General features: G+C 45.5%; 2 protein-coding genes across 2 annotated transcripts in view; one reads left to right on the top strand and one right to left on the bottom strand.

Annotated features, from left to right (window-relative positions):
* The window catches only part of PGRMC1 (progesterone receptor membrane component 1), an 8,458-nt gene extending 1,667 nt beyond the window's left edge, over window positions 1-6,791 (top strand). Inside the window, exons 2-3 of the mRNA XM_081793820.1 lie at window positions 2,164-2,319; window positions 5,426-6,791. Coding sequence (XP_081649946.1) covers window positions 2,164-2,319; window positions 5,426-5,529 — 260 coding nt within the window. The 3' untranslated portion in view covers window positions 5,530-6,791. The remainder of the gene's footprint in view (window positions 1-2,163; window positions 2,320-5,425) is intronic.
* Window positions 6,792-14,554: 7,763 nt separating this feature from the next.
* Window positions 14,555-40,133, bottom strand: LOC145714507 (A-kinase anchor protein 17B-like). Its single transcript, XM_081794040.1, has 6 exons — window positions 39,816-40,133; window positions 35,974-36,039; window positions 20,743-21,511; window positions 19,125-19,255; window positions 16,641-16,771; window positions 14,555-14,684 (listed from the first exon to the last, which is right to left on the bottom strand). Exons 3-6 carry the CDS (start codon window positions 21,493-21,495, stop codon window positions 14,668-14,670), a joined length of 1,032 nt encoding a protein of 343 aa, XP_081650166.1. The 5' UTR covers window positions 21,496-21,511; window positions 35,974-36,039; window positions 39,816-40,133; the 3' UTR covers window positions 14,555-14,667.
* Window positions 40,134-71,436: the final 31,303 nt, after the last annotated feature.

Below are 71,436 nucleotides of genomic sequence, written 5' to 3'. Positions count from 1 at the left end.
CGTTTAATACGGACTCCTAAAAACCGAGAGCTCAGGGAGTGTGTCCACATCGAGAGTACTCTCTTGCTCGCGGGTCTGGAGAGAGGGAAGCGGGTCTGGAGACGCGCACACGTACCCGTGATCCCCGTCATCTCCACTCCTGCTTTGTTTTACTCGCCCAGTCCAACTAATCAAGATCAGATGTGGGAAAGTTCTTACGGAACTCGTCCCCTTAGCAGTGTTTCCCCGTGGCTGATTTAGAAGACCTACTTTCTGTAGGCCGTGTAACTGTCAAGATCATTTGAAAACCACACCTCTATTATCGGCACTTACCCTGGCACACCTAGAGGCATTTTCAGTGGACATAATCATGTAAATACCCGTTAGTACTGAGCTGCACCATCAAGAAGTCCAAAGACGTGCACGGACCATCATCGTATGATTGTAATTTGCAAAGTCATTGGGGGGAATGTAGGCCTGTGCACAGAAACACAGCACTGGGAATCAGGCGACCTGAGTTCTAATCCGGGTTGGATTACTGACCAGCTGTGTGACCTGGCACGAAGCATTGTTCTCTCTGGGCCTTAGCTGTCCCTCTGAAAAATGCTGAGGACGGCCCATTGGGAGATCTTCCTAAGTCTCTACCCTGCGCTGTCGTCCTGTGAGCCCATGAATGCGTGATACCATGTGCAAATGATAATCCACGTTACAAAGGATTCCTAAAAATGATTCATTCCGGTGCCCATTATTCTATGCATGGCACCTTTGTGGGCACTGGGAATACAGCAGGGAGCAAAACAGAAAAAGGGGCTGCTCATGGAGCTTATATTCTAGGGAAGGTACATTCTGGTGAATATATTCCTAATGCTCCCCTTGGGCCATTTTTCAGTATTCAGTGACTATAATCTCTGAAGTAGCAAGGTCCACGCCAGAACAATTGGCCTATTTTCAAGTACTAGATGCTACCATGGCCGCTAGAAGTGTGTGTGTGTGTGTGTGTGTGTGTATACAGTGTGAAAACTGTGAAATGTGTCATGTGAAAACTGTGTAATGGGTTTGTTGGGTTTTACCTTCTTTAGTGGGATAGCAAACAACCGGTTTTCTTTAGAACCTTATTTGCGTTCAACAGTTGGTCATAAATTTTGTCTAATTTGTACACAAATGAATTCCTTGTGGATTGAGCTTTCCAGTGACCAGGGGGCATATTGAAACTTGATCCGTCCTCATACCTGGCCTCGTGGTTACCTACAAACTTTTTAATGTCAGAGTTGCTACCCGATCCACCTTGGGGACACAGCACGTGGTTTAAAGTACAGTGGATTCTTTTCATTTACTTGTGCAATATTTAAATAAGTCTAAACATCCACGTCAAGCACCCACAAAATGATTCACCGCTCTCTTAGGCAAAAGTCTGTATAATAGCATTCTCATGTTTCATATATTTGTTTGGGATATTGATTCAGCCTTTGTTTTCCATGGAAGTGTGAGGATTTTGAGTCTTGTCTTCCAGCTCCCCGGAGTGACAGAGGTGATCTCTGTGCTATTTCTTCTTTATTGACAGGGTAGATTATGTAACATGAGGAGAGATTTCTGAACCACTGATACTCTCATAAAATGATTTCTCCTGCAGATACCACATGTTAATGTTTAATACAGTCTCACAACCAAAGATCGCCACGAGATACTTTGGAGTCACTAAAACAGATCGGGATACATTTTATAAGGAAATGTTTTCATTTAAGCCTTAGTATTTATTGCCTTAAGAAACTGTAACTTTCGCTGCTGTAGCCCTAGTGCCTCGAAGAGAGGCAGGCTCTGGGTTCAGTCCTAAAGCCGGATTCTGACCCGTGGGCTCAGTATTAACCTTAAACGATCTCCTGCCACCGCATCCCGCCCTAGGAGATAATCATTCATGGCTTTCTTATTAGCTGTTTGAAAATCACAGGAAATGGATGATGATGCATAACATACTGATTTGTGACAGTCTGAGGACAACAGATCCTTCAGTATCCACCATGTAATGGCAAAAGCATCAACGTCACTTAGGGTTTCCAAATGGAATTGGATACTGCAGAAGGGGGCTTTCTTCGTTGATGGGTAAGGAAGCTATTTCCTATGTATGAAGCACAGAGAAACTGTCCGTCTAATAAAGAACTGATCTTTGGTTTGGTTTTGTTTTTTAAGAGGGGCCGTATGGGGTCTTTGCCGGAAGAGACGCCTCCCGGGGCCTTGCCACCTTCTGCCTGGATAAGGAAGCCCTGAAGGACGAATATGACGACCTTTCTGACCTCACTCCCGCCCAGCAGGAGACCCTGAGTGACTGGGACTCTCAGTTCACTTGTAAGCATTTTTTTTAAAATTGTGCCTGGATCAAATTTCTACCAGTAACGGGATTCACAGCAGCACAATAGTTACTACTAAGCAGCCTGAAACTGGGGAGCATTTTGATAGGCTCCTGAACGGACGGATCAAGTTCATGGCTTGAAGTGATTGCAGCAGTGCTGAGTCACCTGCCATGATTGCGTCCAGTTTTTAGCCAGTTCCCCATGGAAACTTGGGTTTCTGTTATTTAAGTTTTTGACGAGTTTGCCTAGATTCCACACTAGGATTTGGTGCTTGGCCTGTCGGGGAAAGGATCATGGCCATGTAGGCTGCAGAGAGGGATTTCAGAAGTCCTTACTAGCAAGGCTTGCTATTTAAAAGCAGCCCACATGTCTGTTGAAGAATGGGAGACTTGTGTTCAACAAAACAGCTTCTTTTTGAATCTAACTGAGCCTGACTATAGGCCTCATCTACAAATGATGCTTATAATCTGCCCAGCAACAATGGTGTCTGCATTTTTAAAAAGAAAGGGAAAAGGAGACACTTGTTTCCTGGCTTATGCTATGGGCTGAGGTCTTTGGGGCTGGAGGGTGGGGGGAGGAAGGACGGGGATTAGTTCAAATTTCGGGAATTGAGGAATCAGCTCTTGTCAAACCGAAGTGTTTATCACTTTAGCAACATCTCACTGCCAAGAATTTGACTAACCTTTCCCAGCTTTGAAACAGGATATAAAGACCATGACCATCACTTTCAGATTTTTTATTTATTTTTGGAGCACCTGGGTGGCTCAGTCGGTTAAGCACCTGACTTCAGCTCAGGTCATGATCTCACGGTTCGTGAGTTCGAGCCCCGCGTCGGGCTCTGTGCCGACAGCTCAGAGCCTGGAGCCTGATTCCGATTCTGTGTCTCCCTTTCTCTGCTCCTCACTCACTCACTCTCTCTCAAAAATAAAAACACCTAAAAAAATTTTTTAAGGATTTTTTAATTTATTTTTTATTTCTTTTAATGTTTTGTTTATTTTTGAGAGAGAGCGAGACAGAGGAGGAGCAGAGAGAGGGGGAGACACAGAATCCAAAGCAGGCTCCAGGCTCTGAGCTGTCGGCACAGAGCCCGACGCGGGGCTCGAACTGATGAACCGTGAGATGATGACCCAAGCGAGCTGAAGTCAGATGCTCAACCGACAGCCACTCAGGCACCCCCTAAGATTTTTTATTCTCAAATGTAGTTTTCTATTTGCTGTTCTCTATAGCCAGTTAAATATTACTGACTCTTTTGGCTAAATCCAACCTTCTTTTTTTTTTTTGAAAATAATGCTGACTTCAGTGTTAATTATTAGCCAGCTATGGCTTTACCCCTAGATTTTGAATCCCAAGCAGACAAAGTATAGCTTTCAAGTCTAGAGGCAAGTCTTTTTACTTTGAAAACATGATTCAGCTATTTAACACTACCTAACATAGTCCCTGGTTTTCTGGTATCCTAAGGATGCTTTTGTACACATAGAGAACATTCTTCTGTATGAAACCAGCGAGTTGTAATTTATTACTGACAAAGCTCTATCTTCTAGGGCCTGCCTTCACCAAGGAGGTAAAAACTGTAAAAACTTTCTCCCCCTTCCACTAAGACCCGCCCCAAGTTCTGTTGTGACACCGGAGCTCCACTCAAAACTAATGTGGGTTCCCCTTAAAGCGGGTTTCTTGGGCGCCACCCGCCTTTTATTTGTTTTATGCAATCCCAGGCACCCTAGGGACCTTTACAACATGTTCGGATAGAGGAGTTCCAGTCCAGTGATTATTTCACACAAAAGCCAGTCTGGCTACCTGGTTAGACAGGTTGGTTACTCCCTGTTCAGAAAGAGGAGACCCGGCCCTCTTGGCCTCTGGCATCCGTAGGCTTAATCCCTCATTAGCTTGGCCTCAAGAATGCAGCCAGTGGGGCCGAGATCCCTTCTCCTGCCTTTTGCATTCTGGTTTGCACCCTTAAATCTGTTTTCTCCAACATCTCCAGTGCTCTCCTGCCTCCTTAATCACTTGCTTTTAACGATGCATAGCTTTTTCCTTGTGTTGGGAAAAACCACCGTCTCCCGCTTTTCCTCCATCCGCTAGAGGCCTCGTTCCTCCCCTTCACTGTCCCCCGTCTAAGAAGTGCTGGTCCCTCACCACTGCTTTCTTACTCCCAGCGATTCAGTTTCCGTCCCCACAGTCCCACAGAACTTCCCTTCCTGAAGGTTTCCAGGGACCTGCTTCTTGCCAGTATTAACTTCACTCCTCCCGCCCTTGTAGAGCTCCTGTCACGTGCCCCCGCCCCCCGGGGGTGCCCCCCTCTCCAGAGTCCCCAGCTCCCGTTGGAACTTCATTAACTCGTATTTCCAGTTTTGCTTTAAAGTAGCTCGCATCCTTCCCTTTCCATTCCCATGGACATCCTGCTTACTCCTGGCCCTTGTTCCTTCACATACTGATCTGCCCGCCGGCCGCCTGGGCTCCCTGCGCTGGGCCTCCTTGCTGTCATCTGCCTGGTCTGCCAAAGCGCTGGTTTCCCGTGCCGTTCTTTTGTCATAAACCTTCACTGCCCTTCGCCACCTGTAGCCGAAGTCCAGACGCTTCGGGCCGGCTGTCCGCCACCTCCATCATATTCGCCCACGCTGCTTAGCCAGCCTTCCTCCCGCGCCGTTGAGCTCTCAACTCGGTCTCTCCGGTGTTCCCTAGATATGTTCAGCCTCGCCTGCGTGCCTCCATACGCGGCATTTTCATTTTCTGAAATCCCTCTTGCCTCACGTCCTCCTACGCGTCCTCCCAAGCATGTCGTCCTTCGTGAGGTGTTCCGAAACCCTTCCAACTAACTCCTAGCGAGCCCTGCTCTCCCGCTTGTGCACACAAACACGACTCTGCGTCAGCCTTCCCTTGCACACTCCTCGCCCAACACCGCCACCCCTTCTGTGTTTCTTCTGAACAAAACTCTTAATTCCCGGTCACCGAGGACTGTGGCATAAGACCTTCCTAACAGAGACCTTCAAGAAGCCCGGCACATCGCCGCATAGACCGTAGGCCTCTAGTGAATGTTTGCAGGTGGGAGGTAGTGGTTCTGGGTAAGGCACGAGAGCGATCATTTGTGTTTTCTTTGCCTCCAGTCAAGTATCATCACGTGGGCAAGCTGCTGAAGGAGGGGGAGGAGCCCACCGTGTACTCCGATGAGGAAGAAGCAAAAGATGAGAGCGCTCGGAAAAATGATTAGAGCGTCCGGTGGAAGCATATCTATTTTTGTATTTTGCAGAATCATTTGTAACATTCCAGTCTGTCTTTAAAACATGGTGATTTCCAATATTTAGAAACGTTTCGAACTCGGCTGTAAGTTTTTGTAATTAACATCACTAGTGACACTGATACGCAATTAACTCCCGTCTCCCAAATGCATGATGCGTTTGTGTGTCGCAAATCCAGACCGTGAACTGCAGGGCCGTAATACAGACGTTATTACCGTTCCCTTCTCTCTGTAGTCAGTACGGGCCGACTTTCAGTTTGTTTTTCCTGAAAGAGACGGGCGAGACTTGGGTATTCCCTCCCTGCCCAAGCAGGTAAAGATGTTAAATGCAGAGCCCTTCCAGCAACCGAGAACAAAGGATGAACTTGCAGTCCCGACGTTCTCAAGACAGCAAATCCCTCATTTCTCAATTGACTTAGCTGCACGATTTCTGTTTTATCTACCTCTAAAGCAAATCTGCAGTATTCCAAAGCCTCCGGTATTGATTAAAGAAAGCTGTCCATTAAAAAAAAAAAAAAAAATTTTTTTTTTTTGAAATCTCAAAGCTGGGCTCAGTTGGGAAAAATACATTCGCTGTGTTTCTAGACCGCCTTACGATTTTTTTTTTTTTTTTTTTTTTGTCCTCTGGACACTCAGATGCCCCCGCTAACACAGCGGTATACAGTGAGGCTTGAAATAGGATCTGAACATTCGAAGGGCAGCCTTGGAAGAAATCAGCCGGCTTGCCTGAAAAGCTAACTCTACGAAGAAAATGTAGGGACCCTCTTCCCCATCCCCACGTTCACGGTGGGACGATGGTTGTCCGACCCGGTTTGCCGCGAGGGCGGGGGGGCGTGCCGCACAGAACACGCGTTTGCTCTCCCAGCAGCCCTCGCGCCCACCTCTGGGGAACGAAGAGAGTACAGGTCGCCGTAGCCACGCGGCTCTCAAAATCCATTCGTTAAGGTAACCGTCATTCTTCTGTCCCGACAAAAGTAGCCGCCGCAAGAGGAGTCGGGCCGGGTGTCTAGGTCTCTGATAACTGGGTCTTTTCGGTTAACAATAAACTTAGCTTACGTAGACTGTACAATTGTATGAATTTGTAAAAGTATATGAACTAGTGAGGTCTCCGACCCTTGTAACTGTAGTTGAATAGTCCTTGTATTTTCTTGTGAACCGTGTTTAATGGTTTTACCTCAAATCAGAAAACAAAATGAAGTGCTTTGGTCAGTTAATAAAAACGGTCTTACCCAGTATAGTGTGGTGGGTTGTCTTTTTTTTTAAACCTCGGAAATCAGATTCGGTCATTTTACTTTAGCTTAATATTCAGTTTCGCTCCTGAGGGGTGTGTGTGTGTGTGTGTGTGTGTATTCAAAGAGAAACCCGTTAAGGGGCAAGACCTCAGATCCTCATACCACAAACCAAATACCAGCTTATCTTGTGAAGAAGTAGTGAATTGAGGGGCGCCTGGGTGGCTCAGTCGGTTAAGTGCCTGATGGGTTCAGGTCATGGTCTTGGGGTTCATGAGTTCAAGGCTCATGTTGGACTCTGCACGGACAGTGCGGAGCCTGCTTGGGATTCTGTCTCCCTCTCTCTCGGCCCCTCCCCGCCTTGCTCTCTTTCTCTCTTTCTCAAATAAAAATAAACTCGGGCTCAGTAGGTTAAGCGTCCGACTACGGCTCAGGTCATGATCTCGCAGTCTGTGAGTTCGAGCCCCGCGTCGGGCTCTGTGCTGACAGCTCGGAGCCTGGAGCCGGCTTCGGATTCTGTGTCTCTCTCTCTCTGTCCCTCCCCTGCTTGTGCACTCTCTCTCTCCCTCAAAAATAAACATTAAAAATAAACCTAAGAAGACAGTGAATCGAGATTAGCTAAGCTGCCTTAATTCCAACGTACAAATGGACATTTTTTTAAAAAACTAGTGAATTTATGTTTTGTGACTTGTCAAATTCTGCCTCAGAACTTTTCTAAACTCCAAGGCAGACCTGCCTTCGGGTCCATAGCAAGGTTATTAAGGGGTAACTGCTGATGGCATTAGCAAGTGCCAAGGCACGGTTGGTTGTTTCCGTTTCCAGATACCATCTGACCAGGAGAATATTCAGGAATTCTTTCACGGTAGCTAATTCCCCTCCTAGCAAAAGATCAGATTTGCGTATGCAGTTGGTTGTATAAATACAGCCTATTAATATTAGTGTTTTGCCATTTTGACGTTAAAATTGGCAGAGTTTTCTTACGAGGGATGTACTCCCTGGACGAAAGAGGGCTTGCAGCTTTCCGGTTTTTCTGTTACCAAACATTGCCTATTTCTTTAAGTTTTTATTTATTTATTTCGGGAGTGGGGGCAGAGAGGGGGAGGGAATCCCAAGCAGGCTCCGCGCCATCAGCATGGAGTCCGATGCGGGTCTTGAACTCACAAACCAGGAGATCATGGCCTGAGCCAAGATCAAGAGTCAGCTGTTTAATCAACCGAGCCACCCAAGTGCCCCTGTTTCTTTTGTTTTTAAATGAGCTCTTCCCCCACCTCCCCCGCCCTGCCCCCACTAGGTTTCATGCAACTAATATTCCAGTTACCTGTTTTGTGCCAAGCACCCTATTACGCTGTGTGCTTCTGGGAAGGGGTGGGAGAGAGAAGTTGGGCCACCTTGCAGCCTGAAATCTTTCAGATGCGAAGATTAGGCTGCTCCTTTTTCTAAGCTAAACGGTGTGCCCGATGCCAAGAGGAAAACATCCAGGGCCCTGTTAAAGTTTCAATCTCAGCCCGATTCCCCACCGTTGAGAATGAAATCAACATTGTATTGATTACATGTAAAAGGATATTACTAGAAGGCAGGACTTCAGTCTAGAAACTTCTCAAATCCAGCTAGCATATTCAGAAGCCACATTATGTAAAAGGTGCCATTTAAGATGGGGGCGTGGAGGTTACAGGCACCCGGCCAGTGGGGGAGGTGTGAGGTGAACATCTGCTTGTTCCCTGCCTTTATCCAGCCCCTGCAGAGGCCCTGCGTTCTCAGGACTAGCGTCCTAAGATTTCTCTCTGTGTTTGCCGCGCCTCCCCATATCTGTGGCTTCTCTACATAACAACACATTCACGACACGTCGTCGGAGGGCCAAACAGGCTAATCCTAGACCCAGAACGAGCATCCGGACAGCCCTTGCTGTTTCAGAGACAGAGCTTTTTGACCCCCCCAAAAGGGACCTTTCAGCTGTAAAGTACCCAGATTGTACTAAGGTACAGGCAGCCTTTGTTATAGAACACTTCGAGGCAGCGTGCCGGACGCTTCACGTGAAAATACAGGTGACTCCCGAATGGTCAAAGATTGACCAGTGAAGCCCCCGAGACGCCCCCACACCCCCACTTAGTCCCGGCTATTGTAGAACTTGAACACTGCCACCAGGTGCTGAAGGGGTGAGATGAGATGCCATGGAGTCCATTTTGCTACCTTCGAAGATTATTGATAACACCTTTGCCGGGGCGCCTGGGGGGCTCAGTCGGCTGAGCATCCGACTTCAGCTCAGGTCATGATCTCACGGTCCGTGAGTTCGAGCCCCGCGTCGGGCTCTGTGCTGGCAGCCCGGAGCCTGGAGCCTGCTTCGGATTCTGTGTCTCCCTCTCTCTCTGCCCCAACCCACTCGCATTCTGTCTCTGTCTCTCTCAAATATAAATAAGCATTAAAAAAAAAAAAAAAAAAAAAACCTTTGCCGAAGGGAGGATAGTCTTAAGTCCAGATACTATCATTTCACCTTATCCAAACTGAAGATCAAACTGTGATCTTCAGTTGTGTGAGCTCTGACACAGTTCCCAAACATCAGCGTCATAAAGGGAAAAATTGCATAGAAGCAAAAAGGCTCTTTTTAAAAATTTATTTATCTTTTCATGTTTATTTTTGAAAGAGACCTAGAGACAGAGCAGGAGTAGGGGAGGAGGAAGGGAAGAGAGAGAGAGGGAGACAGTCCGAAGCAGGCTCCAGGCTCTGAGCTGTCAGCACAGCCCGACTCGGGCCTCGAACCCACAAAATGTGAGATCAAGACCTGAGCCGAAGTCGGTCACCTAACTGACCGAGCCACCCAGGTGCCCCTATAATTTTTTTCTTAATATTTATTTTTGAGAGAGAGTGGGAGCAGGGGAGGGGCAGAGAGAGAGGGAGGCACAGAATTCAAAGAAGGTTCCAGGCTCCGAGCTGTCAGAGCTGTCAGCACAGAGCCCGACGCAGGGCTCGAACCCAAGAACTGCTGATCCCAACCTGAGCTGAAGTCGAGTGCTCAACAGACCCCCACATAGGAGCAAGACTAAAACTGGACATGGATGGGGCGCCCGGCTGGCTCGGTCGAAGGAGTGCGCAACTCTTGATCTCGGGGTCATGAGTTGGAGCCCCATGCTGGGTGTAGAGAGAACTTAAATAAGTGAATGAAACTTAAAAAAAAAAAACAACCCCAAAACTGGGCACGTAGATTTTCACAGAAAATGTAGATGATGCACTTGGTAAATGAACAGGCAGTAGGTAGTCACTATGACCATTTTATTTTTAATATATCTGAAAATTAAATATGTATTATTTCTCTAACAATGCAAATGAGGATCGACAACATTAGTGCAAAGCGGCATCCTACAAGTAGAAACTCACCCCGCCCCGGTGAAATTATTAGCGTTGAAGAGTTCACATTCTAAACAGTCTTTGCCACACACAAAAATGCGTTTATTTGGTTCTTACTTTCAAAATTACCAGGTTACATGGCTTTCTACCTGAGAAATTCAAACAAATTGAACAAAAATACATTGACAGGTTTTTAGTTTTCTTAAAGCACTATCAGCACATACGAGGAAAAACATGGAGATGTCTATCTAAAAAGACAAAATTTAAACTTCAGGCCCTTACTTACTTAATAAGACATAGAAAAAAAGATGTGAGGAAAAAACTCTTGCACCACTTAAATAACAGCACAACAAAGAATAACTAAATAACTAGAACTAATAGAAAGTGATCACAATATTTTCGGTTCTATCTCATTCCTTACTAAGCCATTCACTCCATTGAAAAGTATAGGATAAATTGTTCTCTTCTTCATTTAAGGCCTATGCGCGCGCGCGCACACATACACACACACACACACACACACACACACAAGTTTATTTAAATCTAAAACTCATGACTATCAGACATATAAAAATCGAAGGTGGTACAGAAAGTAAACATGAAATCAGTATTTTTACTAACTTCTAGGTCCCAGGATGGTATTTAGCAAACAAACGAAACCAGACAAAAATATTAGATAGAAGTGACTTAGCACCAGTTCTCTTATACCAAAAAAAAAAAAAAAAAAAAAAAATTGCACATGCTGTATTCTGCAATTTCTTTTTTATGCCTGGTCACTGAGCAGCAAATTGTTTTCATGCCCAAAAATCTCTGCAAAGAAAAATTATCTAATGACAGCAGAAATGAAGATTTGTTTTCCGAACAACCATAACTGCTTTCCATTACGAGCCCATAGTGTTCTTGGTTTCAATGGCATGGAGCATGAAAAAAGAAGGAGGCAGAGGAGGAGAAAAATACGTAGTTACCAAAAGCTGTCTGGCAAAATACAAGCTCTTAGCACTTTAAAAGGCTACTCTGGACAACAGTACTTTGAACATTAATAGTCACTGCTAGTCTTCAGAGGAGAAAAGGCACTCACCCCACGAAACGATTTTTCAGATTTGACAAGCCAAACCTAGTTTTAACGGCAGAGTCACTAGGTTGAAAGTGGAACCAAATACAAGAGAACCAACGAATCGTCCGTTGGTTATCATCTCCTTAATGATAAACACAATCCGCTACATTACTTGTAAACTTTTGCACGTACTAGCGTAGCTCTCTTAAATGGGAGGAGAAGAGATCAATGAAACAACGTGTGGTTCTTACTTCCGGTAACTTAGAAGATCTTGTGGCCCCTTTAGAGATCAGGTTGCTCGAGTGGCTGGCTGGTTATGAGCACGTAACGTGCCTCGTCACTCAGGGCAACCACACTGACTGGCATTCCACCTTGGCTCTACCGGCTGGTACTTTTCCACAGAATATCCAGTTAAGACTGAAATGAATCATGTCACAGGGAAATGTTTGCCTTCCACTACTTCTGTGAATGAAAATCACCCTTTCGTCCTGCAGCCGGTCTGATCTCATTGATGTCTTCAACTGCCGAGTCAAGGATAGCTTGGCTGGGGGTGGGAAAAAAAAGGTCACCTACTGCCCCTGAGGGTCCTAAATCCTATATAAGGCGGAATGAATCAGCCGAGCTTTTAATAGAACATGCACTGCGTTAAGATGTAAGTCTTTATGAATCTATAAAATATCTCAATTTAAAAACATAGTCAAGAAGTCCAAAACCAGTAGGTAAAAAGAGAAACCGCTTATGTTACGAGTTTACAAAGCCTTCACACGTACCATTTTTCCCCCAGCTGGAAAACTAGGGCTTTGCCCTCGACTCCTAACTCCATGGCGTTATTGAGGATTGGGGAGGCACTTGTTAAACGTGTTATCAAAAGTCAGTTTGGGGATAGTCAGCGGCTTTTTACAACCTGATGTCACCCAACCCTGAGTGAAAGGATTACATAACCTGAAATGAAATACTGCCACGTCCTGTCCTCCCAAAGTGCTGGTATCGGTGCCCCAGGATCTTTCGGCATTTCCTTTTGCAAATCCCACTGGTTCTTTTACTTCCATTCTCTTGCTCTTCTAGGATGGAATGACGTGGGGTTCTTCAAAAAAAAAACACACACACAAAAACAAAAACAAAAAAAAACAAAACAAAACTCTGCAAATGGTCCACCATCCGTTTAAACGTCAAGGGACAATCTGAGCCCCTTTTAGTTTTGTCTTCCAAATTTTGTTTCTAAAAGGACAACTCTTTGAGTACTATGAACACATTTAAAAGATTAATTTCCCTCTGGTGGGTGGTCCCGTAACCTTCCGATGTCGTGAAGGAGTCTCTGGTATGTCCTCGCTGTCATCCCTTCTGTCACCTACAGCCATTTCTGGATAAAAGTCAGGAAAGTTTCGTTGCTGCACGTGGTGTTTCTGACCAAGGCTAAGAAGGTATAAAAAGACCTTCTTTCATTCGCTGTTGTCCCTTTCGAAGATAAATGACACTAAATGATGCTGTTAGAACAGCTAAAGAGCCACAGGGGGCCATCTCAACTCCTCTCAACGTTCATCTGCTCCCTCGCTGGCACCCAGTTAAAGTCGCGGCTGAACTGTAGAAATGTCTGTCCTCGGATCAAGAAGTTTTGCGGGCACACCGTTTTACCAACCTTCAGAATCTGGATGTTTTCTGTTTCTAAAGTTTGCCAGCACACTGGCAGTCATTGATGCTTTATACTTTGGCAAGAGAAACAAGGTTTTTGCATTTGACCTTGCTCAAGCTTTTAAGTGTCGCTCTCTGGCTCTGTAGTTGCCAACTACATCGCGATATTTGGTTTTAAATTTTCTTCTTGCACTTTGTTTACTGCGAATGAGAGCGTTTTCTGAACTGAGAGAACTTCAAAACATTTGAAAATACAGAGGACTAGTGTAGCCGTTTTGTAAATAGCTTCCATAGTCTGCGTGCTCCTGACTGTTATGTCTAACATAATAATTATCAGAATTCAGCATGAAATCTTTAGAATTCTCATATCTTTTGAACCTTCTCACCTCCTGGTTGTAGTCTGGCCTCCAGGGGGTCTCTCTTCTTTGGGGGAAACCCCCCAAGTAGAAAACATCAGAGCTGTTTGATGATGTTATTGGCACATGAGGGGGCCTATAGTTCACGTTCTGGCCGAATGTGCTATTGTCGAACCTCCTCCTCTTTCTTACCATGTCGTCTAATAGATCACCGGGGCTGGATCCACGGTAGTAGCCTTCATCAAACAAATATTTGGGGGCCAGTGTTTCCCTGTTTTGGCTGTTGTTCTTCTCACCTCTCATGGAACCGTTTTCACCTTCAAGCCATGAGCATGTCAGCTCATACCTGGACCTCTTGACTGGTTTCCAAAGCTCATATTTAGAGTAGCGTTCCTCCCCCTCGTGGTTCCGCTCTGAACACCAGGTCTGCGGACTTGACCTAATTTCTTGATCGCTAGTGATAATTTCAGCAGCATCAAGAGATCTTTTTTCTGGGGAGCTATCATATGTAGTCACAGATTTCTCATGGTCTTCTTTCTTTATGCTAAGGATTTCACTGAAGCATTCAGAATCACTACTAATTTCCTCTAAGAAATCGGTCAACTCCATTTCTAAGTCTGCTGACCTGTTGGGTGAGGAATCCCGGCTTTGACTGGTGGATCTGGAATCTCTGACCTCGTAAGCATAAATCTCTTCCGACAGATGGCTCTTTCCATCAGTTGGGGACAAATGACCACCAGCCTCACTGGCTGTGTCCTTGCAATGATTTAACTCCTTGCGACTCTCTTTGGCATAATCCACTCTTCCTCTCTTTTGTGGTTTATGCTCAGGACCCTGAGTACAAATCTCTGGGCAGCCATCATCTTTTCGAGCCTGTCGTCTTGTTGCCAGGTTTTGCACTGGGCTCAGGCTGGTGGAGTGATGGTTACATTTTCTCAAAGTGACTTGAAATCCATTTCTCTTAGCATGGACAGCCCTCTGCCACTGACGCGTGCTTTCTGGGCCACTTGGTTCTAGGCAGATACGGGCATGGTTTGGAGGTTGATAGTAGTTTAACATGTAATCAATAAATTCATCTGTTTCATAGATCTTCTGTTTCCTGCCACGCCCTCGCTCAGATAATCTGGAGGAATCGAATTTATGAGAATTGCCGCGGTCTTCTTTCTCAAGAGGCTGACCTCGGACTGTCGCATTCTGCAGAGAACTCTGGTCAGAGACCGAACTATCATTGTATCCATCAGCTAATGATTTTCCAGCTCCTGCTCCTCTAGCTGAAGAGCTTATTTTTTTTCTCCTAAGGTGGTGGGGAGATACATGTAAGTGAGCCCTATTTCTTTTCTTCATTTTTTGTTTTCGTTTATGGTGTGGCTTGGCAACCTGATATTTTGGCATTCCTTCTTGATTCTGAAGGTACTGACTGTGTAGCTCTTCTTTCTTCAGAGTTTCCAGCATGTTCCCTGGAGTATGGTTCGCTCTGGGGCTTGGATCGTCTACCCCCTGTGGGTTAAACTGGGTGGATTCCTTTAAAGAAAAAGGTTAAACATCTCACATGAAAACTGTAACGGTTTAAACATTTCAAAGAAAACTGGGCTTTCTGGCATGGTTCTGAAGTGGTTTCTAAGCTGTAAGGTGGATCCAGACTAGGAACAACATCGCACTGAGGAACGAAGAGGTACGAATGAAGTGTCTCGGGCTAACGCACACACTGGGTCTGTGCTCGACCGTTTACACACCTTCAGAGCACACGACCCTTTTCTTTATATGTGCACAGACTGGTGAGTATTTACTGTTCCGGGTCTTACGCTAGGGGCTGGGGATAGTAAAAGAAGAAATGCTCTACAGCCTTCCCAGAAAATCCTAGAACAAGAAGAGACTGATGGGTGAAATGTGTGTCTAAAAGGGAATCGCCTGGCCTAAAAGATGAACCGCCTTTCTGTTTTCCATTCCAGCCTCTTCCCGTGGATTGTAGGGGAGGGTATCCCTGAGCTGTCCCCTCTCACCTGCTTCATTCAGAAGCAAGATGACAGGTAGAAAACACGGCCATGCCAGTGGTTCTGTCTGTGTTGTCTGCTCTGCACAACCAAAGGGCAGGTTAAAGGTGCCGCCCACAGGCCCCACCCCGCGGGGAGAGCGTGCCCCGTGCCCTCACTGACAGCTCGCGTCAATCGGGACAGTGCCCACCCGTTACCCGGGATTCAAACCTGAGGACTGCACGCAATCAGTATGTGGCATCAGTGGGGCCAAGAATTAGGCACCACACACGTTTAAAAAGGTAAATTCTTAAAAAGGGGTCGCCCCCAGAGATCAGTAAGGTAAATTAAAAGATTCAGCTAGCCTTATTAGAAAGTCTATGTGAGAGTTTTGTGATCTCAATTTCACTCGGGTCGGTTGTCCACACTAATGAGAGAAAGGCTGGGTATCCAGATACGCATCAAGGTAACGCTCTGATACTGATGCCATTTACTCTTGGTCTTTAAAAACACTGAAGGGGCGCCTGGGGGGCTCGGTCGGTAAAGCGTCCAAATCCAGCTCAGGTCTGATCTCACTGTCCATGAGTTCGAGCCCCGCAAGGGGCTCTCTGTTGTCACCGAGGAGCTTGCTTTGGATCCTCTGTCTCCCTCTCTCTCGGCTTCTCCCCTGCTCTCCCTCTCTCTCTCTCTTGCTCTTTCTCTCTCTCAAAAAAATAAAATAAAATAAAATAAAAACACTGAATATGCATTTTTAAATTAATAATTTGGGAACCTTTCTGACCTTCACTCCAGGATATCTGTGGAGCCTGGTTATCTTTAGGAGGTCAGTAAAGTGGGGCAAAAACCAAAAGCAACAACAACAACAACAACCACAAAACCCAAAACTCCAAAACGGAAACTCTCCAAACAAAACAATTGCTCTGTGATGTGGGAAATTCCTTAGCAAATAGTTTAAGACTAGACTAACATGAGCCTGCTACCCTAAGGTCTCTGTTCAAGGTTCTTCCTTCCCATCCAAACCTGTTGCAGATGAACGGACAAGTTGATGGAAGGCCACCAACCTAACACCCCTTCCCTCGCCCTGGCGCCTTCCGTTATATCCATGAGAAACTCAGAGAAGATATACTAGCTATAGGGCTCTGGGTCAGACCATCCTGGAGTTCGGGAACACACAGTGTGCCAGACGGTAAGGGTGAGACACAAGTGCTTTGGACAATTTGGGTACCTCTTTCGCAAATCCACAACTGGGCTACTGGAGATCAGCCTATTGAAAACGAATCCCAAGGAAGGCAAAGAGTCTTCCATGGAGTCGATTTGAAACAGGCCACTGCTTCAGCGTAGAAGTGTGCCTCAGAAAGATCAGTACCTACCAAAAGTGATGGCTGATCGAGAAAGAGCCTTACTGCAATTTTCCTCAAGAGGACGCGTAGCAACCGAAGGGCCTCCCCCCTCCTCTGAGCCAGCAGGCACTTCCTCTCCTCCCACTCTTCCCAAGAGTCGGGCTCACGCGCAGCTTCAGCTTTGGCTGGCTCCTTCTGTTTCCTTTGCCGGTGTCTGTCTCTTTCCTTTAGGGCTCGCCGCCTGACCCTGGCCCTCCTCCTCTTTTCCTGGGCTCTCCTCTCCTCCTCTTTTCTTTTCCTGGACAATGATGAAGATTCAGTCATTCAGAAGGTATCTATTAGGCATTTGCTCTCCTTCCAGCTCCCTCCCCACTGCCCGGGGAGGACGGATCATTTAGGTTTCCAGGAATCACTCAGCGCTAACCCCAGGGCCTGACACAGACAACTTAGGGAATAAGACACCATGCATGGGGCACCGGGGTGGCTCAGTCAGTTAAGCCTCTGACTCTTGATTCCGGCTCAGGTCATGATCCCATGGTTCGTGAGTTCGAACCCTGCATCGGGCTCTGTGCTGACAACGCAGAGCCTGCTTGGAATTCCCTCTCCCTCTCTGCCCCTCCCCTGATCTCGCCCTCTCAAAATAATAAACTTAAAAAAAAAAAAAAGGCTCCATGTGCATCAGTCAAAACAGAAGGACACAAAATTGAGCTGGTTGGTTAGAAGCATGTACAGGAGAGAGTGTACAAAAGGAAGGCTACAGAATTCAAAGGAGGGGCTTCTAGAAGTCCCCACTTTCTCAAACCACAAGCAGTCCAGCTTGTGGACTCAGCTGTCACAGTGCTGATTTCATTTCTCTTGAGATCAAAACCTTCCGTGGAGTTGACTTCACCTTGGCTTATAAAACAGGGAAGTCAAGGCACTCAGAAAATCTTACGGATGAGAACTGGTACTTAACACAGTACACGATCATAAAAACATACTGGCTTAGAAAAATACAGGCTTTGGGGCACCTGGGTGGCTCAGTCAGTTAAGCGTTGGGCTCTTGATCTCAGCTCAGGTCGGGACCTCACGGTTCGCGAGGCTCTTGATCTCAGCTCAGGTCGGGACCTCACGGTTCGCGAGGCTCTTGACCTCAGCTCAGGTCGGGACCTCACGGTTCGCGAGGCTCTTGACCTCAGCTCAGGTCGGGACCTCACGGTTCGCGAGGCTCTTGACCTCAGCTCAGGTCAGGGCCTCACGGTTCGCGAGGCTCTTGATCTCAGCTCAGGTCAGGGCCTCACGGTTCGTGAGTTCAAGCCCCGAGTTGGGCTCTGCGCTGATGGCGTGGAGCCTGCTTGGGATTCTCTCCTCTGCCCCTTCCCTGCTTGTGTTCGTTCTCGTTCTCTCTCTCTCTCAAAATAAATAAATAAACTTAAAAAAAGAAGAAGAATATGGGCTTTGTTTATAGCTGTTCTCTGAAAAATGAAACTGTTTTGGTTAGGCCCTTATGGAAACGTGGGGAAGGAGAAAGAAGGGACAGTTACCTGAGTGAGGACTTAGCCAAAAGCTGAAGGATTATCTAAACTGCATGTTTTGTCCAGAAACTTGGGGCGATAGTTACCTTGGCTCAATTTCTGGCCAAGTTTCACAGACATGATCTCAATCAACTCATATTACCCCACCAGCCAAAAAAGTGAAAGGTCCATGAAGGGGTACTCTTTCTCTCCTTTTTTGAACAGCTATAATTCACATGAAAGACTGCAAGAATAAACGTGGAAGTGGAGGGGCCAAGAGGTAAGACTTGTTGTTTTTTTTTAATTTTTTAATGTTTATGTTATTTTTGAGACAGACAAAGCGTGAACGGAGGAGGGGTGGAGAGAGAGGGAGACACAGACTCTGAAGCAGGGTCCAGGCTCCAAGCTGTCAACACAGACCCCAGTGCGGGGCTCAAACTCCTGGAACTGTGAGATGATGACCTGAGCCGAAGTCGGACGCTTAACCGACTGAGCCACCCGGGCGCCCCACGTAAGACTTGTTTTGAGAGCCCTGTAGTTCCAGCCCATTTGTACCTTCTTGGCAAACCTTTGGCAATCCAATAGCCCTTTCTAGGCCCAAGTCCCTAATTTCAAGACAAGGAGAAGCTCAAAGAAATAAACGTGGGGGCTCCTTAAATTCACCGAAAGACCTTAGGCCAACAGGAAATAGAATGCCAAGAAATACATGCCTTCCTGCCCATCAGTTGGTTTGACTGCTGAGCATTTTGTGGAAGAAAATCTTTTCCAGTCCTAAAAAGAATTTGTTTTTATTTAAATTGGTAGGCAAGGTAAAATTTGGTAAAGCGGGGGTAAATTGGTATAGTTGTTAATTTGGTGGGCTAGGATTTTCATTATAAAAGCCCCTGATCCTTTTGTTTTTAATCCTTTCTTCCCAGATATCTTAATCTAGCTCATTACTTGTTCTCCCTGAGAACCTTCTTTTTAAGTTTCCTGTTTTCAGTTGTTTGGCCATTTTGGTTTTGTAGCAGCACCGTCAGAAGACTATAGGCTTCCACAGAGTTTTCCCATCTGCAGCAATACCTACTGCCCCCCCCCCCATTGTCACCTATTCACCCAGAGGGAAAAATCCACTCATCGGAAGTGAAAAACCCTCTTTGTTAAAGTCGGCCTCCTCACCTCGCAGCCTCTTCCTCGTCTCTCCTCTTTTCTTTTTTCCTTTCTTCCTCTAGTTCTTGTAATTTTAGCCTTTCTTGATTTCTCCTCCTTATGGCTCCTTCGCTGAAATGTTTGGTCCTATCAAACATAACCTGCCCACAAACAATGCAGAGCTTCGTTAGAAAAGTTTGCCAGCTGGCTGGGTATGTCCCAGGCCAGTGAGATGGAACTGGTATGTACATTACCATCCAAAACCCAAGGAGTTCAAAATGCCCTCTCTGCATCCCAGTGTCCAGATGGTTCCACTGCTTCGTGGTCCCCTGCCAAACGGCCCTGTAGAATTTCCTTTGGCAGAACCCTTGAGGAGCTCTAATATAGCTATAGATGGCATCACGGTGTCATTTTGGGCACAGGGTCTGAGGGATGTGAGTATATTACCTCTGGTTTTTTATAGCAATCGACTGAGTTCGTGTATTTTTGTTTAATCATCAGAGACAAAAACAGTCAAAATATGGGGGGGGGGGGAGTAGAGGGGGCGGGGAGCGAAGAGGCAAGAAAACTGACCTAATGGGATACAGACATCGGACTACAGTGATTATTAAGCTACTTTGCAAATCTCAAAATAAAGTGAAAGTCAGATCGAGGCACTACAAACAAATTTGCTCGAAAAATAAAAGGAGACAGAACTAGCCCTTTAAATATACACAAGAATGATAAACGCCAAACTCACAATCATGGCTATCTTTGAGGGGAGCAAGGGGAATGGGGTCTCATCTCACTGGTGATGTTTTCTTTTGTAAGCCGGGCAATGGGTACATGGGTGGTCACCATGGTACGTGTTATATCTTTTGTCTGGCTGAATAGCTCCTAATTTAAAAAGATAGATTTTAGGGGTGCCCGGGTGGCTCAGTTGGTTGAACGTCTGGCTCTTGATTTTGGTCATGATCAAAGGGTTGTGGGATCAAGCCTCAGGTTGGACTCTGCGCTGAGTGTAGAGCCTGCTTAAGATATTCTCATTCTCTCTCTCTCTCTCTCTCTCTCTCTCTCCCTCCCTCCCCCCTTCCCCCTCTCCCCCCCCCGCCCCTCTCCCCCACTTGGACGCACTCTCTCTAAGAAGATGGCCAAGCATTCAGACATCGATGAGGTGGCATGACTGGACAGACAGGATGATGTTGAAAGGAAAGCATCCGAGCTTGTTGAGGTTACGTTCCAACAATTTACCTGACAGACATCCTGAAAATGTAAGCTGTTGCCCCAAGAGGACAGAGGGAGTAAACCGCTCTCCTGTGGTTTCAAACTGCATGTATCCCTCTCTCTCAGCAACTTGTCAAATAGAACAGGCATACGAGACAGTTCCATAAGGGCCAGAGGAATTCTTCAGTGCCCTGGAGAAGTTAGGGCAGAACCCCGGATAATAATAAAACCCCGGCCAGCAGCATGCCTGCTAGCAGAGAATGTTCCAATCCGGATTATTTTTATTCCTAAACATCCATTTATTAGTGACAACACAAATCTCCACATTAGCTGTCAATCAGAGCCTGGTGGGGTCTAAGGAAATTTATTTTAGATGCTTCCTTCCAGCTTTTGCTCAGGACCACCTGGACAGTGGGAAATGAAAGAAATTCTGGCTCCTTCTTACCTTGATGTTACAGGCCAGAGCTTTCCCATCATCTCCTTTGAGCATTAGCTTCATACCTCGAAGGGACTCCATGGCTTTTACAAAGTCCGTCGACTCCTGGTACTGAATAAAGGCCTCAAACGTCTGCAAGCCGAAGCCGAAACCCCCGAAGTTCCCACCAGTCGTCACTTCTCGGTAGGGGTCTAGCATAGGGATATCCACATTCTTGATCTTCCCAAAGCTTTCAAAGACCACCCGGAGGACCTCTTCACAGGGCTTCTCCCCACTGGAACCTTTAGGTGCAAACCATTTGCAGGGCAAGCCTTCAAAATATATAGAGTCGGGGCTCTTATCCTGGTCCTGCTCTTCGGTCCCATCACTCGATGAGGCCTCCTTCTCCCTGGGGAAGCGCTCCCACTCTCCCTGGGCGTCTGTAGCCACTACTTTTAAGTCTGTTTTCAAACCGTGTAGCTTGATGATCTTTCCATGTAACTTTGCCTTCAAGATCTGAACCAGGCTTCGCGTTTCGGCCTCCCCCTCGAACCGGATGAAGTCCTTGGTACTCTTAGAGAGCCGAACTGTGGTGAACTGATCAGGGCAAATTAGGCTCTTAAGCTGGTCGAGAACTTCCCAGTTGGAGAAGGGTCTCATGGGTTCTGAGCTCTCTGGGAGCAATACATTGATCATCAGTTTTGCTATGGGCTTGAGGTAGAGGTGCTGAGCTGCACAGAGCTCTGTGGCCTCAGAGTTATCATACACCACGGTGACCGTCATGGTAGCCCCCGGAGACCTTAGAGGGTGAGAGAGAACATTTTCATACAGATGGAGCAAACACGGATTTGGACTTCGAAGGCTGCTAGCATTCCTGGACTTCAGTTCAACCGATAGGGGAAAGCGCACTTTGGGAAGAATGAAGACAATAGCTCGCATTCGTTTAATGTGTTTTAGGGGGTTCAAAGTTTCCGTATACAGTTGGCCCTTGAACAGGACGGGGGTGAGGGGCACCAACCCCCTTCACCCTCATGCGGTTGAAAATCCACGCATCATTTTGGCTGCCCCCAAACCCAACTACCAATCGCCTACTGTCAACCAGAGCCTTACCAACAACGGAAACAATCGAGGGACACATATTTTGCATGTTATATGGATGATACACTGTATTCTTACAATGAAGCTAGAGGAAAGAAAATGTTCTTAAGAAAATCAGAAGGAAGGAAAAAAATGGGGGCGCCTGGCTGGCTCAGACAGTGGAGCATGCAACTCTCGATCTCGGGGTTCTGAGTTTGAGCACCACATTGGGTGTAGAGGTTACTTTAAAAAAAAAGAAGAAGAAGGGGCGCCTGGGTGGCTCGGTCGGTTAAGTGTCTGACTTCGGCTCGGGTCATGATCTCACGGTTCATGAGTTCGAGCCCCACGCTGGGCTTTGTGCTGACAGTGAGGAGCCTGCTTGGGATTCTCAATCTCTCTCTCTCTCTCTCTCTCTCTGCCCCTCCCCCACTTGCGCACTCTCTCTCTTTCTCTCTGAGTGAATAAATAAACTTAGAAAAGAAAAGGGGCGCCTGGGTGGCTCCATCGGTTAAGCATCCGACTTCGGCTCAGGTCATGATCTCACAGTCTGTGAGTTCGAGCCCCGCATCCGGCTCTGAGCTGAGCGCTCGGAGCCTGGAGCCTGCTTCCGATTCTGTGTCTCCCTCTTTCTCTGTCCCTCCCCCACTCACGCTCTGTCTCTCTCCCTCTCTCAAAAATAAATAAACATTAAAAAAAAAAGAAAAGAAAAGAAAATCATAAGGGAAAATACATTTATGGTACTGTACTGTATTGATCGCAAAGAAATCCGTGTATAAATGGACCCGCACAGTTCAAACCTGTGTTGTTCAAGGGCCAACTGTACTGTGTTTCAGTTTCCTTCACTGAAAAATTGAGATTCTAGGATTTCTGAGAGGATTCAATGAGCAAGTACATGTGAAAGCTTAAGAATAGGGCCCGGCACAAAGGAAGTTCTCAATAAACACAAGCTATGATGATTCTTTATTTGTGGCAAAAGTGTTATTTGATCTCATTTGATTCACGAAGCAACCTATAAGAATTTTCATGCCTGTTTTACAGATAGGGAAATTCAGACGGATTCAGAAAAATTCAGTGACTTGCCCATACATTGAGACCCCAAGATTCCAAATCTCCAATCTATTGCATGATTGATCTCAAAGGTCAAATCCCAGAAAAACTGGCTGGGGGTACTACAGAAACGAGGCAAGGGTAAAACACCCATAGCACATTCGGGAACACGCACCTGTTAGCATCCTTGGTCCAGGTTGGTTTCTAGGTCTTACGTGGACATACCCACTCGTATGCTCCCAGTCTATTGACATGAACTAAACTGAACTCTAAGTTCAAATGCAGAAGAACCATCCTCTTCTAATGAATGACCAAGTGAATTTGCCCTTGACCTAAAAATCCCCCAAACATGAGTGCCTGCTGGCATTTCCTGTCAACAAACTCTTTTAAGCTGCCCCAAGGTGAGTAAGATTACAAATACTGGGAATCAAGGATTTCTGCTCCTCTTTGCTGACTTCAAATAGCACTTTCCAATAAAGGAGTTTTTTCTAAAGTGGACATTTCTAGAGTCTATAAAGCCTGAGTTTCTCATGTTTTATGTCAACTTCCAATGTCAACTTCTGAGAGGTTTAGACTCAAGCATACATGGCCAGACGATAGAAATTCTAACACAAAATCCACTACTAAATCTTGGTTAACTTTGTAGGTACATAATTCTTTAATAACTGTCCATAAAGGACAGTCCAAGTCAATTTCCTTGAGGAGACAAAGTTTGCGTAGACTGTTTTTTTAAAGGCCCCCAAAGGTTATATCTAAGATATTAAGGTTCTTAGAAATTCTTATAATAGCAACACTGAACTGGGGTGTTATGAAAACAAACACGCTCTCTTTCTCCAAAAACATTATCTAAATAGCAAAATGAGGAAAAAAATCCAGTTACTTTGCTGCAACGTGCAACCTAAGTGAGAGTCAACACTAAGCTCCTTTAGGGGAAAAAAATTAATGTGATATTCAACTAAGATACACAGAACTCCCAAATTCATCTACAGTCAATAGGTATTTGTTTACACAACCTAATTCAAAGCAACAGCTTTTAAAAAACCTTCCAGAAAAAATGCACACAGAGTAACCACTTCAAAGTGATCGGGTTTGTCACGCTCTCCCCATTTATTCCAGCGACAAGCCTTTGTTTTAAACATTTCAGAATGCTTCCTTTTGGATCGATTTCAAAGTCTGGGTTACATTCTTTTAAATAGCCTTGACGGGGGTCAATTTTGAAACTCTTTTCTCATGGATTTGATATTTAGAAATTATCAAAAATTACCTAGAATCAAGAACATTGAATAAAATGGTTGACTACAAAGAACAAACTGATTTTCTTAATTGGCTTATAACCGCCCCCCCCCCCAAAAAAAGGAGATTCTAATGAAGGCTCTGATTCTTGCTTTTTTAATTCGTGGGTACATCGTTGGAATGAGTGTAGAGATTTGAAGGATGACAACTTTGAAGGACAACATTCATTTGAATGTGGTGGTATAAGAGTTGTAAAAGTAATCGCAAGTTCCCACCCAGCCCCGTATCTACACTCTGCGATGTGACTTTGAGTTACTGCTATCAAGAGATAGAGTCAGGGCGCTTGGGTGTCTCAGTTGGTTAAGCGTCTGACTCTTGGTTTTGGAAGATGTCCTAGACCAGCCAGCCCCCAGCCAACCCACCAACTGACCACTGACACATGAGCAAGTACAACAGTCCTGCCAACCTATAGACTTGTGAGAAATAATAAATCCCTATTGTTTAAGCCACTAAGTTTGGGGATGGTTTGTTATACAGCAATAGCTAACTGATACACATATCAAACTCTTAATTCGTTTCAAGATATACAATTACAAGGGCACCTGGGTGGCTCGGTCGGTTAAGCGTACGTCTTCAGCTCAGGTCATGATCTTCTGATTTGTATAAGTTCAAGCCCCGCGTCGGGCTCTGTGCTGACAGCTCGGAGCCTAGAGGCTGCTTCGGATTCTGTGTCTCCCTCTCTCTCTCTCTCTCTGCCCCTCCCCTGCTCGCGCTCTGTCTCTCTCTCTCTCTCTCTCTCTCAACACTAAATAGATACACAATTCCATTTAATAGTCTTTACACAAATGAATAAAAAGTTATAAAAGCCAATTCCTGGGAGAGTTTTGGGAAGAAAAAAACAGGCATCTTCATATCTCGCTAGAGACCATGTAAATCATCTTTTTCTAGAATAATTTAGCCAAACAAACCAAGAATCATAAAAATTCTCATCTCCTTTATCAAGTAACCTGCTCTAGAAACTTATCTTAGAGAAATAATTTAAAATAAGAAAAAAGCATGGGCGTCTGGCTGGCTCAGTTGGTAGAGCATGCAACTCTTGATCTCAGGGTCATGAGTTCAAGCCCCACATTGGCCAGGGAGCCTACTTTAAAAAACAAAATCAAACCTGCTCAAAGCCACTTATTACAGTGTCATTTGGATATAATTTTGTGCAAATTATGTATGCACAGGAATAAAGTCCAGAAATTGAGTTATGATTTTTTTGGAAAGTAGTTTTTAATGAAACATTTACTGATTTAATCAAACTTTTAATAGATGCATTTTTAGTCACTTGTTTAAAATTATGACCAGTATAGGGGCGCCTGGGTGGCTCAGTCAGTTAAGCATCTGACTTCAGCTCAGGTCACGATCTCGCGGTCTGTGAGTTTGAGCCCCGCGTCGGGCTCTGGGCTGATGGCTCAGAGCCTGGAGCCTGCTTCCTATTCTGTGTCTCCCTCTCTCTCTGATCCTCCCCCATTCATGCTCTGTCTCTCTCTGTCTCAAAAATAAATAAAAACGTTAAAAAAAATTTTTTTTTAAATTATGACCAGTATAAATAGATCTTATTTAAAAATTTCTTCTACTTAAAATTAAATTCACAAAGACGACTAAAAATCATCACCGTTTTGAGATTTAACATATGCCTCACACCCCTCACAAGGATGATTTCTACATAACAAAACAAATTTCTATACTTTACCCACATCTCTCCACTTTCCTGAAGTGTAAAAAAAAAAAAAAAAAAAAAAAAAAAGGCTCTTATCAAGTTTGGAGAGAAATGAGCCAAATACCATTTTAAAGTGTTTGATGAACCGTGTTTTTGACAGTTTTCAAAAAACTGGCTATCGCTTCCGTCTCACACTGAAGCGAAAATAAGCAGTAAATTCTACAGCAGAAGCCATAACTCGGATAACTACAGCCAACAGCAAGACGGTCTCAGTGAACAAAGTAAACTGAGCAGAGACTGAGGAACGGGCCAATCTCAAAGGGCAAGTCCTCCTCAACTCCAGCTGCAATGAGGGAAGAAGGGCCGGGATCGGCCAGAACGCCCGTGTTTTCCAGAAGCACCAGAAACCCAGGTCCTTCCGTGAAATCTGATTTTCAGATGTTGGCAATCAATTTAAACGATTTAAAAGCAGTGCAGAGTACAAATAAACACATCTGCAGGACTCTCTGGCGTGCTAGTCCTTGACCTCTCTGCTCTAGAGTATTGTTCTCAGCTCTTTCTCCAGGGACAAGACCCTACACCTGGATTAGGAAGCACCTAAGCTATTTTCTGACCTTCCCAAGATTGGTCTTAAAAACACAAACAAACAAATAATAATGACCCCCTTTAAAGTTCCCAACGCAGGGCCCCCCACCCCCCAACCAGAGTCGGAGGAGCACGTGACTCTTGATCTCGGGGTGGTGGGTTCAAGCCCCAGGCCGGGTGTACAGATGACTTAAACAAATAAATAAACTTTTAAAAAATAAAATAAAATCCCCACGGCCAACTCCTGGCTCCCCCAAATAGTAACAATAATGAATTAGACAGTTGTCCTCATATCTTTCCCTGTTGTTCATGGGCTTTAAAATTAAATGTTCATGAATATTTCATCTTAAAATACTCGCCCAGAATAGGGAGCTAATTTTCCAATCTTAATTTTTAAAAATACTGAGGCATATGTCAGTTCACAATGAACCTATGGTCCACTGAGGCACTAGATTTTTTTTTTTTTTTTTTGGTATTGTTGCCAGGCTCCATTTTCTTCTTGAAGCTGCTAAGGGATTGAAGCTGCTACTTTCGGGGCGCCTGGGTGGCGCAGTCGGTTAAGCGTCCGACTTCAGCCAGGTCACGATCTCGCGGTCCGTGAGTTCGAGCCCCGTGTCAGGCTCTGGGCTGATGGCTCGGAGCCTGGAGCCTGTTTCCGATTCTGTGTCTCCCTCTCTCTCTCTGCCCCTCCCCCATTCATGCTCTGTCTCTCTCTGTCCCAAAAATAAATAAAAAACGTTGAAAAAAAAAAATTTTAATAAAAAAAAAAAAAAAAAAAAAAAAAAAAAAAAAGAAGCTGCTACTTTCTCATCTGTCTTGGGGACCATGTGATTTCTTGTCTGTTTCCCTTTGGCTTATTGTTCCACTCTACCGCATAGCCCTTTGGCTAACCAAGGACTTCCTTCTTTATAAAATTTCAGTGGCTCTTGACAGTCTCCCGACTGTACATCAGTGAACGCAGTGAGGAGCTGGCACTTGTTCCTTTTTGAAGCTTGCTTTCCCTTTGGCTTCTGGGCCACCACACTCTCCTGGCTTTCCTTACACTTTCCCAGTTGGTCCTCCTCAGCCTTCTTTCTGGGTCCCTGTTCACCTACCTTTCCCTCAACTATTCGCTGTGCCTTGGGTTTTCCCTGAACTTTTGGTTGTGCCTTTGGTTTTTTTTTTTTTTCTATATGCAATATTCTTCAGCAAATAAATCATGTTTAAAATGGCAGGTGTAGGGGCGCCTGGGTGGCTCTGTCCGTTAAGCATCTGACTCCCGATTTCGGCTCAGGTCATGATCTCACAGTTGATGAGATCGAGACTGCGTCAGGCTCTGGGCTGACAGGGCTAACCTGCTTGGGATTCTCTCTCTCCCTCTCTCTCTGCCCCTCCCTGACTCCATGCGCACACACCCTCTCTCTCGTTCTCTCTCTCTCTCAAAATAAATAAACAGTTAACTCTCTCTCACAATAAATGAATACACTTTAAAAGAAAAGGAGGGGGGTGCCTCGGTGGCTTAGCAGTTAGGCATCCAACTCTTGGTTTCAGCTCAGGTCATGATCTCACGATTCCATGAGTTCGAGCCCCGCATCGGGGTCCCACTGATGGTGTAGAGCCTGCTGGGGATTCTTTCTCTCCCTCTCTCTCTGACTCTCTCTCTTTCTCTCAAAATAAATCAATAAACATTTAAAAAAACATTTTTAAAAAATAAATAAAATGACAGGTATAGATGAGCTCCTCTGGGAATGAGAAAACATAGAACCAATCCCCATGGAAAATTAACATTTAGAAGTCAGCATGAGGAGGAGGGCTCAGCAAGAAGACAGAAGAAGCTGGGGCGCCCGGGTGGCTTGGTCGGTTAAGCGTCCGACTTCGGCTCAGGTCATGATCTCACGGTCGTGAGTTCGAGCCCCGCGTCGGGCTCTGTGCTGACAGCTCAGAGCCTGGAGCCTGTTTCAGATTCTGTGTCTCCCTCTCTCTCTGTCCCTCCCCTGTTCATGCTCTGTCTCTCTTTGTCTCAAAAATAAATAAACGTTAAAAAAAATTAAAAAAAAAAAAAAAGACAGAAGAAGGAGCCAGACATGTAGAAGTGTTTCAAGAAGGAGGATTAGTCAGTGGTGTTGACAACTCTTAAGAGGTCAAGTAAGGTACTGGGGCACCTGAGTGGCTCAGTCGGTTAAGCATCCGGCTTTGGCTCAGGTCATGATCTCACGGTTTGTGAGTTCAAGCCCCGCATCAGGCTCTGTGCTGACAGCTCAGAGCCTGGAGGCTGCTTTGGATTCTGTGTCTCCCTCTCTCTCTGCTCCTCCCCTGCTCATGCTTTGTCTCTTTCTCAAAATAAATAAACATTAAAAAAATTTTAAAGAGGTCAAGTAAGGGGAGAATAGAGAAGTGTCCACTAAAAAATTTTTTAAGATTTTATTCTTAAGTAATCTCTACACCCAACGTGGGACTTGAACTCACAACCCCAAGATCAAGAGTCACATTCTCTACCAACAAAGCCAGCCAGGCACCCCAAAAAAGTGTCCACTGAATTTGGCAGCATTAGAGGCTGCTGGTGATCTTAGCAAGCATGGTCTTGTGGACTGTTGAGGGCAAAATCCAGATTGTATTAAGTTGAAGAGTTTAAAAGAAGTAGAGAAGCAGAGATGGTGTGTAGATTAGGATTTTAAGAAATGGAGCAGGGGCGCCTGGCTGGCTCAGTCAGTAGAGCATGTGACTCTTGATCTTGGGTCATGACTTCAAGCCCCACACTGGGCGTACAGCTGAAGAAGGAGGAGGAGAAGAGGAAGAGCAGGAGGAGGAGGAGGAGGAGGAGGAGAAATGGAGCAGTATCTGGAGAATATTATAGGGTCAGCTGAGGCTTTAAGGATCAAGGGATATAATGTACGAGAAAGTGATTTGGAAATTGTAACTTGCCACATATGGGTAAAGAGAAATCCAGAAAGAAGATGGCTAAGGACACAACCCAGGGGGACACCCTCATTTAGAGAATAGAGTGAAAAAGACCTACTGAATCAGAATTTCAGGGCATGATGCCAAGAATGTGAATAGTCTTAAGCTCATGCTGTATTGTTTGGAAATGTTTCGTTGACGAAGAACCTCACCAGAACTGATAGAACCATAACAGATAGAACCATTCCTCTTGTGGAGGGCCTGGGTTATTTTCACCTTGTTTCTATTGTGGGTAATGCCTTTATAGTATACAGTATAGGGATAAGATTGCGGGTTCTAGAACCACACTGCCCGGGTTTACATCCCAACTCTCACCACTTACTAGCTGTAATTTTGGGCAAACTGTGTAAGCCATCCATATGTCAGTCTGCTCAATTTAGCGTAAGTATCACCACAGTGTATCATTTAATTGATGTAAGGACTAAATGAGCCATTGTAAAGTGCTTAAAAATGGGGCCTGGCACACAGTAAACACTTAATAAACACCGGCCATTATTGTTAATATGTATCTTTGTGAATCTAGAGTCAAACTTCTGTTGAACGATTTCCCCAGGATAAAATTTCGGGTTGGGATTACCGCATATGTGGAACTTGAGAAACAAAGCAAAGAAAGGAAAAAGGAGACAAACAGAAAACCAGACTCTTAAACACAGAGAACAAACTGAGGGTTGCCAGAGGGGCGGCAGGTGGGGGGATAGGCGAAATAGATAATGGGGACTGACAGTGTACTTATGGCGATGAGCACTGAGCGGTGTATGGAATTGTTGGATCATTTTATTGCGCACCTGAAACGAATATAACACTGTATGTTAACTACGCATCAATAAAAAGGGATGACAAAACAATAATAAAAAGGCTGAGGCATGGAGAATATGGTCAATAAGATGGTAATAGCACTCTTTGGTGACCGATGGTGACCACACTTATCGTGCCGCGCACTGAGTAACGTATAAAGTCATTGAGTCATTATGTTGTACACCTGAGATTAATACAACGCTCCATGTCAATTATACTTCCATTAAAAACGTGTCTAAAAAATATATATCGGGGCGCCTGCGTGGCTCAGTTGATTGACTAACTGCAGCTCAGGTCATGATCTAGCGGTTCAAGAGTTCGAGCCCCACATCAGACTCACTGCAGTCAGCGCAGAGCCTGCTTCGGAGCCTCTGTCCCCCTGTTTCTCTGCTTCTCCCTCCCTGCTCTCTCTCTCTCTCTCTCTCTCAAAAATAAATAAACATTGGGGCACCTGGGTGGCTCAGTCAGTTAAGTGTCAGACTCTTGATTTCGGCTCGGGTCATGAGCTCACAGTTCGTGAGATCAAGCTCCTATCTGCTGACAGCACAGAGCCTGCTTGGGATTCTCTCTCTCCCTCTCCCTCTCCCTCGCCCTCTCTCTCTCCCTCTCTCTCTCTGACCCTCTCCCCTCTCAAAAATAAATAAATAAAAGCAACACTTTTTGTTTTGCTTCGTTGAAGGATTTCATTTTTAAGTAATCTCCACACCTAACATGGGACTTGAACCCACAACCCCCCAAGATCAAGAGTCACATGCTCGGCCAACCAAGCCAGCCAGGCCCCCCCTAAAAGCAACACTTCTGAGACCACCTCTTCTTTAACAGCTTTGCAGAGGCAAACGAGAGCTCCTCCAACCTTAAAACATTGTAGTCATTCGACAATGTTTACACAGCGTGCATTCCAGCAGTATCTTGTGTATACAGCTTTACCAAGGCATTTCACTCAACATGCTCCCAATGCCAGGACATTTCTAGCAGATTCTCAGAGAAAAGGACTGCTCTCTCTAGTCATCTGTCCGCCTCTTTTTCCTTGCCTGTATACCCAGCGGCAAAGCTGACCAAATCGCAGTAGCGTAAGAGAACAGACAAAAGAAGCCAGTCTTGAGATGCTGTCACAAGTGTAAAATGGTTGTTTTCACCAGCAGTGAAAATTCCAGAAATTCTGCATCCAAGGTCCCTCTAATACCTTCCTTCATCTCAGAAGATACTTAGAGAGATTCCTCTGCTACGTCTCAGGGCTCTCCGATCAAAAGTATAACTTTACAACTTTAAAAGCATTTGAATCATAAGCATAAGTGTCCATCATTCATTCTCTCTCACTTTTATTCACACTCATAAATATTTGCTATCAGAGTGCCAGCAAAGCCATTTCAACGAGGCATGTTTTTAAAAACAGTGGGGAAAAAAATAGGACCATCTGCACAACTCCATATCCTCTTTCAAAGTAGTTCTTTGCTGCCTTTCTTTTTTCTCCAGGCCTTTGAACCTTAAAGTTGGTCATTTTGAAAGCATTGAAGATGTATAAAATTGTATCAACATATTTATAGGCAGTGGGGCAGCCGAGATGTATATGGATCAAAGCAACCTAGCCGATTTCCAGGCTCCTGGCTAGTCCACAGTCCCAGTGAGCCTTGACCAAATAGAAATATTCCCTGGCTCTCCAGCCAAGAGGTCATGGATAAATATTCACGTGTTTTGACACGTCATTAGCCCAAACAGCAATTTTAAAACTGAGGCTGACCATATGCTCTGATCTTGAAAAAACTAAAAGTCACATAATTAAAATGAGTGGCAGTCAGTGTTGCAATAACAGGAATAGGGCCAATATAGGACGCACAGAATGACTAAATTTCCAAATCAAGATGGTCCTAGAGGGCTTATTGGGGCACTGGGGGCTTTTGGAACAGACAAAAAGGGACTTTGGGAGAGCCATAGCCATCCAGCAATGATACATTAGTGGCCATACTGGAGTCCTGCTGAGGGAGAATCTCTTCTGCCAGCACTCAAAGAAAATCTGTTCTAAGGTATAGGAGGAAAATTGTTTTATTCTGTAAGCTTTAGGTGTACAACATTGTAATTTGACATGTGTATGCACTACAAAGCGATCACTCCCAAAAGTCTAATTACCATCCAACACCCTACAATTGACCCCCTTTACCCCTTTTGCTCAACCCCCATCTCCTTTCCCCTCTGGTAACCACTGATCTGTTCTCCGTGTCTATGGCTTTGTTTTTGCTTTGTTTTGTTTGCCTGTTTTCATACGGTTTGGTTTTTAGATTCTACGTATGAGTGAAATCCTATGCTATTTGTCTTTCTCCTTCTGACTTATTTCACTGAGCATAATACCCTCAAGGTCCATCCACGTTGTCGTAAATGGCAAGATCTCATTTTTTATGGCTGAGTACTATCCCACTGTGTGTGTGTGTGTGTGTGTGTGTATGTGCATATACATATCTCCCACATCATCTTTATCCATTCATCTTTAACGGACAGTTAGGTTGTTTCCTATCTTGGCTATTGTAAACGATGCTGCAATAAATCCAGGAGGGCCTGTCTTTTCAAATTAGTGTTTTCATATTCTTCAGATAAATATCCCTGGCAGACTAGCTGGATCACATGGCAGTTCTAGTCTTAATTTTTTTTGTCCCTATTTCAAGAGGTCATACTAATGCTGCCTTTGTCTGATAATGTTTGTAAAAGCAAAGTGTTTCTAAAGCCACTAAAAAAAAATTAACCCAAAGAAAGACTTGTAGCAGGCCTTTCCATGCAAATGGATTTACATAACTCTATATATTGGTGAGGACAGGAGCAAGGGAGATTTTTTGGGGTGTGGGGAGGGGGGAGCTATTTTTTTTTTAAATAAGCACACAGCAGTGAGCAGAGCCAGCTGACCACACCTTTGGTCTTTTGCCCCCTTCTCAGCACCAGAAACATTCTTGAACACCCCTCTCCGGACGCTTCCAGCCAGGAACACAACTTTGTATCTTGGATTAATTTACCATAATGCTACTACAGTAGACTTCTTGCTTTCTCTTCTTGTGACACAATAAAAGCTACCAGGGACTTAAAGCAATGCGGCTGAGTAGCTTTCTTTTTGTCTCACTCACTGAACAGTCAGGACATTATCCGTGGGCAATGCGTTTCACGAAGGCACCCGTGTTTTACTTCTCAGTTTTACCTTCACTGTCTGAAAATTACCAGCAAAATCCCTGCCCGCAAGTCGCCACCTACCGGGGAAAAGCAACCTCTACACGAGCCGGTGCTTGGTACAACTAAGCAGTTTCTCAAAGCAGCAGTATTTCCCAACCTTTTGAAAATCCCAAGGCAAACTAATTTGAATACGAGTCCTCTGAAGAGGATATTGCCCAATACCTTATGGCGAAAATGTGATCAAGGAAGGAAAGATTGGAGAAGCCACAATGCATGTGAACTCTTCATGGCAGCCTGCTGTGTTGTGGCATCTTGACCACAGAACACTGCCAGGGAGAAAGAAGTGCAAAGTCAAAAGAGGATGGAATGGTTTCAAAAAAATAAGACAGCGGTATATTTACGACTTTCAGCATAAACAGCAAAAACAGATGTCGAGGGGGTCAACACGTTGCTCATTTTTCGTGCCTACAGCAAATTTCTGTAGAAATTCCATATAGAGAGAAACTCTACAGAAGTGCTAGAAAGACTGAGTATATATTTGGTAAGCTAGTCCCCTTCTCTAGGGATTTGCACTTTCCAATTAATCTTTTTTATTATTATTATTGAAAGAGCACTACACAGGGGCGTCTGGGTGGCTCAGTCGGTTGAGAGTCTGACTCTGGATTTCGGCTCCGGTCATGATCCCAGGGTCGTGGGATCGAGCCCCGCGTCAGTCTCTGTGCTGTGTGGAGCCTGGTAAAAATTCTCTCTCTTTCTCTCTCTTTCTCTCTCTCTCTCTCTCTCTCTCTCTCCCCCTCCCTCCCTCCGCCCCTCTCCCTGGCTCATCCTCTCTCTCTCTCTCTCTCTCTCTCTCTCCCCCTCCCTCCCTCCGCCCCTCTCCCTGGCTCATCCTCTCTCTCTCTCTCTCTCTCTTCTCTCTTCTCTCTCTCTCTCTCTCTCCCCCTCCCTCCCTCCGCCCCTCTCCCTGGCTCATCCTCTCTCTCTCTCTCTCTCTCTCTCTCTCTCTCTCTCTTCTCTCTTCTCTCTCTCTCTCTCCCCCTCCCTCCCTCCACCCCTCTCCCTGGCTCATCCTCTCTCTCTCTCTCTCTCTCTCTCTCTCTCTCTCCCCCTCCCTCCCTGCGCCCCTCTCCCTGGCTCATCCTCTCTCTCTCTCTCTTCTCTCTCTCTCCCCCTCCCTCCCTGCGCCCCTCTCCCTGGCTCATCCTCCCTCTCTCTCTCTCTCTGTCTCTCTCTCTCTCTCTCTCTCTAGAAGAAAAAAAAGAGAAAGAGCACTACCCTTCCCAAAGGAGCACCACTACCACTCTATCTTTGTACACATTTTTTAACAAATTATTTCCTCAAAATGTGTTCCCACGTCAAGGGGCAGGAGTGAGCTTATAGGGCTCATGACAGATTGCCAAATTGTTCTTGTGAAGGATTACGACAATTTATCACGACCGTAGCCGTATTAACGTGCCTGGGTCCCTTGGAGGCTTGCGGATACTGGATCGTTACCATTTTTATTTCTGCTACCTTTATTGGTAGGTAACGGCAACTTGAAGTGGCTTGAATTCGCATCTCATTTTTCTTAAATTAAATAAAAAGTAAAGGTTGGCCCCAGCTTACACTGACGTTCAACAGCCTATTCAACGTCTCCAAGCTGAAGGTTTCGTTCGCATCCCCAGCTAACAAGTGCAACAGATCTCTTCATTTCCATGCCCCCCCCGACTGCCCCCCACCTCAAAACTGACCCCCCACCCCACCCAGCGATTCCCATCATCCTAAACACAGCCACCCACCTCCCAGGAGCTCAGGCTCAAAACCAGGACCTGCCCCTCCCTCCCCCTCACGTTCAACCCTTCAGCAAGTCCTTCTGAGCCCACCTTTACCACGTTCCAAGGCCACCTCCATCACCGCTGCTGCTCCCCGGGTCCAAGCCAGCGCCATCTGGAACCTGGATGACTGCCACAGCCTCCCAACCAGTCTCTCCTTGTCGTCCTTGCCCCATAGAGTCTATGCTAAGTGCCGGTCAAAACGATTTTTTTTTTTAAACCTCAAGTCGGATTGTGCCACTCTGTTTAAAACCCTCCAGTGACTTTTCATCATGCTCTGAACAAAATTCAAACTGCTTACCCTCAAAACCCGGCCCCTGCCCACCCGGCTCAACACACTGTGTGCCCCTTCTCCCCTACTGCCCTTGTTCTCTCTCCATCCAGCCTTCTTACCGTTCCTCACAGTTCCACGTTCACTCCCCAGGGCCTTTGCACTTGCGGTCGCCTCTGGCTGAAGTGCTCTCTCCCCTAACATTTTCTCACGGCTGGCTTCTTCTCATTTCTCACATTTGGCTCAAATGCCACCTCCTCAGAGAAGCCTTCCCAGAACACTATCTTAAAGAGCACGGCCCTCCCCCCCCGCCCCCTGTCATGCTGAAGCATAGCACCCCATCTTATTTTCAGCGTGACACTGAAATGCTCGATTATCATGTGCGTTGGTTGACATGGTTTTTATCTGCCCCGCCCCCACCCCTAGTCTGGAAGTTCCACGAGGGCAGGCACCGGCCTCTGTCTGGGTCACCAGTTTGTCTTCAGGGCCTAGAATGGTGCCTGGCACGTCGCGGGAACTTCAGAGTGCTAAACCTTAACCTAGGAAAACCTAAAGAGGAACAGTGAGATGCTGAAAAGCAGGCCCGTGTGCCCCTTCAGGCCCTCAGGGCTATCAGTGAGCGAATGTCGTCGAGATCAACCAAGTGTACCTACCAAGTGACGATTCCGTTTGAGACACTTTGGGGGCTACGGCAAGAAGTCGCCCTCGAAGGTCGGAGTCTAGAGAGAAAAAGGAATGAAGACGATTAGCTGGAAGCCGAGGAAGAAAACGGTGAGTGATGAAGCAGAGGATATTTCTGGGTCACCGAGAAGCAGAAAGGGTTCGAACAGCCTTTCGCTTGAAATGAGTGTTCGAATTCCTGGGGATCCGCATCCAGGGGGTTTTGAACGTCCCGGTAACTGCTCCCTTCAAGAGTGTTGGCACACGCGTAGGAACAGCCGGTTGTAGTTGTCACAGGGGCTGGCACAGGGAAGGGCACTGCTGCCACGTGGCAATCTGGGAGTCAGGGGGGCTAGACGTCCTGCGGCGCCCGGACAGACCGACCCAAGGGAGAACGCTCCACCCCAAATGGCAAGGCAGAAATGGCTCGCACCTATTCATCCAGAACACATGGAGTGCCTTCGGGGACTTCTCGATTAATGGGGTTTTTTTTTTTTTTTTTTTTTTGAAGGATGAAGGAGAACGGCAAGGCCAGCCCAAATGCCTCTTTGGGTCCCTAGCACAGCGGGATTCAAAACCCCAGCCCAGGGGCGCCTGGGTGGCGCAGTCGGTTAAGCGTCCGACTTCAGCCAGGTCACGATCTCGCGGTCCGTGAGTTCGAGCCCCGCGTCAGGCTCTGGGCTGATGGCTCGGAGCCTGGAGCCTGTTTCCGATTCTGTGTCTCCCTCTCTCTCTGCCCCTCCCCCGTTCATGCTCTGTCTCTCTCTGTCCCAAAAATAAATAAAAAACGTTGAAAAAAAAATTTTTTTAAGACCCCAGCCCAGAAGAGAGGTTACCACCTCTGGATAGGGCTCAGAGTCTGACCATCAGACCGTCCCCGGTGACACCCACGACATCCCCGTGTGGCACGTTTATTCGCCTTTCACAGAGTCAGCTCTGCTGCGTGTCCAGCAATTCTCTAACTACACAGTAGGACAAGAAGCTAATCCCGAATTAGAATCTTCCCGAGTGGGGGCTTGTCTCCCTCAAGCGGTGGTCTGGGTCAGTGGTCCGGTAGGTCCCAGGACTGGGGGGATGTGCAACACTCAGACCCCCGCTAAAGCAGTTAGCATCTGCCTTCCGCAGGCGAGATGCAGACCAAGCCTTCTGGTGTTTCAAGAGAAACTGGAAATCCTGACTTTTATTGAAATCGTTCAGTTTTTATCTTTTTAAAAATTTTTAAATTTTACTTAAATCCAAGCTAGTTAACATATAGTGTCATAATGCTTTTGGGAGTGGAATTTAGTGATTCGTCACTTACTGTAACACCCAGTGCTCACCCCAACAGGTGCCCTCCTTGATGCCCATCCCCCATTTAGCCCATCCCCCCCCACCTCCCCACCAGCAACCCTCAGCTTGTTCTCTGTATTTAAGAGTCTCTTATGGTTTGCTTCCCTCTGTTTTTATCTTATTTTTCCTTCCTTTCCCCTATGTTCATCTGTTTTGTTTCTTAAATTCCACATCTGAGTGAAATCCCATGATATTTCTCTTTCTCTGACTGACTGATTTCCCTTAGCATCATACCCTCCAGTGCCACCTTTCTTTTTCTTTTTAAGTAATCTCTACCCACAACGTGGGGCTCGAACTCACAACCCCGAGATCAAGAGTCACATGCCCCACCGACTGAGCCAGCCAGGTGCCCCAAGATCTTTTGGTTTTTTCACTGTTGACCCCTAATTCAATGGCTTTTTAAAATATCGTGCAGGCTGAAGCACACCCATCTAAGGCTGACCCAGGGACAGCCCTTGACTCATGGAAAGCCCATGACTCACGACAGGAGCTAAGATGGCCTCTGCAGACCCCCTCCCCCCAGTGTTACTCCCCCTCAAATCAGCGCCATTCATTCTCTGATATGTATGCTAGCTGGGATTCCCTGGGCACCGGGGCCAGCAGGCTTATTCCACTTGTCACTTTTCTCTGCGCTTAACAGGAGTCGGGGTAAAAACCCCTTCATGCAATTTACTCCATGCCTCCAGTGACTCCGTGCTTTGAGAGACCCCCCCCCCCCCCCCCCCGCCCAAAAAAGCAGGGCACAGAAAAATGTGACTCCTGGAATGCCATATTCTTTAAAAAGCAACCAAAAGGGGGCGCCTGGGTGGCTCGCTCGCTTAAGCGTCCGACTTGGGCTCAGGTCATGATCTCACGGTTTGTGGGTTCGAGCCCCACATCGGGCTCTCTGCTGTCAGCACAGAGCCCGCTTCGGATCCTCTGCCCCCCCGTCTGCCCCTACCCGCCCCCCCAAAATAAATAAACATTAAAAAAAATAACGTGGGTGGGCACAGGGGCTTCACTTTAAAGTGGGTGGGTTTAGGGGCGCCTGGGTAGCTCAGTCGGTTAAGCCTCGGACTTAGGCTCAGGTCATGATCTCACGGTTTGTCGGTTCGAGCCCCAGCCCCCCACCTTCCCCCGACCCCCATCCTCCCCCACCCCACCCCCACCCCCATTTGGGCTCTGTGCTGACAGCTCGGAGCCTGAAACGTCTTTCAGATTCTGTCTTTCAGATTCTGTCCCGTCTCTCTCTGCCCCTCCCCCACTTGTTCTCTCTCTCTCTCTCTCTCTCTCTCAGAAATAAATAAATAAATAAATAGCTTTAAAAAAAAGAAAGGCAACCGAAAAACCAGAACTTGGGGGATCCCAACTAGATTAGCCCAAGGCGGGGATCTCCTCAGCATGAACGCCCCAGCCGCGCCGCCCAAGTTCACGCTAGGTCAACGGCACGAACTTTGAAAGTTACCTCAGAGGCAGGCGGGCAAACGACCCCAAATGGGCGCGACCCTCGACACCTTTACCCTCAAACGAGAAAAGACCCCGAGAAACCGAAAAGGCCCCCAAGGCGACCCGCCCCGGCGCTGGGAGCCGCGCCTCAGGGTCGGCCGCTATCAAAAGTGCTCCGGGAACGGCCGCCTTCCGAAAAATCGGCAAAAAGGGCAGGACGCCACACGCAAAGCCGAGGGTCCCCAGGGCCGAGGCTACCCCGTCTCCCCCCCCCCCCCCCCGCCCCGCCCCGAGTTCGGGGACGGCAGTTTCTCCCACAGCTTCGGCCTCCCCACCCCGCTTCTTCCCCTCGCCCCGCCCCCTGCCCCCCGCCCCCCCTTCCCTGTCCCCCTGCCCCCCCCGCCCCCCCCGCCCCCCGTTCCCAGCTCGGGACCCGGTGCTTCGGGCCCTGGGAGGGAGTCCGGCTCTCCCAGTCAGACAGGGGAAGGGATTATCCCACCCGCCGCCCCGGAACACCTCAAGCGACACTCTTGACAAGTCCCTGAAGCCAAAGGGACCCGGTCACCCGCGGGGCCCCGTTAACTGGACGCGGGCGGGGGCGGCAGCGGGGGCAAGGGGGGGGGCGGCCCCGGCCCCCGCCTCGAACAGAAGAGGGCACCTTCGGTTTCCAGAAGCGGGAAGCCGCCGCCGGCGGACCCCGGGGGAGCGCCTCGAGTGACCTCTGCCGGAGCAGCGGCCTGAGGGGGCCCCTGAGCGCCCCCTAGTGCGGCGCCGGGGCCCGGCGGAGGCGCGGCGCGGTCCAGGGAGAAGGGAGAGGACCAGGGGAAGAGCCCAGGCGCATCTCTGGAAAGCCCGACTCTGTGGGGGCAGGTGGGGCGGCCCGGGCCTCCCGCGCCTCCCCTCCCCAATCTCCACCGAGGGTCCTTCGTGGCCCGGTCGGCGCGGTACCAGAGCTTCCCCCCCCACCCCACCCCGCCCCCCCCCTCGCCTAGGCCGGGGCGGCCGGCGGGCCCCCCCCCCCCCCCCGAGAGACGCAGCGGGACGTGGCTGCCTGTCAGCGAGAGCCGCGGAGGGCATTTACCCGGAGCCTGAGGGGCCGCTGCGCCTCCGCTCGGGTCTCCGCTGAGGTAACGGGACCGCCGCCGCCGCCTCTTCCCGGCCGCCGCAGTCGCAACCGCCAACGCTCTCGATCGCTCTCTGCGACTGTGGCCCGCGAGGCCAGCTGTTGAATGGCCGCGTCCAAGCCGGCGACGCACGCGCGCGCCCCGATGCCAACGCCCCGTGCGCCCCCTCGCCCCGCTGCGGCCCTGGCGAGCTCGCCGCGGCTGCTTCCCGACTCCGGGATCCCGGCTCCCGGCAGCGGGCTCGCCCACCCGCCCGTCCGTCCGCCGGCTCCCTCCCTCCGCTTGGTGGGCTCTCGCCTAGCCAATTGCGGGCCCTCGCCGGCTCCGCCCCCTGGCTGCGATCCCTCAACTCGCCCTCAGGACCAATGGCAACGTTGGGCTAGTCCCGCCCCTTCGAATCCCCCGGGGCCAATCGCCTTCTCCTGAGGACCAGTTCAAGTTAACCCCGCCCCTCTCGTGCGGCGGAGCTGCAGCCAAAGTTGATCCCACTGCGCGGTTGCTCCTGACGATTGAGAGGCTTCGCCCGGGCTCCCCCCCCCCCCCAACCCCCCAACCCCCCCGCGCCAAGTTCAGTGATTTCAAGGCTGCAACTCACCTGGTCTGCGGACCCCCACGCGACCTATTCTGAATAAGCGAATACTTAAAAAGCTAATGAGAGAGGTACCGTTGTCCATTTCATCCCTGAGCAGGGCCGCTGCGAAATGTACACCGGCCTGGCCACAACTCACACATCACAGGGTCAGCAAGAACCTCGAAGGTCATCCGCTGACTCTATCCCCGCATTGCTGTGTGTCTTGCTTGTGTTTTGTTGTTGTTGTTGTTGTTTGTCCCACGTACAGGGGCTCTGCCCTCCAGGCTGGACAACTTCCAGTGACAAGCACTCACTGGCACCACGGACCGCCACTTGGGTCGCGTGAGACTGAGTGAAACCGGCCCCCTGGTAACTTCTACCCCCTTGAAACCACACAAAGGCAGCTTGGCCCCTCTTCCCACGGGGGTCCAACAATTTGAAGGCAAATCCGGCCCCACAGTTCTTCCAGGCTCTGTTGTTCCAAAGAACGGAGTTCAAGTCTCTCCTTCGAGTTTACGCCAATTCCTTTATAGCTTTCCCAAGTGGAAGGTGGGAAACCGAGTCTCTCTTCCCCCCCCCCCCACCCCCCAACCCCAGGGCACAGACCCTTCTGTACAGAGCAGACCAGGACAGTCACATCCCTTGTCTAGACACTAGATTTTTCTACTCAGAGCTCCCTAAGATGGCATTTGCTTTCTTGACGGCTATATCACAGCCAACGAATATTAGATTTACTGTCAACTAACCCCTGGGCTATTTCTCACTGCTGCTGCTATCACAAGGCTCTGTTTTCTACTTGATTAGCTGGTAAATGTCATTGGGTTTTGCTGGGGGTGAGAGGGGAGTGCTAATTTCACTCTTTTCTCTCAGGACCTCTTCACTGGCTCATTCGGTACTTAACATCTCTCCCATTTGCCTTGCTACCACCACCAAGCTCAGGCCCTCATCCTGTGTGCACAACTGCCTCCCCACAAGACACCTTACCTCTAGGCTTGTCCCCTCCCGGTGGCCTCCCAATGCTCCTCTCCTCATCCATTTGACACCAGAAGCCACAGTCGTCTCTAAAACACGAAGATAATCCTGTTACCCCACCTGACCTAAAAGCCCACCCCAGCTTCAGATCCTTTCCTACTCCTTTTCCAACCCCCTCCCCTCCGCCTTCAATTCCAGGATAAGATCCCAAACCCCCGAATAACATGTGAAACCCTCGGTGATCTGGCCTCACCTGCCCAGCGTCTGTCTCACCTGCACCACAGAGCACTCTATACTTCAGATCCACTGAACTTCCTTCTGTTTCTCAAATGAGCCATGGTCTCCCGACACTTCTATGCCTCTGATACAAAGTCTGGAATAACCTGTCCCCTACCCTCCTAATCCTGACCTACAACACATTGATGTATTTTATTCATTCATTGAACACATATCCTGAGCACCTACGTGTGTCAAGTATGGGGGAGGGGGTATAACAACGTGATTTCTAAATATTTGATTCGATCCCTTCATCAGGTGCTTCCAGTATAATGATTCTACTTCCATTCACATTGCCACATAGACATCAGGCAGCTATTTGTAATGATTGGACTCCAGATTCATCCAGGCAACTGACATTGGGATTTTCTTCCTTGTGGAGTATCAGCGAATAATATTCAAACTCAGTCCATTAAGGTTGGCATTTCCAAGGCCAGAGGTTACGGCCATTTTCTTTCATTTCCTTCACCTTAACTTGGAAAAAAAAAAAAAAACAACGTAAGATTAAAATATTCTGTATTTGAGAGAGTATGTGCTTATTGTGTATGTTGAATTCTTTTTGTCTTTTATTTTTCTTTTTTAAGATCAGGATAAATCAGAGGAGCCTTGGTGGCTCAGTCAGTTGAGTGTCGAACTCTTGATTAAACCTCAGGTCATGAGCTCACAGTTCGTGGGTTCAAGCCCAGAGTCAGGCTCTGCCTGACAGAGAAGAGTCTGCTTGGGTTTCTCTCTCTGCCCCTTCCCCACATGTGTGCACACACACTCTCTTTCTCTCAAAATAAACAAACATTTTTTTAAAAGACCAGGGGGGCCCCTGGGTGGCTCAGTCGGTTGAGTGTCCGACTCTTGGTTTTGACTCAGGTCATGATCTCTCAGTTTTGTGAGTCTGAGCCCCATGTCGGGCTCTGTACTGACATCGTGGAGCCCGCTTGGGGTTCTCTCTCTCCCTCTCTCTCTCTGCCTGTACCCCACCCGCACTGCCTCTGTCTCTCTCAAAATAAATAAAAACTTTAAAAAAATAAAAATAAAAAACATCAGAATAAATCAATCCAACACATTGTACACTTTAAAGTTACACAATGTTATATGTCAATTATATCTCAAAAACTTATATGAACAATTAGATCAAGATAGCAATTTGTAACATACCATAGGCATGAATGTTTCTGGATCTGAAGAGAAAGGACATGAACAGGACTGACTGTATGTTATCAAAAAGAAGCCATTGGAATCATGTAATTACAGAACTTCAGTGTTAGAAGGGACTTTTAAGTTAATTTAATCAAATTTCACCCTAGATGCTAGAAACTACTATGTGGGCAGTTTTTCAGGTTCTTTACAAAGTCCTCAGCTCCTTGGCCTCTGAAAGCAGGCTGTGTTCTTACTGTTCAAATATTGGCTCTGCACGACTAAGGGATTTGAGGGGCACCCAGAATGCTTCTCTGTCCATTTTTTTCCCCCTCTAGGATTAGACGTGTCCTCAGGATCTCCTCTTTCAAAACGCAAATAAAACCTGGGCACCTGGGTGGCTCAGCTGGTTGAAAGTCCAGCTGTTGATTTCGGCCTGCGTCCTGATCCCAGGGTGGTGGGATAGAGCCCCACATTCGGCATGGAGCCTGCTTAAGACTCTATTTCTCCCTCTCTCTCTCTCTCTCTCTCTCTCTGCCCCTCTCCCCTGCTCCCACGCATGCGCTTTCTCTCAAAAAATTTAAAAAAAAAAAATTTCAAAATGCAAATCCCACTCGGAAGAGCCACATGCCAGTATGTGTTAGTGATTAACATTTAGCATAAGGAAGACAGCATAGCTCAATAGAAAAAAAACTTTTTAAGGTGCCTATCCCAATTTGCAGTTTTCAGAGTGGTTTCACTTACTTTATCATATTTGATCCTCAGAGTGACCTGAGTAAATACCTCGTTTTCCATTCTACAGGGGAGGAAGCGAAGACTCATCTACTCATCTACGTTAAATCATTCCTCGGGGTATTCAAATTTCAGCTCTGCTGTTAACCTTGGGCAAGTGACCGACCCGGCACCCTAGGTCTCAGTTTCCCCATCACTAAAATCAAGTGAGAGGCTTTGCAAGGTTTCTTTCAGCTCGGTCTCTCATCTCCCCCATCCTGCTGGCTGCGATCAGGACACTGGGGCCCTGGGCATTTTCACGGTGGCAGGAAATAATTTTGGACCAGAGGTACCTTTTGGAAAGGACGCGCATGCTCCAGCGTGAGAGCAGTGAACACTAGAAGGAGGAAAGCCTGAGAGAGGACAGACCAGAAGCCCAGAACTCCAAACTTAACCTAAGCCTCAGGTCCATGATGCAGTCGCTTCCATTCGAATTTTGAATTAAAAATTCCAACCCATCTGCCCTTAATGATTAAAGAACCGTCTATGCAAAACTTAATTAAAGTCTGCTTGGGAGCGGAATGGGAAAAAAAAAGGTTAGAGAGGGAGGGAGGCAAACCATAAGAGACTCTTAAAAACTGAGAACAATCCGAGGGTTGATGGGGGGGTGGGAGGGCGGGGAAAGCGGGTGATGGGCATCGAGGAGGGCACCTGTTGGGAGGAGCACTGGGTGTTGTAGGGAAACCAAGGTGACAATAAATTTCATATTAAAAAAAAAGTCTGCTTGGGCAAACTGTGTGATATTCAGATAAAAATTACCACAATAAATTCCATAAGCCTGTTGTGCGCCCCCTGCGTACTCCATATAACAAAAGGGCGGATAAGAAGCCACAGGCTAAAGGGGGCCTTTTGGAAGGAAAGCGAACAGGCAAAGGGATGCACTCTAATAATTTATGCAAGTCGCGGATGCCACACTGCTCCTCCCCCCCATTCATTTGCTGACAGCACTGAGATGCAGCTGATCTAATGACCCCGTATTTGCTTAATCTCACTAAGCAAAGACAGGCTTTATGCCTAATATAAAAGGAATTTAAGATGCCAGGTGAGAAGCGGTGATCTTTAAACTGGTTGCGTAAGAAACCGAAAGCTAATTCCTGAGGTCATAAGCCTCCTTAATAGTCTGCTCTGTTTGGAGTGTTTAAACACATGTTTAACTACAGTAGAATCAGTTTTCCATTACAGCCACCTAATCATTTTTTCAGTAAATGGCTCAAAAGTCAAAAGAAGTCACACTAACCTACCTCAGTGAGTTCTTACAAGGATTTGTTCATTGGTTTTAAAGGGTTTCGGAAGGCTTTAAAAAAAATTTTTTTTTAATGTTTGTTTATTTTTTTTTAATGTTTATTTATTTTTGAGACAGAGAGAGACAGAGCATGAACGGGGGAGGGTCAGAGAGAGCGAGACACAGAATCTGAAACAGGCTCCAGGCTCTGAGCTGTCAGCACAGAGCCCGACACGGGGCTCGAACTCACGGACCGCAAGATCATGACCTGAGCCGAAGTCGGCCGCTCAACCGACTGAGCCACCCAGGCGCCCCAATGTTTGTTTATTTTTAAGAGCGAGAAAGAGAGAGAGCCTGAGCAGCGGAAGGGCAGCGAGAGAGGGAGACACAGAAGCCGAAACAGGCTCCAGTCTCTGCGCTGTCAGCACAGAGCCCGGCGTGAGGCTCGAACCCACAAACCATGAGATCATGACCTGAGCCGAAGTCAAAGTCGGACGCTTAACCCGACTGCGCCCCCCAGGCGCCCCCCATGGGCTTTGGAAGTCTTATAAAACAGTGGCCAAGGAATCAGGACACCTAGATTTAGTCCAGACCCCATCTTCAGTAGCTGTGTGGCCTGTAGTGATTTATTTTTTCCTCTGGGGCTCAGTTTCTCCACCTGTAAGATGAGGGGAATCGGGCTAGATAATCTCCATATTTTTGATCTAACTTCTTAACACTCCAGGATTCCCCATCATTATACATAGACCATTTTTTTAGTAGCTTTTTTTTTTTTAAATTTTTTTAACGTTTTATTTATTTTTGAGACAGGAAGAGACAGAGCATGAACGGGGGAGGGTCAGAGAGAGGGAGACACAGAATCTGAAACAGGCTCCAGGCTCCGAGCTGTCAGCACAGAACCCGACGCGGGGCTCGAACTCACGGACCGCGAGATCGTGACCTGAGCTGAAGTCGGCCGCTTAACCGACTGAGCCACCCAGGCGCCCCTTTTAGTAGCTTTAAAACAGCAATCATCTTTTGGTTTTCCTCCAACTGGGCTCCTGGAAAAATTCTCCCAGTGTCCTAGTGCTCCCCGGACACAGTCCCTTACATATACTGCCCCAGTGAAACTGTCCCCGTACGAATAGAGGAAAATATGAAATATGAATAAATATGAATAAATACGTATAAATCTGAAATAGAAAGAACGGGAAAAATAAAATCTAGACTTTCACATCCATGAACAAGTAAAGGGAAGCCATTCCTCGGTAACGGCAGACCCACACTTTCCTCTCCCCATCTTTTTTTTCCCTGCTTTTCTAAAGATTTGATTACTTGCCTCTTCTCTAAAATGAATGTGGGGCCCTCGTTGCCAGCTTTAAAAACACTGTGACTATTTATAAGAGAATTTGAGAAAAGGTGTTTTAAAAGGAAAATGGGGGCACCTGGGTGGCTCAGTCGGTTAAGCATCAAACTCTTGATTTCAGCTCAGGTCATGATTTCACGGTTCATGAGTTCGAGCCCCACATCGGGCTCTGCCCTGGCTGTGCAGAGTCCGCTTGGATCCTCTGCCTCCCTCTGTCTCTCTGTCTCTGCCCCTCTCTCTCTCTCAAAAATAAACATTAAAAAATAAAATGCAGGATTTAGTGTCAGATTGCCTGAGTTTGACTCAAGGAGGACTTACTACCTTGAGTGACGTTGAGTGACCTTGTGTGGCCTTGGCCATGTTACTTAATCCCTCTGAGACTGTTTCCTATCTATAAGGTAGCAATAACACTAGGTTTTTGTCTACCTCATAGAGTAACTTTCAGATTAAATGAGCTACTCCATGTAAGTGCTTAGAACAATGCTTGGCACATCGTAAGCACTCAGTATTAGCCATAATATAAAATGTTAAACATTTATTATAAATAATCATGTGTGCATGTGGTAAGAAAAATAGTACAGAAGGCTTTATTTTTATTTGTTTATTTTTTATTTTTCCTCTCCCCTCCAGTACAAAAGACTTTAACATAAAAAGTAAAGTGAGAACATAGAAATAGTTTTCCCCTTTTTAACTCCCAGCCTCCTTTCTTTTTTTTTTTTTTTTTAATGTTTATTTATTTTTGAGAGAAGGATAGCCTGTGAGCGAGGAAGGGGCAGACAGAGAGGGAGACGCAGAATCCGAACAGGCTCCAGGCTCCGCGCTGTCAGCACAGAGCCCTACACAGAGCTCAAACCCGTGAACCACGGGATCATGACCTGAGCCTTCGTCGGATGCTCAACCGACTGAGCTACCCTGGTGCCCCTCCCAGCCTTACTTCTTGGAGTAATCCCTGTTAACAGCTTCTGATGTATCCTTCCAGAATTTTTTAAGGACAGACTCAAACATGTATCTTTCAAACACAGAATCTTGGCATACACACCATTTTTCACCTTGTTTTTTCACTTAATGATCTCCCTTGGGAATCTCTCCATAGCAAACATCTAGATTTACTCATTTCTTTAGTGTGGTGAAAGTGCAGAACCTGAAATTGACCCTTTTTATCATTTTTAAGTACACAGTTCAATATATATATAATATACATAAAGAATACATATATTGAATACATATATAATATATATAAAGAATATATATATTGAGTATATATATAATATATATAAAGAATATATATTGAATATATAATATATATAAAGAATATATACAATATGTATATTATATATATTGAATATATACAGTATACATATATATGTTGAATATATATTGAATATATAAAGAACATACATGTATATATTCATACTGTTCTAAAACAGATCTCCAGAACCTTTTGTCTTGCAAATCTGAAACTCTTATACCCATTTAACAACCCTTTTCCCTGTCCCCCAGCCCCTGGCACCACCATTGTGCTGTTTGTGTGAATTTGACTAGGTTAGACATCTCATAATATGTGGAATCGTATAGTATTTGCCTTCCTGTGACTGGCTTCTTTCTAGCATAATGTCCTCAAGGTTCATCCATGGTGTGGCACGTGATGTCCTTCCTTTTCAAAGCTGAATAATACTCCATTGTGTGTGTAGACATCACGTATTATTTATCCATTCATTCGCCAGTGGACATTTGGGTGGCTTCCACCTCCCGGCTATCGTGAATGGTGCCGCTATGAACGTGATGTACAAATATGTCTTCAAGACCTTGCCTTCAATTCTTTTGGATACATACCCAGAAGTGGGGTTGCTGGGTCGTACGGTAGTTCTAGTTTTCATTTTTTTATGGAAGCTTTACACTGTTTTCCACAGCAGCTGCACCATTGTATATTTCCACCAAGAGGGCACAAGAGTCCCAGTTCCTCCACATCCTCACCAACACTTGTCATTTTCTGTTTCGTTTCATTTTGTTTTGTTTTATAGTAGTCATCCTAACAGGCATGAGGTGATTTACTCTTTGTTTTTAACAGCTACACAGTGTTTCATGGTACAGAAAAAAAACCTCTATCAACGGACAATTCAATGGAGCCTGGTCTTCAACTATTTCAAATAATGCTACAATCAACATCCATGCGTGAATCTCTTTATACACATGTTGGGTACTTTTTAGCAGGGGAATTGCCAGGACAAAAATGTGTGCATCTGGGGTAACTTTGGTAGTTGTTTTTTGGTAGCTTGTTTTTTCCAGCTTGACAAGAAATGGTTTATTAAGGGGACCTAAGAACAGAAGCATGTCCCGGACGCCTGCCAGAAGAGTAGATCTCTGTAACCCCACCTTCTGTAAGACCTGCTTTTATAATCAGGGAGGCTGGGGAGTACACACCGGAAGGCAGCCCGGAGGAAATGTTTGAGAACCATAGTCATATCTCTAGAGCCGATCAAAGATGTTATGCCCTGGGAACTATTTTTTTTTTTTAAGTAATCTCTACACCCAACGTGGGGCTCGAACTCACGACCCCAAGATCAAGAGTGCCATGCTCTACCGACTGAGCCAGCCAGGTGCCCCTTAGTAACTTTTTATTAAAAGATAATTTCAGACTTAACAGGCAAGTTGCATGAACATCCATGTTCCTTTAACCCAGTTTCCTCAATTGTTAACAGTTTGTTCAATTGCTTTATCATTTCCTTTGAATAATAGGGTATTCCTTTTTTTCCTGAAGTATTTGGGAATAAATTTTACCCACGACGTTCCTTTAAGCCTAAATACTTCAGCATGTATCTCTCAGAACAAAATATTTCTCTTCCGTAAGGACAGCACAAATATTAAAATTGGGAAATTAATATTGATGAAATACTGCTGTCTAACCTGTAGACCATATTCATAGTTCTTTAATTGCACAAATAATATTCTTCGCAGCAAAAAAAAATTGGGGGACGGGGTTTCTGGGATGCAATTCAGAATCAGACCTGGCATTTGTCATTTCCACCTAGCCTCCCTTAGTCTGAAAGAGTCCCTCCGACGGTCTCTGCCTTTCAAACCAAGCCATTCTTTTCATTATTGTTTTTTTAAGATTTTATTTTTAAGTAATCTCTACACCCAATGTGGAGTTCAAACTCACAACCTCGAGATCAAGAGTCGCATATTCCACTGACTGAGCCAGCCAGGTGCCCACTATTATTATTATTATTATTTACTATTATTATTATGAAACAACCACAAACTTACAGAAAAGTTGGAACTACAGCACAGAATGTCCTGGGCATTTCTTCCTGAACTATTTGAGTGTAAGTTACCAACCCGGTGCCCCATTATCCCTGAATAATTTGTGTGGGTTTTGTGGCCAACAAGGACATCTTCCTATTTATGGCACAATCGTCAAAATCAGGAAATGAGCATTAATAATTAACATCGAATCCTCAGGTCCCACTCAGGCCTCATCAGTTTCCCCCAGATGGTCTGTGATAGCAAAAGTTCCGAACCATATGGTGCTTTTCATTGTCACATTTTCATCTCCATTAGTCTGGACTATTTCCTTGGTCCTTCATTGACTTTCAAGACCCTGGCACTTACGAAGACTACAGGCCAGTTCTTTTGGAGAATGTCCCTCAGTTTGGGTGGGTGTGATGTGTCCTCATAATTAGGTTCAGGTTACACATCTTTGGCAGGACTGTGACAGAAGTGACACCGTACTCTGCATGCCATCAGGCGGAGCGTGATGTCTACATGTCCTGGTGTTTCCCCACCCTTATTCTTCGTCGTCGTCAATAAATATATCGCGGGAAAGTGCTTTGAAGCTGTGTAAATCTTCCATTTCCCATCAAACTTTCAATGTCTTCATCTGTTTATTTATAATGGTATAGACTCAGGGTTTCTTATTGATTACTTTCATTGTTTACTTTGCTACTCGAGTTGTCCTAGGTTTGGTCACCGGGGGCTCCTTTGAACTGGCTTCTATGTCCCTTTGACATGTCCCCATCATTCTTTGAGTGCTTCTGGCGCAAGATAGTCCAGGATCATCTTGTACTTTCACTGCCTCAGTCCTGAAATTAGCCACCTTTCTGAGAAGCTCCAGTTCCCTTTAGTGGAAAATAGCATTTAGGAGCCAAATCTGGGGGCGCCTGGGTGGCTCAGTCGGTTAAGCGATCAACTGTAGCTCAGGGTCATGATCTCCTGATCTCCATGATCTCAGGTTCATGGGTTCGAGCCCCTCATCTGTTGGGGTGGAGCCTGCTTGGAATTTTCTCTCTCTCCCTCTCTCTCTGCCCCTCCCCCATTTTCTCTCTCTCCTTCCTCTCTCTCTCTCTCTCTCTCTCTCTCTCTCTCTCTCAATAAATGGAAAAAGAAGCCAAATCTGGGTGCTAGGTGTAGATATTGCTATCAGTGTGCTGCCTCTCTCTGGTCCTCTCAAAGTCTCCACTTACGCATCTGTACTCACATGCTTAAACACACACACTCACACACACTCACACACACACACACACACTCACTCACAGATCTTATATCTATAGCTATAGCTATCTCTATCTCTATATCTATCTAACCATGAGTTCACTCTGATATATCCCACCCAACGCCACTGCACTCATTCCAGTCTGGTGGCTTTCTGTATTTGTTGTGACAGTGAGATACCTAGTTTTTTTTTCTTTTCTTTTTTTAAAGTAGTCTCCACACCCAATGTGGAGCCAACCCCCGGGCCTGAAATCACAACCCTGAGATCAAGACCTGAGTTGAGATCCAGAGTCAGATGCTTGACCAGCTGAGCCACCCAGGCACCCCAAGATAACTAGTTTCTATTATTCTTCATATAGTTACTCACTTTATCAATCCCCCTGTATGTAACCGTGCTGGGAAGTTTCTTTTCTATTTATGTGTGTGTGTGTGTGTGTGTGTGTGTGTGTGTGTATCTATTTATTTATTTTGGTGATCTCTAACCCCAACATGGGGCTTGAACTCACGATCAGGAGTCACATGTTCCACCGACTGAGCCAGCCAGGTGCCCCTCTTTTCTTTTTTAGCAGTAACTACCATTTATTGACTGCTTATCATGTGCCGAGCACTGTTCTACCGCTTTACATGCAAAATTTCATTGAGTTCTCAGGATACCCTATGAGATGGGCATGATTATCCCCATTTTAGACAGGAAATTGAAGCATAGAGAGAGTAAATGGCTCAAGGTAGGATAGCTACCAGGGATTAAACAGATAGGATGGAGCTGGGGTTAAACAAAGATCTAAATGACTTCCTAAGCGCTGTGCTGTTCCTCCTCCTCCTCCTCCTCTTCCTCCTCCTTCTTTCTTCCTCTTCTTCTCCTTCTTCCTCTTCTTCTTCTTCTTCTTCATTGTGGTAAGAACACTTAATGTGAGATCTATTCTCTTAACAGATTTTTAAGTGCACAATAAGCACAGTGTTATACAGCAGATTGCTAGAACTTATTCGTCTTCCACGATGAAACTTCATACCCTTGAACTGCAACACTACACTCCCTCCTTCCCCAAACCCCTGCGAACAACCATTCTACTCACCGCTTCCATGAATGTGACGATTTAGATGCCTCACATAAGTGGAATAATGCAATATGTGCCCTTCTATGACTGGCTGATTTCACTTAGCATAATGTCCTTGAGGTCCATCCACGCCGTTGTTTATGGCAGGATTTCATTCTTTTTGAAGGCTGAATAATAATCCACTGTATGTATAGACCGTATTTTCTTCGTCCTTTCGTCTGTCAGTGAACACCTAGGATGTTTCCACATCTTGGCTATTGTGACTAATGCTGCAGTGAACATGGGAACACAGATATCTCTTTGAGATCCTGATTTCAATTCTTTTGGATATATATCCCCAGAAGTGGGATAGCTGGATCATAATATGGTTCTATTTTTAATTTTGTGAGGAGACTCCGTTCTGTTTCTCCATGGTGGTCACACCACCCAAGCGCCCAAGGGTTCCAATTTCTCCTCCTCCTCACCAACACTTGTTATCTGGTGTCTTTTTTGATAATAGCCACCTTAACAGATGCGAGGTGTTTTTGAGCTGCATTTGCCTTATGATCAGTGATGACAATCACTTCTTCTTACACCCAGTGGCTATTTTTATGTCTTAACTGAAGAAATGTCTACTTAATTTTTTGCCCATTTGAAAAATCAAGTTATTTGATTTTTTTTGTTTTTTACTTATAAGAGTTTCTTATATTTTTTGGATATTAACCCCTTCCCAGATATATGTTTGGCACATATTTTCTCCCATTCCATGGGTTGCCTTTCCACTATGTTGTTTCCTTTGCTGTGCAGAAGCTTTTTAGGTTGATATTGTCTTATTTGCCTATTTTTGCTTTTGTTGCCTGTGCAACACCAAAGGTTTCATAGCCATGAAACCATCACCAAGATCAATGTCATGAAGCTTTTCCCCCTGTTTTCTTCTATGAGTTCTACTGTCTCTGATCTTACATTTAAATCTTTAATACATTTTGAGTTGATTTTTGTGTATACTATAAGAGAAGGATTTAGTTTCATTATTTTGTACGTGGATATCTAGTTTTCTCAACACGATTTGTTGAAGACACGGTCCTTCCCTCATTGTGTATTCTTGGCACCCTGGTTGAATCTTTACTGTACATGGGTTGATCTCCAAGTACCTTATTCTGTTCCACGGGCCTATGTGTCTGTTTTTTATGCCAGTATCATACCGTTTTAATTATTGTCACTTTGTATTTTGAAATCAGCCAGTGTGCTTCCTCCAGCTTTTTTCTGCTTTCTCAAGATTGGTTTGGCTCTTCATAGCCTTTTGTGGCTCTTTATGAATTTTAGGATTGTTGTTTCTAGTTCTATAAACACTGCCATTGGGACTTGCACAGGGATTGCCTTGAATCTGTAGATCGCTCTGGGTAGTATGGACAATTTTTCTAAAATGTCCCTCAATGATCTCTGCCTAGTGGTATTCTCCCACTTGTGTGACCACTTCCCCTTGACCATGAGCTGGATCTAGTGAATCCCTCCTAATGATAGAATTCAGCAAACTTTGTAAGAAAAGTTACAAGAAGATCCTGGCTCCTAATTTGCTCCGGCTTGCTCACTTGCACTCTCTCTCTCTCTCTCTCTCTCTCTCCCCCTCCCTTGCTCTCAGGGAAGCTAGCCGCCCGACGGAGAGTCCCATGTAGCAAGGAGCTGAGGGAGGCTCCTGGCCAATACCCATGGAGGGACTGAGGCCCTCAGACAACAGCTCACCAGGAACCAAATCTTGCTAACAACCACATGGTCGCTTGGAAGCAGATGCTCCCCCAGCTGAGCCTTCAGATTGTAGCTCTGTGAGAGACTCTGGGCCAGAGGCATCCGGCTGGGCCGGGCCGGGCCCGGATTCCCGACACACAAAACCTGAGCTGAGAGATGTTGGCTGTTCTAAGCCACTGAGTTTGTGGGTAAATTGTTACGTGCAACTAGATAACTAATATGGTAACCGATCTCCCATTTGCATTACCACCCTCCTTGACATCGTGTCTGCTCGTCCTGTTTGGGGTCCCTCGTTCCCCGTCAGGGGCTGCCCCCCTACACAGATTTCCTCCTCACCCAGCTCAGGCTGGCACTCCCTGGCAATGACACTCCATCATGACATGCCCTCATGAGGTGCCCTCATCCATCCTCCCAGGCTCTGCTTCCCACACCGGGCCGCCCTTCCCCGAGGATACCTGCACCTGCCTGCTTGGACCCTGGCCCTTCCTACGAGGCCGCCCTCCGCAGAGACACCCCCCTCACTGCGCTCAGTATCCAACACCCTAATCGGACCGTGGATGGCTACCTTGTTCTGGTTCTGCTTCACCTAATGGCTTTAGAACTCAATTTTTTTAGGAAAGTGAGGCAGAAGGACAGAGCGTGTGCATTTTTATTTCCAGCATATATATTGCCAAATTACCCTCCAAAAATCTTACATCCATTTACACTCTGGTCTCTCTCTCCTTTCCTTGTCTCACAGGGTGCTGGTTGGTTTTTCCTTTCTAGTGCTGGTTCTAGGTTTTATTCCAATGAAACGTCAAGTCGTCCAATTCTTTTCAAAAACAGCTGCTGGGTCTGTCTGCCCTGACATATCTAAATAGAGATCATTTTCCCCTTAAAATGCAAATCCTCTCTCTCACTCTCATTGACAGTTATGGGTTTCTGTCCTTGGTCACTGGTTTGTAATGCAGACAACTCTGGATATTTGTATCCAGAGAAGAGCAGTACGCCTTCCAACAATTTGTGACAAAGATGGACATTTATTTATTTTTTTTAAATGTTTTCAGCTTATTTATTTATTTTTGAGAGATAGAGACAGAGACAGAGACAGAGATATCCCAAACAGGCTCTGCACCGTCAGCACAGAGCCTGACGTGGGGCTCGAACTCAAGAACCACGAGATCACGACCTGAGCCGAAATGAACAGTCAGACGCCTCACCGACTGAACAACCCAGGCGCCCCACAAAGATGGACCTTTAAATTGTAGGCCTGCAGGAACTTTTTTTTTTTTTTAATTTTTTTTTTAATTTTTTTTTAACGTTTTTTATTTATTTTTGGGACAGAGAGAGACAGAGCATGAACGGGGGAGGGGCAGAGAGAGAGGGAGACACAGAATCGGAAACAGGCTCCAGGCTCCGAGCCATCAGCCCAGAGCCTGACGCGGGGCTCGAACTCACAGACCGCGAGATCGTGAGATCGTGACCTGGCTGAAGTCGGTCGCTTAACCGACTGCGCCACCCAGGCGCCCCTGCAGGAACTTTTTAAAAAGGGGTTACCTGGCCCTTTGTTAAGTTCTGAGTGAATATATATCTAGCCGAGAAGGGGCTATTTCTGTCTCAGCCCATCTCTTCACTTTCAGGTTGCAATTTGTGCATATCTGTGTGTTTACTCCACCTGAAGCCCTAGCTTTTCTGGTTTTACGTCTTCATCCCTGAAGGTAAGGTAATACTTGTAATTAACATTTAGAAAGCACTTTACGAAACACTGTTAATTCATCTAGTCCTCACAAGAGCATGACGACTTTGCTGTTACTGCCCTTATTTAACACGTGAGAAAAAACTGAACCTCTGAGTGCGCGACTTACCCAAGGTTAGTGACAAAACTGGGGCTGGAACTCAAGCCTGCTAACTCCAGACCCTGAACTCTTCCCGCTCCATTGTACTACCTTTCCGGGTTCTTCTCCTTCAAGGAAGTAGTCTTAAAGGCTTGAACTGCCCTTCCAAACTGGAGCCTGAATATGTAGAAACCTCTGTCCAGCCTGGCAAACTCTATTTGGCCAGGCCAAATCCATTCTTTAGAAGTGATTTGTACTTGGATTTAACTGTAGCTCTTTATCGCATCATTAAAATAATGTTTTTAAAAAATGTTTATTTATTTACTTTGAGAAAGAGAGAGAGAGAGCATGAACACGGAGGGGCAGAGAGAGACAGAATCCCAAGAAGGCTCTGCGCTGCCAGCACAGAGCCCAATGTGGGGCTCAAACCAATGAACCATGAGATCATGACCTGAGCCAAAACCAAGAGTTGGACGCTCAACCGACCGAGCCACCCAGGTGCCCCCAAATTACAGTTTTATTGAAAGCCGGGGTAGCAATACTTGTGTCAGACAAAATAGACTTTAAAAAAAAGGCTGAGGGGCGCCTGGGTGGCTCGGTCGGTTGGGCGTCCGACTTCGGCTCAGGTCACGATCTCACGGTCCGTGAGTTCGAGCCCCGCGTCGGGCTCTGGGCTGACGGCTCAGAGCCTGGAGCCTGCTTCCGATTCTGTGTCTCCCTCTCTCTCTGCTCCTCCCCCGTTCATGTTCTGTCTCTCTCTGTCTCAAAAATAAATAAATGTTAAAAAAATTTTTTAAAAAAACAGAAAAAAAAAGAATTAAAACAAAGGCTGTAACAAGAGACAAAGACACTATACGATAATAAATTGGGCCATCCAACAAGATACAGCAATTGTAAATATTCACGCACCCAGCATGGAAGCACCTAACGACATAAAACAGTTAATAACAAACATAAAGGAACTACTTGATTGTAATACGATAATAGTAAGGGACTCAACACCTCACTTAGATCAATGGACACATCATCCACACACTGGACTAGATGCCCTTGATAGATATATTCAGAACAGCAGAATACACATTTTTTTTCAAGTACACATGGAATATTCTCCAGAATAGATCACACACTGGGGCCCCGTTGAGCATACGAACGACTCTTGGTTTTGGCTCAGGTCATGATCCCAGGATTGTGGGCTCAAGCCCCACATCAGGCTCTGTGCTGAGCATGGAACCTGCTTAAGATTCTCTCTCTCTCCTCTGCCCTTCTCCCCCACCCATGCGCTCTCTCTCTCTCTCTCAAATAAAAAATAAAAAATCAATGAAAAATAAAAAGAATAGATCACACATTAGGCCACAAAATAAGTCTCAACAAATTCAAGAATACTGAAGTCGTACCAGGCATCTTTTCTGACTACAACACTATGAAACTTGAGGTCAATCGCAAGAAGGAATCTGGAGAGACCACAAATAACCTGGAGGGTAAATAACATGCTACTAAACAATGAATGGGTCAACCAGGAAATCAAAGAAGAAATTACAGGGAAAGAAATGAAAATGAAAATGAAAATACAATGGTCCAAAATGTTTGGGATGGCAGCAGAAGCAGTTCTATGAAGGAAGTTTATAGCAATACAGACCTCCCTCAAGAAACAAGAAAAATCTCAAATCAACAACCTAACTTTACACCTAGAAGAGCTAGAAAAAGAAGAGCAAACAAAACCCAAAACCAACAGAAGGAAGGACATAATGAAGATTAGAGCAGAAACACATGATATAGAGGCTAAAAAAACAATAGAATAGATCAATGAAACCAGGAGCTGGCTCTTTAAAAATATCTACCAAATTGATAAACCTCTAGCCAGACTTGGAAGAGAGAGAGAGAGAACTCAAATAAACAAAATTACAAATGAAAAAGGAGAAATAACAACCAATACCACAGAAATACAAACAATTGTAAGAGAATATTATGAAAAATTATATGCTTGTTGGATTATATATATATATATATATATATATATATATAATCACACTGTGATTATATATATATATATCACACATAAGATTATATATATATATATATATATATATATATATGTACACACCACATTGTGGTATTCACATTGTGAATGTTATTCAGCCATAAAAAAGAACAAAATCTTGCCATTTGCAATAGCCTGGATAGAGCTAGAGAGTATAAAGCTAAGCGAAATAAGTCAATCAGAGAAAGATTTCATTCATATGTGAAATTTAAGAAACAAAACAAACAAGCCAAGGGGGGGGAAAGAGAAAAATCAAGAAACAGACTTTTTTTTTTTTTTTTTTTGAGTAAACTCTAAGCCGTACTTGGGGCTTGAACTCATGACACTGACATCAGGAATCGCAATGTTCTACAGACCAAGCCAGCCAGGCGCCCCCAAGAAACAGATTCTTTTTTTTTTTTTTTTTTAGTGTTTATTTTTGAGAGAGCGAGAGAGACACAGAGGTGAGCGGGGGAGGGGCTGAGAGAGAGGGAGACACAGAATCTGAAGCAGGCTCCGGGCTCCGAGCTGTCAGCACAGAGCCCGACGCGGGTCTCAAACTCACGAACCATGGAGATCATGGCCTGAGCTGGAGTTGGGATGCTTAACCCACTGAGCCACCCAGGTGCCCTAGACTCTTAACTATAGGGAACAAACTGATGGTTCCCGAAGAGGTGGGTGGGGGGGTGGGGGAAATAGGTGATGGGGATTAAGGAGTTCACTTGTCTTAACGAGCACTTGATGTGTGGAATTATTGAATTGGTATATCATACACCTGAAATTAATAAAACCCTGTATGTTAACTATACTAGAATCAAAATTAAAACCTAATAAAAAAAAAGACAGTTTAAAAAAATGTCTTGGGGATACTGAGATGATTACTTATTGACAAAAATACAAATATAAATAAATTGTTATACTAAGCACAAAAAATATCCAAGACCTTCATCAGCAACACCATGTGGGGAACTATTTTTTTGTTCAGTAGTGAACTTCAATTTATGAAGATCGACCAGATGCCAATGAAACAAATGAAATATCCTTCGAAGGGGACCAGTTAAATAAATTGCAGGACAAGAAAATACTGTATAGATGTTAAAAAAAGAATAAGGCAGATCAATATATGAAGTGATTTCCGAGCTACGTTGTTAAGTGAAAACAAATACAGACAAAAAACAATGTGAATAGTATCCTACCATTTGTGACACATATATATGTATGTGCGTGTATTTGTATATATACATATGTGTATGCATATATTTGTATATGCATAGGATAATAGAATATCTCTGGAGGGATACACAAAAAAATGAGATAGTAGATGTTCCTGGGGAGGACAAAGGTGGAAAGGAGGCTTATTTTTCACTGTCTATCCCCTTATGCCATTTCTTTATGTCATGTGAGTTTTTGTAAGATTTTATTTTTTTAATATTTATTTATTTATTTTTGAGACAGAGAGAGAGAGCGAGAGAGAGAGAGCGCACAAGTGGGGGAGAGACAGAGAGAGAGGGAGACACAGAATCGGAAGCAGGCTCCGGGCTCCGAGCTGTCAGCACAGAGCCCGACACGGGGCTTGAACCCACTGTGAGATCATAACCTGAGCCGAAGTCAGAAGCTTAACCGACTGAGCCACCCAGGCGCCCCTGTAAGATTTTATTTTTAAGTATTCTCTACACCAAACTCGAGGCTTGAACTCACAACCCCGAGATTAAGAGTCGCACGCTCCACCGACCAAGCCAGCCCCGTATCATCTGGATTTTTATCACGTGCCTGGATTGCCTGTTAAAAAAAATATATATATTGTTATGTTGGGCTGAGCACCGGGTGTTGTATGGAAACCAATTTGACAATAAATTTCATATTAAAAAATATATATATATTGTCAGTTACATAGTGCTTTGCCATTTTTAAAGTATTGTTACATATGTGATTTTGTTGACTATACATGCAGCCCAAGGTGGTCAGTCTTACATCTTGCCGATAGAGACATTCAAGCTGGTTCCCGCATGCTGAGGCCACACCTACGAGAAGAGTCTCTCCCTCTCTCCCGCCAGCAGGGCCCCCAGCTCCCCTCTCTCATCCCTTCTAATTAATGCGACTAGGCATTGTGTTCCATAATTACAGGGTTTGTCAGTGAAATCAATAGTTGCCTCCCTTGTGACAATGACATTTTAGTTCCGTCATTCTCCCCAGAGCCTGGCAGCTTCTCGGAGCCAACAAGGCTCCCAAGGTTATTAACATGTCCCTTTGCCCTCACTCATTTTCATGCATGCAAGGAAGTGAGCGGATTCTCAGTTCACACGATCTCAGACACCCTGCCCATTATCATTTGGAGATAAAATGACAATCAAATGTATATTTTGAAGCCTTTGTTGAGGTACAGTCTGCATATTACAGACTCCACCACTGTGCACATACGGTTCTTTAAGTAAATGCAGAGTTGGGCCATCTCAAATATATTTTTTTAATTTTTTTGAGTTGACTTATTTCGAGAGAGAGAGAGAGAGAGAGAGCACAAGCAGGGGAGGGGCAGAGAGAAGGAGAGACAGAATCCCAAGCAGGCTCCACGCCGTCAGTGCAGAGCCCGATGTGGGGCTCGAGCTCACGAACCATGAGATCGTGACCGGAGCTGAGATCCAGAGTCAGACGCTTAACCAACTGCACTACCTAGGCCCTCCTCAATTTTGTATGATGGCCTTAAGAATCTAACATAAAATACCCTAGATCATAATAAGTTTCTTTAAAAAAATTTTTTTTAATGTTTATTTATTTTTAAGAGAGACAGAGCGTGAGACGGGGAGGGGCAGAGAGAGAAGGAGACACAGAATCCAAAACGGGCTGCAGGCTCTGAGCTGTCAGCACAGAGCCCGATGTGGGGCTTGAACTCACAAATCACGAGATCATGACCTGAGCCGAAGTTGGACGCTTAACTGACTGAGCCACCCAGGGACGCCAATCATAATAGGTTTCTGATGTGACTTAATTTCTCTCTTCTGACCTTGACTCCCAAATCTGTTTCCTGACCTACCACTTAATAGAAGACTTCTAATTCTACTATTCCTTTAAAACCATAGCATGTCAGAGTTGCAAGGGCCCTTAGAAATCAACTAGACACGAGAGACTGACATCCACATAAGGTACACGATTTACCAAACATCCAATCCTACAGCAGATACATAAATGGCAGTCAGGACAAAAATCCAAGATGCTTGTTCCGAGCCCAAAAAACTTCCCATTACAGCACAGAGCCTCTTAAGTATTGCTAATGTCCTAGAAATCAATAAATCAACCACCATCAATCAATTCGCCCAGCTAAATCTAAAACTTTGATGATGGAAGAAGGGCTTGGGTTGAGGGTGGGTCTAGAGAACAGGTAGGAAATACAAGCTTTTACCTTCACAGTCCTTCCAGATGAGTTTCCTTCTTAGCATTCAGCACAATTAACCGGGAAAACAGGCTCTTTTCTGTCCAGAGTAGGACCTCATAGTTACCAGTCAGTAGTGTCTATCCTTATTATTGTAACTTTTACTATTGCTGCATTTTCTCTCATCTTGCTGACAGAAATGGTAACAGATGAAACCGCGTAAACACTACTTCCTGCTTTTGCCACAAATTGCGCTAAAATTAGCCTCTATTCCCCAGGGATTTGAGCCAGGGAAAGCAACTTAATTTCTCATATTGTTTTTCTAGCAATCGGTCTACAGCAATTAAACAATTGGTGATAGAGAAGTTCACTTTATATTTTTGAGTGACCAAAACTGAAAATGATCTCTGTGGTCGGTTATAATGACGCTTGATGTCACCATAGTAGGAGAGCCCAGGCCAATGGTAGCTTGGGTTGGTTTTATGTTTATTTATTTTTGAGAGATTGCGGGGGGGGGGGGGGGGAGGGGAATAGAGAGAAGGGGACAGAGGATCCAAAGCAGGCTCTGTGCTGACAGCAGAGAGCTTGATGCGGGTCTCGAACTCACAAACCGTGAGATCATGACCTGAGTCAAAGTCGGACACTCAACTGACCAAGCCACCCAGGTACCGCAATAATCATTTTGTTTTGCTTTTTAGATTTTTTTTAATGTTTATTGTTGAGAGAGACAGAGACGGAATGCAAGTGGGTTAGGGGCAGAGAGAGAAGGAAACACAGAATCCAAAGCAGACTCCAGGCTCTGAGCTGTCAGCCCCGAGCCCGACGTGACGCGGGGCTCCAACTCACGAGCCGTGAGATCATGACCTGAGCCGAAGTCGGACGCTCAACTGACTGAGCCACCCAAGTGCCCCTGTGTTTTAGTTAAGCATCCGACTTCGGCTCGGGTCATGATCTCATGGTCCGTGAGTTCGAGCCCCGCATCGGGCTTTGTGCTGACAGCTCGGAGCCTGGAGCCTGCTTCAGATTCTGTGTCTCCCTCTCTCTCTGCCCCTGCCCCGCCCACACTCTACCTTTCTCAAAAATAAATAAAAAAACATTATATAAAAAATAAAATGTTCAGATTAAGATGGGCTCACTGTCAACTAGTTTCATATTTTTTATTAGAAATCATACTTCCCTCTTAAAAAATCTATGCCCCCCCCCAAGGAATTCCTATTTTAAGAATGTATCCTAAGAAAAAGCAGAGATTTATGCACAAAGATATTCATCACGATTTCTTTATGAATGAAATACTGGAAATAATTAGGAGCAATTGGAGGTGTTAAATAAAATATGATTATTCCATTAAAAGGAATTTTATACAGCCATTAAAATTCATTTTCCATTAGGTGCTTGGGTGGCTGAGTCGGTTAGGATTCCGACTCTTGATTTCAACTCAGGTCATGATCTCACAGTTCGTGAGTTCGAGCCCCACGTCAGGCTCTGCCTGGACAGAGAGGAGCCAGCTCGGAATTCTCTCTCTCCCTCTCTTTCTGCCCCTCCTCGGCTCTCTCTCTCTCTTTCTTAAATAAATAAACATTAAAAAATTTGCTTTCCCAATATATCTTTCATTTTTAACAGCTTTACTGAGATACAATTTATGACCATAAAGTTCACTGATTTCAAGTGTAAATTCACAGCTTTTTAGTATATTTATAGAGTTGTTGGAATTATCATAGTAATCTAATATTAGAACATTTTCATCACTCCAAAACAGAACCTTGTACCTATCCATGGCTCTCTATATCCCCAATGTATAAACTGAGAGAAAATACAAATGAAGGGCGCCTGGCTGGCTTGGTCTGTAGAGCATGCGACTCTTGACCTCGGGGTTGCGAGTTTGAGCCCCACGTTGTGTGTAAAGATTACTTAAAAATAAAACTTCTCTTTTCTCTCTCTCTTTTTTTAGTTTATTTATTTATTTTGAGAGAGAGAGAATCAGCAGGGAAGGGGTAGAGAAAGAGGCGGGCAGAGGATCCCAGGAGGGCTCTGTGTTGACAGCCCAGAGCCAGATGCAGGGCTCAAACTCACGAACTGCAAGATCGTGACCTAAGCTGAAGTCAGACGCTTAACCGACTGAGCCACCCAGGCGCCCCAAAAGTAAAATATTAAAAAAAGAGAGAGAGAAAAATAACAAATGACCCGAAAGACAGCTGGACGAAGGAAAGATAATCACATACGAAGATGTGCGAATGAATAAGGTACCAATGAAAAGATGTTCAACTTTACCAAGCGATAAAGGAAATGGAAATCCACACGACGAGATACCATTTCCCTCCATCGGATGGGCAAAAATGAGAAAGATTGATAACATCTGGTACTAGCAAGCATGTGGGGAAACAGGCATTCTCTTACATAGTTGGCAGGAGTATGAGTGTTTACAACCTTCTCTGGATAATCATCTGACACCGTGTTTTACGTTTCTAAAGCCCATGCCGCCGGAGCCAGCGGTGACCCCGCTTTGGAAATCTATCCCACAGAGATTATAGGACCGGTATGTGAGGCTATACGGACCGCACTGACTTCTGCAGGGATTGCAAAGGGCAGAGCAGTCTACGTGGCGTGACCTTATCTTTGTGCCAGGGATCGCTCCAGGCATAAAAAAATAAATACTTTCGGGCTTCCCAAGAATGCTGTGATTGCAGATAACCTTCTCACTCTCCAAGAATAACACCTTTCTGGTTAGAATACCTGAAACTCCCTCCGTGGGGTTGGGGCTAATCTTTGGGGACGTCTTTTTTTTTTTTTTCCCCCAGGTGTTTTTGTATTTCTTAGGTTTATTTCCCCCTTGTTCCAAGCCCTAAGCATCCTACTTCCCCCCACCTCCGTGGCCTGCCCGGTTTCCTCCAGCAGCTCCAGGGTCAGCGGCTGAACCATCCGGGACAATGCAGCCGCGGTCACAAGGGGCAAGGCCACCCTGGCCGGGCCTCTCTCTACGGGCTTCGTGGGTGAGCTCAATGTTCGCAGCGGCTTGGATCACACGTGCACCCACCCTGCCCCCGGAGTCCCGGTCACCCAGGATCCCAGCAGCGATGGCTCCCACCAGCCGCCAGTGCCTCCTCCCTCAAGCTCCCAACGGTCCCCTCTGAGCTTTGACTTCTCTGGGCGGTCCAAACTTTGGCACCGATGGTGGTCTGTCGGAATAGCACTTCTTCACTCTGACTTCACTGGCCCCTCAGCCTCCACTCGGTTGTCACCTCCTCCGAGAAGCCTTCCCTGATCTCTAGACCTCGTGGTGGGCTGGAACCCCGTCCTCCCGCACTGCCAGGGCCGGGCCAGTGTCCCCGCAGGGACCTTTTGGCAGAGTGGGCGTGGTCAGCCTCGAACCTTGGGACATCGTGTTTTAAAATTTTTTTAATGTTTATTTTTGAGAGAGAGAGAGAGAGAGAGCATGCGAGTGAGGGAGGGGCAGAGAGAGGGGGAGACAGAATCCGAAACAGGCTGAGGCTCTCAACTGTCACCACAGAACCCCATGCGGGGCTCGAACCCACCAGCTGAGCTGTGAGATCATGACCCGAGTCGAAATCGGAGGCTTAACCGACTCAGCCACCCAGGTGTCCCTGGGACATCATTTTTAAGACGCAAAGTGAACCCAGGTCTCAGGGGAAGGGTGCAAGTTTGTGATGCTGAAATTGGGTGAGGGAATAGTTAGCATGGGACTGGGTGGGGAGGAACATGTAAAGTTCGTTTATTCATCCATCCAACAAATGTTTATTGGCATTTACTATGTGACAGGCACTGTTTATAGCACTGGGGGTTTCATCAATGAATAAAACAGAGAAAAATCTTTGCCCTTGGGAATTTATATTGGAGGGGTAAGGCAGGCAGTTAACAAACTGCACTATATATATATATATATATATATATATATATATATATATATATATATAAATGTGAGATGACAAATAGAGCCAGGGAGGAAATTAAGCAGGAAAGGGAGACAAGGTGTTGGAGGAGGCATTGTATTTCGAAAGAGTGGCCAGAAAGACTCACTGAGAGGATGCATTAAAAAAAAAATTTGTTTTTAGTGTTCATTTAATTTGAGAGAGAGCGTGCAAGCAGGAGAGGGGGAGAGAGAGAGGGAGAGAGTACCCCAAGCGGGCTCTCCTCTGCCAGGGCAGAGCCCAATGGGGAGGCTGGAAACTCACAAACCCTAAGATCATGACGTGAGCTGAAATCGAGAGTCCGACACTTAACCTACTGGGGCACCCCGGCGCTTGTGGGCCGTGACTTTACCTTATCCTCAGAACAAGATTGAGAGCCATTGGAGAATTATAAGAGGAGAGACATGATCTGGAGTCCATTTCGAGAAGGCCACTGTGGCTGCTGTGTTGAAAATAAACTGGATGGGGGCGGGGCGCCTGGCTGGCTCACTTGGTGGAGCCTGGGACTCTTGATCTCGGGTGGTGAGTTCAAGCCACACGCTGGGCATAGAGATGACTTAATAAAGAAAAGAAAAGAAACCGGAGGGAGGCAGGACAGGAGGAGGAAGACCACATAGGAAGCTAATGCCATGACTAGGGAGAAAGGTGACAGTGGCTCAGACCAGGGTGTCAGCAGTAGAGGTGTAAGAAGTGGTCAAGTTCTGAACATACGTTGCAGATAATCAACAGGGATCGCTGATGTTTTAAATGTTGGATGTGAGAGGAAACGTGAGATTTTTGTTTTTTATGTGTTGATTTTTTTTGAGAGAAAGAGCGCGGGCGGCGGAGGAGAAAACAAAAAGAGGGGGGACAAGATTGGAAAAGGGCTCTGTGTTGACAGTAGAGAGCCCCATCTGGGGTTCGAACTCAGGAACTGTGAGATCATGACCTGAGCCGAAGTCCAACACTCCACCAAATGAGCCACCCAGGCGCCCCGAGAGGAGAGTTTTTGCATGAGAAACTGGAAAATTGGATTTGCTATTTGCTGAGATTGGGGGTGGGGGGCGGGTTGTGGAGGGGCAAGCCAGGGGTGGTGGAGACCAAGGGCCCGGTTGACTTTTGTGCGCTCACAGTGACGGGCCACTTCAAAACTCCCACCGGCTTCTTTCCTTAAATTCCCTGTGAATTAGACCCAGAGATCTCCGGACTGAAAGCAGCCCTCCTGGGTTTCCATTCAGAGCTAGAGAACTCCACCAGTGAAGACAGAGACAGTCCCTTTCATCCTGAGGCGCATCTGACCAAAAACAAAATAGGAAAACAACAAAGCCAAATGTCACAAGTTTCTTCTATGACTGTACAGTGAATATTAACAGAAAACCTATGGGAGATGCCACAGGGCCAGATGTCTGTGGACGACTGAGAGAAATGGTCCCTACAGAGTAGGGAGACGGGAAGTCATGGTAGACAGAATAATGGCCCCCAAAGATGGCGGCGTCTTGCGCGCTAAGACTTAAAGGTTGCAGGCCTTCACCAATTTCTCTAGGGGGGAGGAGGGCTCATGACCTTTCCCTGGCAATTGTCTCTCTTCCTCTCCTCTTCGCTCAGTGGCGCTTTGACAGCCTCCTCTGGAGACCTCCTGTGATCCCTGCCCTCATATTTTCAATTTATGTTGACACTTGTGTCATACGTGAAAACCTTTTAGAAGCGCCAACAGATTATTCGATTGTAAAGCATTGTCACTGCCTCCCGGTTAGACAGAGTACTGATGCACTGACTCATCTTGCCCCCAAGTAACACATGTCTAATAGGAGTATAACGTTACGTTACATTAACACAGAGAAACCCATGTTAAGAACCACAAGGACCATATAGAACATATGTTATGAATTCACATCTGCATCACTCCGTCTTCCAGGAATCAATAAGCCGCACAGGAGCCAAGAGTTTTGCCAGAGAGCCTTTTTATTTTTACTTTTCTTAAGTTTTATTTATTTATTTTTTGGGAGGGGAATGCATGCAAGTGGGGGAGGGGCAGAGAGAGAGGGAGAGACAGAAAATTCCAAGCAGGCTTCAACGCGGGGCTCGAACCCACGAACCACAAGATCGAGACCCGAGCCGAAATCAAGAGTTGGACGCTTAACCGCCTGAGCCACCCAGGCACCCCAGTCTTTTTATTTTTAATTAATTGATTTAAGTTATCTCTGCCCCCAACTTGGGGTGCAAACTCGTGACCCCAAGATCAAGAGTCATATGCTCTTCTGACTGAGCCAGCCAGGCGCTCCCTATTTGCTAATATCTTGTTAAGGATTTTTGCCACTGTATCCATGAGGGTTATTGGTATATAGTTTTCTTTATTGTGTGATGTCTGTCTGGTTTTGATATCAGGTTAATAACAGTTCATAAAGTGAATTGGGAAATATAGTAAATCCTTGAACAACGTGGGTTTGAACTGTGTGGGTCCACTTACATGTGGATATTTTACAGTATAGTACTGTAAATGTATTTTCTCTTCCTTAAGATTTTCTTAATAATGGGGCCCCTGGGTGGCGCAGTCGGTTAAGCGTCCGACTTCAACTCAGGTCACGATCTCGCGGTCCGTGGGTTCGAGCCCCGCGTCGGGCTCTGGGCTGATGGCTCGGAGCCTGGAGCCTGTTTCCGATTCTGTGTCTCCCTCTCTCTCTGACCCTCCCCCGTTCATGCTCTGTCTCTCTCTGTCCCAAAAATAAATAAAAAACGTTGAAAAAAAAAATTACGTGTGTGGAAATTTTCATTGTATTCTTTTATTATCCTTTTGATGTCTACAGGGTCTATGGCACTATCCCCTGTTTGAGTCTGGCTGTTGCTAACGTGTGCCTTCTCTCTCTGTTTTCTTTGTCAGTGGTAGTAGAGGTTTGGTCATTAATCTTTTCAAGGAACCAATTCTTTGTTTCATTGTTTTTCTCTATTGTTTTTCTCTTTCTGATTTCTTTGATTTCTGTCTTTGTCATTATCGTTTTCTTCCTTCTGCTTACTTTGGGTTTATTTTGCTCTTGTTTTTCTAGGTTCTTGAGGTGGAAGCTGTGATTATTGATTTGACACTTCTCCTCTTTTCTAATGGGTGCATCAAGTACTATAAATTTTCCTCCTGATACTGCTTTAGCAGCACGCCTCAGATTTTGACATGTTGAATTTTCATTCTCAATTTAATGTATTCTTTTTATTTCCCTTGAGACTTTCTCTTTGACCGGTGGATTATTTACAAGTATGGGTTAAAAAAAAAATTTTTTTTACATTTATTTATTTTCGGGAGACAGGGAGAGACGGAGCACAAGTGGGGGAGAGGCAGAGAGAGAATGAGACACAGAATCTGAAGCAGGCTCCAGGCTTCGAACCTTCAGCACAGATCCGGACGCGGGGCTCAAACCCACAAACCGTGAGGTCATGACCCCGGCCAAAGTTGGACGCCCAACCGACTGAGCCCTCCAGGTGCCCCTAGAAGTATGTTTTTTAATTTCCAACTGCTGGAGATTTTCCTGTTACCTTCTTGTTTATTGATTTCTACTCTGATTGCATTGGGATCAGAGAACACAATTATTTTAAATTTTTCTGGATTTGTTTTGTGGTCCAGAATATGCTCTATCTTCGTGGATGTTTTGTGGGCACTTGAAAAGAATGCGTATTCGGCTGTTGTTAGGTAGAGTGTTCTAGAAATGTCTATTACATGTTGTTGGTTGATGTTGTTGAGTTCTACATCCTTGCTTATTTTCTGTCTGGTTTTTCTGTGAGTTGTTGAGAAGAAGTGTCCAGCTACAGTTGTGGCATTTATCTGTCTCTAGCTTTTGTTTCACATATTTTGTAGTTTTTTGTTTTCTGTATATAGATTCAGAATTGCTATGTCTTTTTGGTGAATTTTGACGTTTTTGTCATCATATAATATCCCTCTCTGTCACTGGTCATTTTCTTTACTCTGAAGTCTATTTTATGTGATATTAATAGAACCACTTCTGCATTCTTTTGCTTAATGTTTGCATAATAGATCTCTCTATATCCTTTTATTTTCACCCGGTTTTGTTTTTTTTATCATTTTATTTGAAATGAGCTCCTTATAGACAGTATGTAGTTGGCCCTGGGTTTTTTTTAGTAATTTTCTTTTTTTTTTTTAAGTTTATTTGAATTTATTTTTTGACAGAGAAAGAGAGCACAAGCAGGGGAGGGGCAGAGAGAGAGGGAGATAGAGAATCCAAAGCAGGCTCCAGGCTCCGAGCTGTCAGCTCAGAGCCCGACGCGGGCCTTGAACTCATGAGCCATGAGATCACGACTTGAGCCAAAACCAAGAGTCAGATGCTTAACCGACTGAGCCACCCCGGTGCCCCAATAACTTTTTTTGTTAGGTTTTCTTGTTTTTGTTTTTGTTTTTTTAGTAATTGCTACACCCAACGTGCGGTTTGAACCCACAACCCTGAGACCGAGAGTCACATGCTCCACCAACTGAGCCAGCCAGGTGCCCCTAGTTGGTTCTGTTTCTTAATCCACTCTGCCAATCTGTCCCTTAATTGTTGTATTTAGAGCGTTACACTTAAAGTAATTATTGCTATATTAGAGCTTGAGCTTGCCATTTAATTTTTTTGCTTTCTGTTTGTTCAGTTTTTCATTTCCGACGTTCTTTTTACTGCTTTTCTGTGGGTTACATAGACCTTTTTTAGAAATCCATTTTAATTTATCTATGACGTTTTTGAGTATCTTTCTTTGCAAAGGTGCTTCAGTGGTTTCTCTAGGTATTACATTATACAGACACATGACTCATGACAAGCTACCGGTGTCATAAATTTACCAGCTTGACTCAAGTATAGAAATCTTCCCTCCCTTTATATTCCTTTTCCTTCCCCTATTTATAATATAATTGTCCTAAATGCCTCCTCTATGCACATCTATTTTTCTCTGCATGATATTAGATTTATTCTTAAGCATTTAAAATTTTCTTACTATAATTTATCACACACGTATCTCATACATTTTAATTTAAATTTTCCGATGGACAATATACAAAACGCGGGTGGTATTCATATAATCGAAATTTATCTAGCAGCCTTGCTAACTTTTCTTTAAAATTCTTGCTTTTAGGGGCGCCTGGGTGGCTCAGTCGGTTAAGCATCCGACTTCGGCTCAGGTCATGATCTCACGGTTCGTGGGTTGGAGCCCGCATCGGGCTCTGTGCTGACAGCTCAGAACCTGGAGCCTGTTGCGGATTCTGGGTCTCGCTCTCTCTCTGCCCATCCCCCACTCGCGCTCTGTCTCCCTCTGTCTCAAAAACAAATAAACATTAAAAAAAAAAATTCTTGTTTTTATGTATTCTTTTTTCTCCACACATTTAGAACCACCTCAGAAAGTGTTCTGATCATGGCTTCAGCCATGAAACATAATTTAGAAAACTCAAAAGGAGAGACAAAGATCATTTTATTTACCCATATTTTTGTTCACTGTATTCTTCTTTCTTCCTTCTTGATGATTCAAGATTTCTTCTTTTGTCATATCCTTTCCGTTTAGAGCAATTCCATTAGCTGATCTTTATGGTTGGTCTGATGGCGACAAATTCTCTTAGTTTTTCCTCATCTGAGAAAGTCTTGATTTTCCTTTCATTCCTGAAGGATGTTCTCACTAGATCTAGGATTCCAGGTGGACAATTCCTTTTTTTCATCATTTAAAGAATTGTTGTGCCAACTCCTTCTGGCTTTCATGACTTCTGATGTGAAATCTGCCATCATTCAAATTGTTATTTCTCGCAAGATACCATTTTTTTTCTGGCCGCTTTCAAGATTTTTTTTCTTTGTCTCTAGTTTTCAGAAGTTTAATTATGATGTGCTTTGGTATGGATTTCTTTGAGTATATCCTGTTTGAGATTTGCTTAGCTTCATGGATCTGTGGCTTTGTGTATCTTGCCATATTTGGGGAAATTTTGGTCATTATTTCTTTGAGTACTTTTTTGTCTTAAGTCACCTCTATGCCCAACATAGGGCTTGAACTCACGATCCCAAGATCATGAGTCACATGCTCCTGACTGAGCCAGCTAGGCGCCCCTCTTTGAGTGCTTTTTAAGCTCTACCCTCTTTCTCCTCTCCTTCGGAGACTCCAACAACACAATGTTAGATCTTTTGTTATAATCCCTTAGGTCCCTGAGTCTCTGTTCATTTTTTAAAATCTCTTTGGCTCCGATTGGGTCATTTTTATTGTATCATCTTCTAATTTATTGATTCTTCCCTCTGTCACCTCCATTCTGATGTTGAGCTCATCCACTAAGTTCTATGTCCCAATGATTGTAGTCTTCAATCTTAAAATGCCCCTTTTGTACTTCTTTATATTCTCAAATTCTCATTTGTTTCTATTCTCTATGTTCTATTTCGTTTGTTTCAAGTGTATTCATAACTGCTGTTGAAGCATTTTTATCACAGCAGCTTTAAAATATTTGTCAGACAGGGGTGCCTGTGTAGCTCAGTTGGTTAAACATCTGACTCTTGATCTCGGCTCGGGTCATGATCTCACGGTCATGAGATCAAGCCCAACCAAGTCAGGCTCGGTGCTGGGTATGAAGCCTGCTTAAGATTCTCTCTCTCTCCCTCTGCCCCTCCCCCGTTTCTGCTCTCATTCTCTCTCTCTCTCTCTCTCTCTCAAAAAAAGAAAATTGTCAGAGAACCCTAACATTTCTGCCATCTCAGTGTTGGCAACTCTTATAGGTTGAATTGTATCCCTGAAACACAAAGCTGTGTGTTGATGTCCTCGCTACCAATTACCTGTAAATGTGCCCTTATTTGGACATAGGGTCTTTGCAGATGTAATTAGGTTAAGATGAGGTCATTAGGGTGGGTAATAATGAAATATGATTGGTATTCTTATAAAAGGAGGTAATTTGGGGGGCACCTGGGTGGCTCAGTCGGTTGAGCGTCCTACTTTGGCT

This window comes from Panthera onca, chromosome X, assembly GCF_046562875.1.
Source record: "Panthera onca isolate mPanOnc1 chromosome X, mPanOnc1 haplotype 2, whole genome shotgun sequence".
NCBI classification, from domain to species: Eukaryota; Metazoa; Chordata; class Mammalia; order Carnivora; family Felidae; genus Panthera; species Panthera onca.
This window is presented reverse-complemented; position numbering and strand designations above follow the sequence as displayed.

Excerpts from the sequence above, each read along its gene's own strand:
- LOC145714507 (XM_081794040.1), bottom strand. The coding sequence starts at position 21,495 with ATGACGGTCACCGTGGTGTATGATAACTCTGAGGCCACAGAGCTCTGT. Across the intron at positions 19,256-20,742 it reads CTCTGGCCTGTAACATCAAG|GTTATGTTTGATAGGACCAA; the intron begins GTAAGAAGGAGC and ends GTTTGTGGGCAG. Across the intron at positions 16,772-19,124 it reads GACGAGGAAGAGGCTGCGAG|GAAAAGAAAAGAGGAGGAGA; the intron begins GTGAGGAGGCCG and ends ATCATTGTCCAG.